The sequence below is a fragment of the Bidens hawaiensis genome, unplaced genomic scaffold (assembly GCF_021521415.1).
Source record: "Bidens hawaiensis isolate Kalapana, Puna unplaced genomic scaffold, B.hawaiensis_p1.1 tig00026949_1, whole genome shotgun sequence".
Taxonomy (NCBI): Eukaryota; Viridiplantae; Streptophyta; class Magnoliopsida; order Asterales; family Asteraceae; genus Bidens; species Bidens hawaiensis.
Window position 1 is genome coordinate 183816 of NW_027494352.1, and position 65555 is coordinate 249370.

At 34.6% G+C, this 65555-nt stretch overlaps 3 protein-coding genes and 1 pseudogene across 4 annotated transcripts; all 4 read left to right on the forward strand.

Moving 5' to 3' along the window:
- The first annotated feature begins 741 nt into the window (after nt 1-741).
- LOC143574495 (putative protein phosphatase 2C 60) lies at nt 742-7530 on the forward strand. The gene is made up of 11 exons (XM_077059102.1): nt 742-796; nt 1749-1886; nt 2219-2282; nt 2957-3065; nt 3766-3919; nt 4759-4884; nt 5522-5645; nt 5741-5817; nt 5941-5993; nt 6368-6422; nt 6823-7530. Exons 2-11 carry the CDS (start codon nt 1770-1772, stop codon nt 7012-7014), a joined length of 1071 nt encoding a protein of 356 aa, XP_076915217.1. The 5' UTR covers nt 742-796; nt 1749-1769; the 3' UTR covers nt 7015-7530.
- A 9373-nt stretch (nt 7531-16903) lies between these two features.
- Nucleotides 16904-18460, forward strand: LOC143574500 (chaperone protein dnaJ 8, chloroplastic-like). The gene is made up of 3 exons (XM_077059104.1): nt 16904-17137; nt 18057-18125; nt 18281-18460. The coding sequence occupies exons 1-3, from the start codon at nt 16904-16906 to the stop codon at nt 18452-18454; spliced, it is 477 nt and encodes a 158-aa protein (XP_076915219.1). The 3' UTR covers nt 18455-18460.
- An 18063-nt stretch (nt 18461-36523) lies between these two features.
- Nucleotides 36524-42104, forward strand: LOC143574496 (magnesium transporter MRS2-1-like; annotated as a pseudogene). The gene is made up of 8 exons (XR_013142603.1): nt 36524-36622; nt 36778-36850; nt 38337-38457; nt 38523-38965; nt 39189-39317; nt 40058-40399; nt 40495-40542; nt 41764-42104. The product of XR_013142603.1 is annotated as a magnesium transporter MRS2-1-like (transcript).
- Nucleotides 42105-53202: 11098 nt separating this feature from the next.
- On the forward strand, nt 53203-54592 carry LOC143574501 (early nodulin-like protein 17). The gene is made up of 2 exons (XM_077059105.1): nt 53203-53377; nt 54230-54592. Exons 1-2 carry the CDS (start codon nt 53209-53211, stop codon nt 54550-54552), a joined length of 492 nt encoding a protein of 163 aa, XP_076915220.1. The 5' UTR covers nt 53203-53208; the 3' UTR covers nt 54553-54592.
- The last annotated feature ends 10963 nt before the right edge of the window (nt 54593-65555 follow it).

The following is a 65555-nucleotide window of genomic DNA, read 5'->3' on the forward strand; positions in this document are numbered from 1 at the left end:
AAGGCATTGTGTCTTTTTGTTTATCATGGTGTTTATTTCCGTCATTGATTGTGTCTTTTTTTCTTTATATTATATTATAATATATTACTTAACATTGTACTATATTTTGTTCGGCATTGTGTTATATTTGCGATCTGTTGTCTCTTTTTTTAGTTATAATTGTGATTTTTGTTCATTTTCGTCATTGTTTCTTTCTTGTTAATGTGTCTTTTCGTCAATTTTTTTTAAACGGGAATGATGACGGAAACATTTTAGTTTTATAATTTTTTTTCGTTTTTTATTTATATTTTGAACTATGATTTTTTTATTTCTTTAATATGTTTATAAAAGTTCTTTTTATATGATCACAAATTCTTCACACACTTCTTATTTGTGTCTCCTTTATAACTTAACTTTACCCAAAGGTAATAATAACTAGAAAAGAAAACTATTAAAAGCCCCATAGAAACGTGTGTGTGGAAATGTGTGCATATATATTTTTATAAACTTTGTCCAATAAAATAAAATAAAGGTATAGTATATTACATATTTGTGGATTTAAGTAAGAAGTGAGGCCCAATACTATCGTTCCACCCGCCAAAATGTATTCCATAGATACCTTCCGCGTCAACGGTTGATCCAAATATATATATTTTAAATTTAAATATTAGTAGTTAACATATATAATAACAATAACAAACAAACAATAAAATACCTTTCTTTCTTTCATAGCTATTAATTCATTCTATGCTCCATCGCAATTCGCAAACCACCACCGGAATCACTCTCCACGGATGATCCAAATCTCCCCAAACCGGTAACATCTCTCTCGAGATATTCCGTTATTAATCGTTCAATGATGCTCTTCCAAATCTTATTATATGATTTGATTATTTTTTCTTTTTACGTTTCTGTGAAATGAATCAATAATTATGCTCGTTAATCGTTATTTGTTTCAATCGTCGATTAATGGTGATATGCCGTAGGTCCTTTAATTGTTGTTACGCCAACCATGCAACGCATGCGATGATTTTGAATTTTTATTTTATTTGAATGATTGATGTAATGATTATAAATGAGGCGTGATTTTACCTGCCGTGTTCATTTGTAAACAGAATCTTTGATGATGCAGTTTGCAATTTGTGATTGAAATTTTAATGGACGAGTTTTTAATTGTTGCGTGATGCTGTTTATGAATTTACCTATGGCACGCTAGACCTGGTCATGTTAATTTTGAACGAAAAAACATAATTTGTGTTATTGGAAATCAAGCACAAGAACACACAACGTTATTATTAAGAACAAAAACCACACAAAATACAATGATCCTACACCTCTATTTATATTAACCTAAACTCGTTTCTTACTCCAACTCCAATTCTTAATAATACTCAAACACGTAATATATAAACTCTATCTATAACTCTTAACAAATGTTCTCCAACAGATTTTGTATTGTATTTGAATGATTGATTTAATGATGTTGAGTGAGGTGTGATTTGACCTATGCTTTTTTTTAATATGTTTGAAAATTTTTAAATGGAATCTGGATGATGCAATTTGTGAATTAACAATTGTGATTGAAGTTTTAACGGACGAGTGTTTGAATGTGTAGTGCTGTTTATGAATTGAATTTTGTTGATATGTTATATCTGGATTCTTCTTGATTTGTGTTGTTATTCTTGCATTAAACTGTGTTAGTTCTGGACACCGGATAAACTCTGTGATTATTGTATGTGATGTGTATATTATGACTATTAATTCCACAGGTTGATAATATATAGCTAGAAATGGGAATATACCTAAGCACGCCTAAAACTGATAAATTATCTGAAGATGGTGAGAATGAGAAGCTAAGATATGGGCTGTCATCCATGCAAGGGTGGCGTACGTCAATGGAAGATGCTGTAAGTTGCTTAACTGGACTATGTTCTAGCTTTTTCGTATAACTGTATTGTTGTTTTGGTTAAATTATGGATGATCATGGATATAATAAGATGATGGAATTGCAAACTGTATATATGACTCTTGTTTAATTTGGATAATCAAATCATATTTTCTAATTCTTTAGTTGATACTCAAATGATCACAACCTTATCTTTAGAATTATTATGATTGTTTTTTTGATTTGTACCAATATGGTGTAGAATTGATGCGCCTTTGATTAGTGTTTGGAATTTATTATTGATGTGATATGACTCAGCATTTGTCTGCCTTGTTGGTTTGAGGTGTTTGGTAGCATGCTGCTTATCCTGATTTGGACTGCTCAACGTCGTTCTTTGGTGTTTATGATGGCCATGGAGGTAAGAGTATGAACTTACATACACGTGTATATGTATTGTAGTGTTTCTTATATTGATAATCATTACTGCTTAAACAGGATTATTATTGCATTTTAATGTGTCTAAATCAACTTCTTTGTGCTTTGAGAACATTCTTTATGCATGATTTTCAGTGTTAGTTGAGTCATCACTCATTTCACCTTTTGACATTGAATTATTTCAACTTTCTTTTTCTTTTACTATTCTTTTTCGAAAAAGAGACATGTAGAATCATTAAAGGATATCTTGTAGTGTTTAACTCACAATTCTTAAAACACTTTATCTAAAACTGTTTGTAAACTTTGATCCATACACTTCCTTTTCAAACAAGTGTCTACACCGAATTCAGTTTTATGAAACTATAATTTGAAGGCTATGAAAGTAATTCCACCAGTTTTCCCAGTAATGTTCCAGTAGCCAGTCTTAATTAATAGTTATAAAACTATAAATCTAACACTCTGGTACAAGTTTACAAATATGATCTACATAAATTAGCATTAACAATTTTTTAGTTCTTTTGCGACATTATCCACATTCTTATGATCTTATTGTGTTATGAATATGGTTAAATATGAAGTTCTGTATATCTAAGAAGTGTGTTTGTTTGAAAAGAATATTTATTTAAAGACTGAAAATACTAAGCCTTTACGTTTCAGGTCAGGCAGTCTCTAAGTTCTGTGCCAAGTATCTTCATCAACAAGTGATTAAACATGAAGCTTATTCTAATGGTGATGTTGGCACTGCTATCCAGAAATCTTTCCTCAGGTTACATATTTCTTATTTTATATAATGTTATTAGAGCTACTGTTTACCTATTAATGGGTTGATTCAGGTTATGTTTTATTTTTAACGTGTCAAATAAGGTTGATCTGAAAGATTAAAGCAAAAATTGGTTGATAGGCACAAATAGCCTATTTAGGTCGGTTATGGTTTATCTCCAACAGGTTAATGGTTAATTTTCAGGATTTTAACTAAAAAAGGGTCAAATGGGCTAAAGGATCTATTTACCTACAAATGAGCTCATTTTGGTCATGTTTAATATCGAATGGGTCAAAGCAGTTAATATAAAGGATTTAACGAAAAAGTAAGCGTGTCAAGTGTGTTAAACGAGTCAAACTGGTTAAAAGTCATTCAAAATGTGTTCAAATGCATATAAAACTCCTAAAAATGAATAATGTAAGTATAGTTTGTATAATCGTATCCCACACATAAATAAAAATGGATAATAAAAGTGTTCATGTGGCACACTTAAAAATTCCTGTTCAGCCTGTTACCCAACCCACCCGGCCCACATCTATATTATTATTAGTGAAGAATTTTGTTCTTGTTTTGTTGCCAATAGTTCTTACACATGCATATTATGTGTGCATTTATATTGTTGTTACTGAAGAATTTGGTTACTTTCTGTTGCAAATAGATTTTCAACAACTATATCATTATCATAAGTTTTTGCATCGTTATATAGATTGGATGAAATGATGTGTGGACAACGTGGTTGGAGAGAGTTAGCAATATTGGGAGATAAAAGAGATCAGTTTAGTGGCATGGTGGAAGGGTTAATTTGGTCCCCAAAGAGTGGTGAAGCCAAAGGTCAAACTGATGACTGGCCTGTTGAAGAGGTACATTCTTTGCAACCAAATAACAGAAATGTTGTTGTGGGTTATGTTTCATATCTAACGGGTATATTAATAAATATAAAAAAAGGAAACAGGTCAGATGGATTGAAGGAGTCGAAAGGTACTCGAGCGTGAGTGATCTGAATTATTTTAATTCAAAAGATTAAACTATTTAGGCCATAATATAAATACTGTAACATGCCTGAAGCACTGGATATTTTTATAATTTTTTTACAAAACGTGTTTCTTGTCAACCTGATCGACTCGTTACGACCTGCAAAAAGACATTTTTTATTTGACACGTTACCTAACCTACCCTTTAGTCAAATAACATGCCTGAAGCATATTCTTTAGAATATGAATAAAAACTCTTGCACTTTATAAAGGTCTGAGTTTTGCTTAAAGACAAAATCATATATATGGTTAAAATTATTAGAGTAAATTACAGATTTCATCCTTTTAAAGTTATATACTCAATTGCAGGTTGAGTCGTTAATCTTTAGTAACTACACTGAACATCCTTAAAGTAAGCAATTTGTAACGAGTTAGTCCTTCACACTAACTGGCGCTAGAATTTTCGGTTAAATTCATGTTAACGACCAATATGCCCTTAGCTAAATGTGTCACACTCATACAGGAATTATTTTTATAATTTAACAAATCAATAATAAAAGTAGAAACTAAAATCCATGTTAAATGACCAATATGCCCTTATCTAATAAAGTGACCATTATGCCATTACCTAATATAATGACCAATATGCCCTTATCTATTTTCTGAAGCTTGTGGGTTCTCAAAACAGATTTATAATGGTACTCAATACATTCATTTCACTGATTCAGGGACCACATTCTAACTATGAGGGGCCCACATGTGGCAGCACTGCTTGCGTGGCAATCATTCGTAATAACCAACTTATTGTGGCTAATTCTGGTGATTCTCGTTGTGTGATATCTCGAAAGGGTCAGGTAATATATCTTAAATTCTAGTTAATAATTAACTCATTAGTTTGAGATAAACTTGGATTAGGATTGAATAGGAATTAGATAATAACTGGGACTGGTTTCCTATGTCTATATATTTTAGTGTAGGCCTATAAATTTATTAAAACTAAACTAAGTTTTAATATAAATGAAGAGTTCACAAACAAACATAACTGAGCATAGCTGAGCTAAAACCAGTTAAAAGTAATGTAAAGAACAATGTTTTAGACCTAAAACGTTAACTAAACTAATTTGTAATAGGCCAAATATGTTTTAATAAATACAATACAACCGTAAACGAACAAACTTAAACAAACATACCATAAATGAACACGGAAGAACTCAAATAAACGAATATTCATAAACGATACATGTGTCGTGTTCATTCGTTTAACTAAATTAATGTTCAGCAAACGGTTCACAAATTGTTCACTGAACGTTTACATGTTGATTCTTAATAAAAAAATGACAATAGTATTTCATTCAAACGGGTCGAAAGTCATTTTATTCGTAAAAATAAATACAACATAATTCTTTTAATTTTATTTGATACAACTCATCGTTTATGAAAAAAAATTGGACAAGTGTTGTTGTGCAGATATGCATTTAATCTTTTATGCAGGCATACAATCTATCAAAAGATCACAAGCCTGATCTTGATACTGAGAAAGAAAGGATATCAAAAGCTGGTGGTTTTATTCATTGCGGTCGGGTTAACGGGACTCTAAACTTAACAAGGGCTATTGGTACTTCTCATATGTTAAAGTTATTTATTAAAACAGTTAATTTTTTCCTTATTGCCTTTTATGGGTTTTATCTTTTTGTACTTCATATGTTTAAGGGGACATGGAACTAAAGAAGGATAAATCATTGCCTGCTGAGAAGCAAATTTTGACTGCTAATCCTGATATAAACACAGTATGTTTACATATTATTTATATATTTATATTATTGTTTTCTAAATAATTTAACAAATTATTATTTATGTATAATGCGCATGACACTACTTGATTTTACCATTGTCTGTGTTCACGTTATTAGGTTGAGCTTTGTGACGATGATGATTTTATCGTTCTTGCTTGTGATGGAATATGGTAAGTTTTTGGCATTCGCATGAATCAATCTAATATGTGTTTGGTTACTTAAATTTAAAATGAATAAGGCCTCCTAAATCTTTTTATTCATAATTACATATATGTGAATTGGTTGTTACACATATATGTAATTTGGCTATTACACATATGTGAACTTGTGATTACATATATGTAAATGACAAAAACTACACTCAATGACTCAAATAATATTAAATAAAATATAATAAAAAAACAAAATGATCGGTTGTTAGGAGTTCTTAAATAAAAGAATAAATAAATATTACTCTATCGTTGCGTTACGATTTTAACCAACTTTTAAGTCTTATGTGTCTGGAAACCTCATAAACTCCTAAAACTTTTCGTTTCTTTTACAGGGATTGCATGTCAAGCCAACAGCTGGTTGACTTTGTTTTGGAGCAAATAAAAGCTGTAAGTAAACACTAGTTTACTTTATAATGATTATATACTTTCAGTTTTCGGAAGCCATAATTTCAACCCATTTATATTATAAACGGATAATTTCAGGCTGTATCGTATTAGTAACAAGTCAAACGAATCACACAGAATTAAGTGGCATAAATGGATCACATATGAATCTTGGTGTTATTATTTTTCATGCTGTTAGCCCTTAAATAATGTGATTACAATATATAACCACTAGACAAAAAAGAAATCTAGTTATTCAAAATTTTGTTAATATAGTGGTTTAGTAGGTTTACATGTAATTAATACTACACTTTGGGCAGAATCGGCCCGTTTTCTTTTTTAGCCATCTTTTCTCATTAAAAAAACATATAAAACACAATCTAATCAATCGTAAATAATGCAGGAAACTAAGCTTTCAACAGTCTGTGAGAAGGTATTCGACAGGTGTTTGGCACCGACTTCTGGGGGTGAAGGTTGTGACAACATGACTATGGTTTTGGTTCAGTTTAAGAAACACCCCACTTCTACTTCTGGTCCTATTACTTCAGATGAACACCCTTGTTCTGATCAACCATCTGAATCAGCAGACAATTAGTGGTAATACTATATTTCTCAACTCAACATAAAACAGTTTTATACTTTTATATCGATGCCTCCTAGGAAAACTCGTGCATATGTTTCCTTTGATTAGGGTGTCATACTCGACCATTGATAACAGAATCCGTGATAATGTTTTTTCAATTTGATAGGAGAAAAATACTTGATATTGTACACATTTTTTTGTTCTTTTTTTTAATTACTTTTGATTTATGTTGGTCCAAACAAGAGTTGTATTCTCCTAAATCTAAATCATATACTTGTATATTGTGCTGTTGGTTTCTAGTGAATGCATGAATGGATGGTTGTCGGTGGGGGCGTAAAGTTCTGACATGACAAGAACCTAACACGAAATTGTGTGGTTTGGGCTTACTCTAAACGGGCTTGGTTTAGTTTTGGGTTGAACTCAATAACACTTTTAGCAAAACAGGTTATGTTCAGGTTGGCCCAACAGATTTGTGGGTTGGCTCCTTTTAAACTGTTTGATTTTATACTATTTTACTTTAATGCCGTTTATGTCATAAGTTAAACTGGTTGAGTATTTTATGTCAAATTTAAAATCTAAAAGATACTTTATTTTATAATAATAGTATTCTTGGTTTTAAATTTGTAATTTTAGAGTGCTAATTAACCAAAAACAAGAAAGTCACAAATATTATTTTTGGTTAAAGAGTCGTGTTTGTCTCATTTACATGAGACCACCCGTCCACCATCTGTCCCTCCTATCCTATCTCATTCTATACCCATTGTTTTTATTCTTGTGGGTCGCATCAAAGATGGTTGCTTCGGGAGCCAAATATGTTGATTTGATTGGAGGTCGTTATCGTTTGAATTTAAGATATTAAGAAGGTTTATCAATTGTGGTTCGTAAAGGAATATTGACGTAAAGGTTGGGTATTGTTTTTAAATTCTTTTAGCTCGCAACTTAGCACGATTGACGTAGCTTATAATATGTTAATTCATAAATCCATAGTAAAAAAACCCGTAACAATAGAACAACATAATAATAATAAAAGAAGAAATTGGGTTTTAATCCTTCAAATTATGACTTGTTAAACCATAATAACAGCAATCATAGTTTTAGTTTTCATTTTCGTTGTCAATGACAGTCTCATTTTAGTGAAAAAGTACCTCATGTTCTGTGTAGTAAATAGTTTGTGTAATATCCGCATATTTAAAATATTTAAAATAATAAATATTAGTAATGGATATAAGAAAATATATACAGTTGAGTTGGATAATTTATTTTTAAACTTCATAAAATCGTGTCAGTAACATAATGATTTTTGTAAAGTAACATATTTATCTTACAAGTATAAATACAAAAGCAATGTTTAAGATCTTGTTAAATTGTTGGACTTGTCATTTGGCTATTCCCGGGTGCATTACCTAAAATAACCTTGCCAAGCTCTTCGTTTTGTTCTCCCATTAATTCTAAAATTTCCAAGAAAAGCCCTTTATTTAATGAATCTTTTGATTCATCATGATCACGAAATGGTGCCCCTACCTTCACTAGTCTTTTTGTAGCACTACTAGAAGCACCTAATCTAAGTCGATAATTGGACTTTTCCTTCTCACTCTTTTTATCAACAAAAGTTTGTAGCGATTGATCTTGGTTAAGCAAATCTTCACCCATTTTAAAGGATTTATTATGAAAACTATTAAAATCCCCTTGATGACGATGAACTTTATCTTGTCTAGTCCAACCGTTAATGTAATACCCGGAAATTTCTTAAACAATAAAATAAAATTTTTATTGTATACGTCAATAATTATACTACTAATAATAATAATTTGTGCATAGTTATTTTGAACGAATATGATATTTGAGTTAAAATAAAGTTAAAACAAAAGCAAATAAATAAATAATTATCCAAAATACTTAAAACAACTTAATCCCATTCTTGTTGGATATATGTTTTTCTTTTTAAATGACCCTTATCCCCTCCAACTCCATATCCATAAGTTACAACAGACCCACGGATTCATTATCAATCACGTTTCTTTTCGGCAATTTATACCCTTTCAAAACCGCGTTTCTTGAAAAACCATGCATAGCCATTATGACATCATCAAGCGTTGATGCTCGCTAGAGAAATCACCATCGCAAAGGAAGCCTTCGTTTGCTACCGTTTGTAAGCCATCAAGAATACCGGAGCCGCCGACAACTACGCGAAGTTAATTTTCTTCTAGGTCCGTATGGCTTATTAGCCTAGTATTTAAGTCAGTTTGTTCCTTTGAATTCCTTTTCCTTGAAATCTAAATATGAAATTTCGTCGCTTCGTTTGGTAACCAATTCAGCCATAGTTGTCCGTGTTACTCGCCGCGCTGCCTCGAGTTTATTTGTGTTCGACCGCTGTCGCAAGGTAAGAATTCAGATCCTACGTTAATCACTCGTGTTCGGTTCTGTTCCGGCGATGCGAATCTTTTTAAATTAGAATTTAAACGTTACCATACGGATAGTTTTGTATAGTGGATTTTTATTCTGTTAATCTTAATACTGATAATATTTATACATGCATGCATGCATGGCTTCACCATCTTTCTGGTAGTTATTTAGAGCATATATAAGAAGTTTAACAAGCAACCAAGTAAACTAAATAATCAGTGTCATATTCGTATACATACAATTGCCTATGTAGCTAACACCTATTTGTTAAATATGCAGTCTATTTTTCAAACGTAATTTTATAAGAATAGATAAAGTAACTATGAGGTTAATTGATTTATAGAATGAAATTGATGATTTTTGTTCGTTTAGGCATTAACCAATGTCTAAATGGTTACGCTAAATAATAATAATAATAATAATAATAATAATAATAATAATAATAAAAACTTTCCGTCGCCGGAATGACGAAGTTAATTAACTCTCAGTATTTAAGGAAGAAATTAAATTGTAGGTTCTCCTTGTTATTAACGACGAATTGAATTGTTTTGCCTACTTGTCGGCTCCTAAGGTACGGATTCTGTATTTCTTCACTCGAAGTATTAATTATATTTCGTTAGTACGGTTTCTGTTTTTGTTACTCATAGTATTATATTTTGTTCCTTCGTAGTTCGGATTCCGTGTTTTTCTTCTTTTAGCTTTATATTGTTTTCACCGTTCTCGTAGTGGTACGGATTCCGTTTCTTGTTACTTCATAGTACGGTTTCTTGTTTTGTTTCCTCTTAGTATTAATTATATTCCGTTACTTCGTTGTACGGTTTCTGGTTTCTGTCACTCATAGTATAAATTTTAGTTTGTTACTTTGTAGTACGGTTTCTGTTTTTGTTCACTTTTAGTATTGACTCTATTCCGTTACTTTGTAGTACGGATTTTCGTTACGCGTCGGTTATATTTTGAGTTCAGTTATTTTATATAATATATTTTAGTTATACGACTTTAGTTCAGTACTCTGTTACCCGAGCATTTCTGACTTGTCGTTGGGGCGTCAACGACATGGCACTTATCGTGACAGTGCGTAATCAAAGTTCACGGCGTCTCTGAAAGTACTCATGTAGTACTTTGGCCACTTAGAGGCGTATAGATCGATCTTAGCTCTGACTCCTGACTCCTGACTCCTGACATGGCACTTATCGTGACAGTGCGTAATCAAAGTTCACGGCGTCTCTGAAAGTACTCATGTAGTACCTTGGCCACTTAGAGGCGTATAGATCGATCTTAGCTCCGACTCCTGACTCCTGACTCCTGACTTCTGTTTGAGATGGAACAATGTGTGCACGCCACCCACACCGTCTCCTTGGTGCATGGACTAGCTAGCTGTGTACCCCTCTGTTTAGGCTCTGGGTGCTTCCGTATTACACGACCTATTTATTTTAACATCATCGTCGTGTATTTTAGTAATTATATTTTGTTTCGCTATATTTCTGGTCTGTTTTGATATGTGTATATGCATTTAATTAAATTTGAGTATATTCAGATTACGTCCCGATCGTGTATCGGATTATGTTTCGCATTTAATTATAGATCCTAGTTCAGTTAAATGTAACACGTTATATGTTACACGTCACACATTATATGTTACAAGTTATATGTTTCTGGCTCTGGGTGTTTTTGTTATAGTTCTGATATATTTCCGCATGCGTTTGACCGTGTTCTGGCCAAGTGTCGGATCATACATCCGAATTTTATAAAGTATATGTTTCGGTAAAAAGGGTTGGTTTCGAGTTTGAATTGAAGTTCGTATATTTATTCTCTTACGCCTGTCCTTACCTATACTATTGTTCTTTCCGTTACTGGGCAATTTTTGGCTCAGCCGTGTTTTCTTGTTTTGTTTTTCTTATTTTGTTTTCAGGTAATCCGGGATTCGGGGAATTTAGTGATGAGAGATAAAAATGAAGTTCAAGCTTATAAAAGTTAATTCAGTTTGTTTAATAATATGACGTAGGTTGCATTAATTTTTTTGTATTTTGGATTGTGGCGTTGATTTGATATCTGTAATAGTAACACGTTAGCCTGTTCCTGGTTGGGGTGTTACAGTTATGGTATCAGAGCCAAGGCTCTTTCCTGTAGAAAACTTAAACCTTAAGATCAGACTTGTGAGATAATGGGCAGACGTTGGGTTAGGATTAATATTTCATATCAATCTTCGTGCCGATCATTTTGTGATTTTCGGTCTATTTTTAGAGTCCTTTCTAGGCACCTACGTCAATCTCTGACTTTCCGGATTTCATTTAGTTGAATAAATTGTTCATGCTTACACTATACAAATATGGAAATGACTTTCGAAGACAACGCTACACAACTAAAGGGATCACGACTTTGACTTACGTACCCTCTACACTCGATTCAGACTTTACTACCACGCACGCCTCTAGACATTTTCCGCGATAATTATGCATTTGAATAAACATCATTTCTTAATTATTTTGTCATCACATTACTCTTTTGTTATAAGCCAAGCCATGTTTTTAAAATGCATAATGGAAGGCTTGTTAGGACACAGTCGTAAGGTAAATTGACGATTATGGTCGCGAACGTAATCGTGAATTTACAGGTACGCATGTGTGCTACAAAAATTCTTTTATGCAGATTTTGTTCCTCTAATACTCCATCCGATATGACCTCGTCATAAGATTTTTCACTTTATTGTGCTAGTGTTATGTGTTTATTAATTTATCTATTTATTTATTTGTATATGAGTAAAAAAAAATATGTAAACTTATAAAATTTGATTTTTGAATTTGATATGTTTTGAGTTTTTAAAATTATGAAGGATCAAATTTGTTACCATTTTTAAGTTCTACTTATAGTCACCTGTTTCAGTTAGTTGTTTTGTCTCGGTTACTAGTTATAGGATTCATTTAGATGTCTTCGTTTGACATTTTTGTGATACACCCAATTATATGTATTTAGAGAAAAATTTTCTGTTTCATTTCAGTAATATGATTAAGTATTCTCAGTTAAATATTTTAGTGTACCATTTAAGTTTTGTTTGGTATCATTACCGCTTGAAGTTATGTTTCTTATCCGTTACGTCAAAGTTTGATTGCGCATGGATAACTAGAAATTTCGAGGACGAAATTTTATTTAGGGAGGTAGAATTGTAATATCCGCATATTTAAAATATTTAAAATAATAAATATTAGTAATGGATATAAGAAAATATATACAGTTGAGTTGGATAATTTATTTTTAAACTTCATAAAATCGTGTCAGTAACATAATGATTTTTGTAAAGTAACATATTTATCTTACAAGTATAAATACAAAAGCAATGTTTAAGATCTTGTTAAATTGTTGGACTTGTCATTTGGCTATTCCCGGGTGCATTACCTAAAATAACCTTGCCAAGCTCTTCGTTTTGTTCTCCCATTAATTCTAAAATTTCCAAGAAAAGCCCTTTATTTAATGAATCTTTTGATTCATCATGATCACGAAATGGTGCCCCTACCTTCACTAGTCTTTTTGTAGCACTACTAGAAGCACCTAATCTAAGTCGATAATTGGACTTTTCCTTCTCACTCTTTTTATCAACAAAAGTTTGTAGCGATTGATCTTGGTTAAGCAAATCTTCACCCATTTTAAAGGATTTATTATGAAAACTATTAAAATCCCCTTGATGACGATGAACTTTATCTTGTCTAGTCCAACCGTTAATGTAATACCCGGAAATTTCTTAAACAATAAAATAAAATTTTTATTGTATACGTCAATAATTATACTACTAATAATAATAATTTGTGCATAGTTATTTTGAACGAATATGATATTTGAGTTAAAATAAAGTTAAAACAAAAGCAAATAAATAAATAATTATCCAAAATACTTAAAACAACTTAATCCCATTCTTGTTGGATATATGTTTTTCTTTTTAAATGACCCTTATCCCCTCCAACTCCATATCCATAAGTTACAACAGACCCACGGATTCATTATCAATCACGTTTCTTTTCGGCAATTTATACCCTTTCAAAACCGCGTTTCTTGAAAAACCATGCATAGCCATTATGACATCATCAAGCGTTGATGCTCGCTAGAGAAATCACCATCGCAAAGGAAGCCTTCGTTTGCTACCGTTTGTAAGCCATCAAGAATACCGGAGCCGCCGACAACTACGCGAAGTTAATTTTCTTCTAGGTCCGTATGGCTTATTAGCCTAGTATTTAAGTCAGTTTGTTCCTTTGAATTCCTTTTCCTTGAAATCTAAATATGAAATTTCGTCGCTTCGTTTGGTAACCAATTCAGCCATAGTTGTCCGTGTTACTCGCCGCGCTGCCTCGAGTTTATTTGTGTTCGACCGCTGTCGCAAGGTAAGAATTCAGATCCTACGTTAATCACTCGTGTTCGGTTCTGTTCCGGCGATGCGAATCTTTTTAAATTAGAATTTAAACGTTACCATACGGATAGTTTTGTATAGTGGATTTTTATTCTGTTAATCTTAATACTGATAATATTTATACATGCATGCATGCATGGCTTCACCATCTTTCTGGTAGTTATTTAGAGCATATATAAGAAGTTTAACAAGCAACCAAGTAAACTAAATAATCAGTGTCATATTCGTATACATACAATTGCCTATGTAGCTAACACCTATTTGTTAAATATGCAGTCTATTTTTCAAACGTAATTTTATAAGAATAGATAAAGTAACTATGAGGTTAATTGATTTATAGAATGAAATTGATGATTTTTGTTCGTTTAGGCATTAACCAATGTCTAAATGGTTACGCTAAATAATAATAATAATAATAATAATAATAGTAATAATAATAATAATAAAAACTTTCCGTCGCCGGAATGACGAAGTTAATTAACTCTCAGTATTTAAGGAAGAAATTAAATTGTAGGTTCTCCTTGTTATTAACGACGAATTGAATTGTTTTGCCTACTTGTCGGCTCCTAAGGTACGGATTCTGTATTTCTTCACTCGAAGTATTAATTATATTTCGTTAGTACGGTTTCTGTTTTTGTTACTCATAGTATTATATTTTGTTCCTTCGTAGTTCGGATTCCGTGTTTTTCTTCTTTTAGCTTTATATTGTTTTCACCGTTCTCGTAGTGGTACGGATTCCGTTTCTTGTTACTTCATAGTACGGTTTCTTGTTTTGTTTCCTCTTAGTATTAATTATATTCCGTTACTTCGTTGTACGGTTTCTGGTTTCTGTCACTCATAGTATAAATTTTAGTTTGTTACTTTGTAGTACGGTTTCTGTTTTTGTTCACTTTTAGTATTGACTCTATTCCGTTACTTTGTAGTACGGATTTTCGTTACGCGTCGGTTATATTTTGAGTTCAGTTATTTTATATAATATATTTTAGTTATACGACTTTAGTTCAGTACTCTGTTACCCGAGCATTTCTGACTTGTCGTTGGGGCGTCAACGTCATGGCACTTATCGTGACAGTGCGTAATCAAAGTTCACGGCGTCTCTGAAAGTACTCATGTAGTACTTTGGCCACTTAGAGGCGTATAGATCGATCTTAGCTCTGACTCCTGACTCCTGACTCCTGACATGGCACTTATCGTGACAGTGCGTAATCAAAGTTCACGGCGTCTCTGAAAGTACTCATGTAGTACCTTGGCCACTTAGAGGCGTATAGATCGATCTTAGCTCCGACTCCTGACTCCTGACTCCTGACTCCTGACTTCTGTTTGAGATGGAACAATGTGTGCACGCCACCCACACCGTCTCCTTGGTGCATGGACTAGCTAGCTGTGTACCCCTCTGTTTAGGCTCTGGGTGCTTCCGTATTACACGACCTATTTATTTTAACATCATCGTCGTGTATTTTAGTAATTATATTTTGTTTCGCTATATTTCTGGTCTGTTTTGATATGTGTATATGCATTTAATTAAATTTGAGTATATTCAGATTACGTCCCGATCGTGTATCGGATTATGTTTCGCATTTAATTATAGATCCTAGTTCAGTTAAATGTAACACGTTATATGTTACACGTCACACATTATATGTTACAAGTTATATGTTTCTGGCTCTGGGTGTTTTTGTTATAGTTCTGATATATTTCCGCATGCGTTTGACCGTGTTCTGGCCAAGTGTCGGATCATACATCCGAATTTTATAAAGTATATGTTTCGGTAAAAAGGGTTGGTTTCGAGTTTGAATTGAAGTTCGTATATTTATTCTCTTACGTCTGTCCTTACCTATACTATTGTTCTTTCCGTTACTGGGCAATTTTTGGCTCAGCCGTGTTTTCTTGTTTTGTTTTTCTTATTTTGTTTTCAGGTAATCCGGGATTCGGGGAATTTAGTGATGAGAGATAAAAATGAAGTTCAAGCTTATAAAAGTTAATTCAGTTTGTTTAATAATATGACGTAGGTTGCATTAATTTTTTTGTATTTTGGATTGTGGCGTTGATTTGATATCTGTAATAGTAACACGTTAGCCTGTTCCTGGTTGGGGTGTTACAGTTTGACTGACTTTTACCCCAATCAAAATATAGGAAATTGTTTTAAACATAATTATTGGTCACACGAGTATACATAATTTTGGATTAATGGATGATGGTTTTGATTATTAAAGTTTTGATCATAATGGATAAAAATTCATGTAATTTCGCTGAAATAGAATAATAAAAGGGAAAATTCTTAAAATAGCCTATTATAGAACGTGGTTCCAAGTTTGTCCCCTCAAATTCAAGTTTCCAACTTTGTCTCTTTGTATCACGTCGCCGCCGACATGTTAGCGAACACCGACGATGTGTTAACATAACATAGGGTTGACAATGCGTTATGTTGCTAACATAGGGTAGCAGTGATGCGTTAATGTTTAAAGCATGGGTTACACGATGCGTTAGCTGATAACGCATCGCTGCTACCCTATGTTATCAACAGAACGCATCGCCGCTACCCTACGTTAGCAACATAACGCATCGTCAACACAAATTCCGGCCACGTGTCGTTATCCTATTTGTTTCATTAACGCATCGTCGGTGTTTGCTATCATGTCATCGACGACGAGATACGAAAAAGACAAAGTTGAAAACTTGAATTACCAGTGATAATCTTGAAAACACATTATCTAAATGGGCTCATGGGAATTTTCTCATAAAACAAGGGAAACATACAGTAACCTTTAAACTTTAAAGTTTTTTAATGTTTAAAATCCCAAAAGATGCAACTGGAACTAACCAATGAGGAAGAGTCACGTCATCCGATTTTGCATCTCTGATCTGACCCGGGCTTCTCCAATAATAATAATAATAATAATAATAATAATAATAATAATATTGACTGACTGACCATTTCTATTTCTTCACTCAACATTCAACAATCAACATATTATTCTTTCTTTTCTTTCACACCCTAGCCATTACTTAATAATCCAAATAACGACTACTTTGAACTTGAATCTCCGTAATTAACCAACGACACCGATTATCTCATCAATTGATCGAAAGTATTTTGAATCCATAATGGCGGCAGCAGCTGGAATCATCAACGGTTGCGTTTCATCTTCATCTTCATCTTCGTCGTCGTTTGGAAGACTGAAAGGTACTTCTCGGAAGAAGAACGGTAGCAGGTCTCAAGTGTGTTGTGCTTCTTCTTCAACGAGTCCTCTTGCTTCGGATCCTTATAAAGTATTGAGGATCCATCGAGGTGCTTCTGAATCTCAAGTCAAAACTGCTTTCAGACAACTTGCTCTCAAGGTAACAACTTCTTCTTTCTATTCTATCTTATTTTTCTATTAAAAAAACTAACTGTTTTAACAAAATAATAATTATTACTTTTGTTATATGTATAGATAATGATGAAATCCTTTATTCTTATTATTATTATTATTATTATTATTATTATTATTATTCGTTTATTAAATATATATGGCGTTAGATAAAGGAAACCTATTTCACCAAGCCGACACGGAAGTAATCGACCTAAACTAATAACCAATAGTGTGGTTTTATTTTTCTTTTTTTTAAGTGTAAATGTAAATTAAAGTTCAGTTTTATTGGATTTACATATTGTTATTTTGGGCCAAAAGTTTCAAATCTAAGTTTATTAGTTTTTGAAACCAATATTTAATGCCTGATCGAGTCCGTTATCTTGACCAGATTTGTAACCATAAACATGTCAAATCCAAATGTATACTTGAAAATCTACTTATTATAATCAACCAAACTAACATGTAACACCAAAAAACTAAAATTTCCGCTTCTTGGTTTATAATTTATATTCATTTAAAAATGAAATTGTCTTAGCTTGCTCATCATAGGTATATATTATTATATAGTATAAATAATTACGTAAAAGATAAAGTCGTATATAATATATATAACTGTATAATGCCGCTGGCACGTAGGGTCTAGGTATTTTTATATATAAAAGACATAATAATAATAATAATAATAATAATAATAATAATAATAATAATAATAATGTCCAAAAAAATAATAACTCAGAAGTGTGAAAAAAAACTCAGAAGTGTGAACAAAAAAATTAATAATGTCTGAACAAAAGTAATTTCAATGACCAAGTTGTCAATAAATTATAAATATGTTCTTACCTTATACTAATAAATTTCTTTACATTTTTATATTCATTTATTTTGTCAAATTATTATTATTTCAGTATCATCCCGACGTATGCAAAGAAAACGATGGTGGGATTCAGTTTCAACAAATAAACGAGGCTTATGATGTAAGTTCTCTCATGATTCCACGCTTCATTTTATACCACCAAAAAAAAGTTAAGGATTTTATTAAATAAAAAATCATATATAACGTTTTAATTTATATAGCCTCATTATTTGTACTGTGTTATTTGTTAAATTCATTATTTATTTCTATGGGCAGATGGTAATGAATGATTTGCGAGGTGAAACCAGTGTTGGTGAAGTGGATGATGGACCGTTGGATGAGACAATGAGAGGAATGAACGATCCAGATTGGGAGTTGTGGGAAGAGTGGATGGGCTGGGAAGGGGCAGGTATTCGTGATTATTCTTCACACATTAATCCTTACATTTAATTTCTCTGTCACAATCTATCCTTTCAAAAGAATAAAAATATCTAATTCTTATCTTGTAAATTAAGATTAAATATATGTCAATAACATGATTTCTAATTTGTATCTTGTAAATTAAAAGCTTCAATAATTATACATTTTTATATCAAGTTATATTTTATGTTTTATTTAATAGAAGCTAATGAATTTGTTTAGCTGAATTATTTCTTACCAAGTTGTGAAGTTCTTTTTCCGTCAACTTTTAATAAACTTGAATGCATTGATGATATGTGAGACCGTGAAATTATGATATCCTAGTTGGGCTAGTATCGCTCTATTAACAAGTGTTATAGGATTTGTGTAAGATGTTATAAAGGAGGTTATCCGATTTTTTATTTTTTCTAACGTCTCTTTAAACATAAATTTGGTTCATATCATGTAAATTAAGTAGATTTGAAATGATGATATCTTGTTTTTAATTATAAAGTGAATCGTGTATTTATCTTTCTGATCTATAATTTAATTATCAAAATGGAAAATTGGTTTTAAATAATCTCAACTATGCCCTATTGGTAAATAACAATTCGAACTTTACACTTGCTCGCTGACATTCCCAACTATTGGTGTATTTGTAATTAATGGGCCGCGACTAACAGATGACTAACTCCGTTAGTGATTCGTTGACGTGGCACGCCCAGTTGTCAAAATTGCGCAGCTTACGTGGCTCTGTATAAGTTTTTCAAGATTTTCATTTTGTATAACTCCTTGAATTCCCATCTGGGTTATTCAAGATTTTCATGTTGCATCATAATTATAATGCTAAACAAGACTTAATTTTTTAATGTTTTCTATACAATTTCATCGGTTTTCGGCGTTTTTACATAAATCTGACAACTTGCTGATATAATATGATCGGTTTCGTTATCAGTTTTGCAATCGGATTGATTGCGTTTAGAATTCAACATTGTGGGGTTCAATTGTTTTTCTTTATTAATTGTTACATTTATTGTTTCTAGAAACAAATATTTAAATGTAAAAATGGTGATGCACGTGCTCATTCCAACTCACCTACCCATACGTCTTGGTACTCGATCAAGATAGATAAGGGACGTGGGGCTATTGTCAAATAACTAATTAAATATAATATTTTTACATATGTTTTTTTTAATGTTATAGAAAAGTATTCTATATTTTCTGATAAACAAATTACTTTCGCTAAATAAAATGCCGGATCGAATAATATTAAATAAAATATCTTGTTAGTGTTTTACATGATTTATATTTAATTTAAATTCCAATAATAAAAAATTAATATCAAATCAAGTTTATGTCTTTCTCTCATATTTAACCATAAAAGAAAGAGCAATCTTTATCATCTCAATTCTCATCTTTCTCTCTCATATCTAGTACTCTCTCTCTCTCTCTCTATTTTTCATTTCAAATTCAAACTACATGCGTATGCGTGTAGATATCTTATATCCTTTTTGAATTACTTTTATCTTTTATGCGCGATATATGATTACATAAACAAAGTTCTATATTCGCGCGTGAACATGTTTGCTTTTTCAGGTGGTGGTGGATAAACGAACAACTTTCATGTATGCCAAACCAGTACAACCTGGTAGCCTTTACTTGCTCCTTCAAGTTAGATACTTGAAAAGTTTATTAAAACGTCAAATGAAAAGATACTAGTTAGTTTCAATACTTGAGAAAGAATATACCATCCACATTTTGTACAGAGAGATAAACTTCAACTAATTGTCTAGTGAAATGACATGCTTTTAGCTTCTTGATCGGAATAAAAACACAGAATAACACATGATATTTGGTATTATCGTGAGCAAAGGTTTGATATAAACAATGGTAAATGGTGTGCTGAAATCTCTAGAAAACACGTATTGTATTTGGTATTTACCATCACTTCAGAACTTACAGAATATTGTACGTATTAGCAGTTTGTTGGACAATATCTATCACCTACTCCAACCCTCTTAGGCACCTTTGTTTTGCATTCAAGCACCAAATTTATTGAAGAGTTCATAAAATTACACATGCAATAAAAATGAAAAGCACTATAAGTAATAAACCGAGATATAGCAAAAACCTCCCAATATCTACAATTTGTGCAGTCGTTTCAACGTCTTTTAGTATCGCATATCCTTGAAGGACACAAACACCAAATGCCTGTGATCTGCCAAAGTTAATCACAAAAATATGTTTCTAAATGAATAAACTACATGATATGAAAAATTAACTTACGTCTCATTCATCAAGTTAACAAATTGTAACTTCCAAACAAATCTCCAATTCGACATGGTTGTAATCATAGTTGCACTTCTCATAAGACGATAATCGCAGTCTAAAACGCCCAGCCATGATACAGATTAAGCCTTCATACACCAATGTTGGTCAACACACATTCTATCATCACCGCCTCTTTAATAGAATGCGATTGACAAGTCCAGTAAAAACGTTAAACATAGTCACTTTCTCCAATATCCTGCCGCATCAGTCAAAATTTTTTTCCAGTGAACATCACTTTCACTATTTATTTTCTTTTAATTTAAATATTCTTTGCTTCACCTATTCTTCTATTGGTAATTTCATGAGGGTTAGTGTGAAAGTTCACAAGGTTGCCCGGGTTTTAACGTATAAATAACACTAAAAAGAATTATCATGGGGTGAGACCGACTGTCCAAGCCACGGGCCCGTCCTTAAACGTTAACCGTTTTTTATGTTTTAATCATATAGAATTATAAATTTTGCAAGTGTGGGGGCAAAACCCTTATTTGGAACACTAAAACGTTGTTTGTGTAAAAATAAAATTTGTTTATAAAGATTAACATTGAAATGATGTGATTTACTTTAAGGCTACGGCTTGTTTTTTAGATGAAAGTTGGCTTGGTTAGTTTATAAATGCGTTTACTCTAGTTTGTTATCATTTTGAGAAAAGATTGGTAATTTATCGGAACACTACCAACATCTTGCTGGTCAATGAGATCAGGAAACCCAATTTGTGTAGACAAATGACCATGAATATGCTAAAGACTACAACTTGTAGAAATTGAATTCGAACATGTGATCTATGTTAAAGAGACTCTAACGCCTACTACTATATCTTAATCAACTTGATACAAATGTATTGTTTTCATAAGTAAATGTACAATGTGTGATACAAAACTCTACCATTCGACACGTTTTATATTTATTTAAGGTTTATAAATTTATTTACTCGTTTGACTTGTTTTAAACAAAAGCATAATCAATCGGCGCACCTGTATTACCTCTTTGGCTCTTTTCCTTTTTCTCAACCTTCAAACTTCTTAAAATCCTCAAGAAAGGTAATGTGATGGATCAAAATTCACTTTTATGGGTCAATGCCAAAATTCAACTTCTAATTTTCAGTTAAAGTTACTTTCATTGTTGTCACACCCCGAAAATCTTAACTTAACACAGGGAAGTTTTAACTTAAGTCGTTCGGGTTATGACAGATGCCGATAGCCAACAATAATAGACAATTAATAATAAAAGCATCATCTTTTATTATAAGAAAATATTTTACAAAATCAGAGTTTATTACACGTGCTAATGCACGGTTTACAACACTTCACTTTTGTTCAAACATCCCACGCTCTCGTTTCCATGCCACCTCGAAATCTTCACTTTCCTGCAAAGCATATTTAAATAATATTTGGGTCAACACGAATGTTGGTGAGTTATTCCCGAGAAAAAAACTTATTGTATAAATATAGACAATTCATATATAAGCAACACATGAATATAATACTGTACGGCCATTATACTCCCAACAATACCGATCTTTACACGGTACAACACAATAACGAAACCCGCATTTTTACCCTTAAGCACTAAAAACGTTAGTTGTAAACTAGCTAAGAATACAACGCGTGTATGACTACCAATTTGATAACTCGAAACGTACCATACTCGAAATATTCCCACTTTTAACCCAACGCGAATGGAAATGGGGGGCGTCACCCCGATAGATCTACCAACATTTCTGTGCCCTCAATTCGGTTAACAGTTATTTAACCAAATTGATTCATCCCACAATAACGACAATTTGTAAAGTATAATGCGCTTTCAAAACATATATATAAATACGAATATAGATATACAATATGCTTTTCGGAGGAAGAACTCACCTTTGATTTCGGTGTTCGAATAAACGCTCGTTCCTATATTAGTACACGTTCGTTAATTTTTAATTTGGGTTTGACTAAAATATATATATTCTTATTCTAAAAATCCACACAAGCACACAACACATAAAGTTTACTACTTATAATCTTATAATTCTATAAATACAAACTTAAAAATATAAACAAGTAATAATCAACTAATAATTGTTTTATTTAATAATTTAATTTAATTATTAAAATTTATAAAAATTATTACCTTTAGTTGCTGGAGTATTTTGGAAAAATTCAAGTTATTATTTTATTTAAAATTTTGACTCTATTATAATCGGTTTTGTCGGTTTTGCCGGTTTCGTTGGTTTTGAGTTTAAAAACGAACCGGTTGTTATTTTATGAAACTTTTAGTTTTAAATTATCTAAAACACTTTTTATATAGTTTTTAGTCAAGTTTTATTGGTTTTTCAATAAAAAATGTTTTGGTTTTTATTTTGTTGCCAATTTCTTAAAAATGCCAACTTTTAACGTTTTCGTGTCGGTTTTCGCGACACGAACCGTGTTGGTTTAAGTTTTGCTATTCTTGACTTTTCTTATACTTTAACTTATGTTAAATATAAGAATATTATGACTTTAGGAGCTGTTTTAATTCAGTTCCAAAAACTCATGTCGGTTCACCTTAAAAGTCGAACTTTCCGACCGTTAAAGTCACCGACAAGCTATTTAAGTCACAATGTCAAAACCCAACCATTTGGTACAACAAATGTACATATAATAACAAATAATATATCATCATATACATGTTTGATCATCTAGCACCAAGTATGCACACAAAACAAATTTTTAATTACACATACTCAAACCTTAAGTTTTCAACTATACAATAAACATGTCATTTCTATAATCTCTACAAGGTGTTTGTGTACCAAAATTTCCAGATCTTAATAACCCATATTAACATCTTATTTCATCCCATTATTATCCTTTAACAAACACATTCTTGATTTCTTTAACAACAAGGTTTCTATTACTAGTAAGTAGCAATTTTTAACAACCCTATTATTATACCAACAATCTTTACAATGGAGTTTACTAAAGTAATCCTAACTACAAGTCTTTAATCATCCACACAAGATTATGTTCATTTACTAAATCATTTTGCAAAACATCTTGTATAATTTACAAAGTTTCTTTTATTAGTAAATTTAACACAAACTCTTGTTTATCTAAGTTATTATGTTACATGTATCCTAGTACTTCTAGTAGATTTTATTCTTCTACATATGTCTCATTCAATCACTTAGTTAGTCACTTTCAATCCATAAAAATCAATACAAGACAAGTATGAACTTTTATGATCAAGAATCAATTTTTTTTTTTGTATTACTTGCATGTGTAAGTAAACTGAAAAGTCAAATAAACAAATCTCTACACTTTTGTCAACTCTTATCCAAGATTTTATTCACCTTTTCAAAACCATTATTACTATTACTTACAACTTTTTCAAATACTTTTTAATAAATTAAGTATGTGGGTTTTCAAAATTTATCATTTATTTTTAACCATTTTAACATTTAATCAAGTTAACAATCTCAATCCAACACCCAAACTAAAACCCAAGAATTTAATGGGTGTTTTTACCCATAATCCATCTTTAATCTTTGGCCATTTACATGTTTACTTCCATTATTAAACAATACTTAAACCCATTTGTTAAACAAACTCAAGTAATCAATATGGACAATCAATACAAGCTAATATGCATCCAATATAAGTCCTATAATCAACAAAAATCCATCTTAAACATTCACACGCAAACTCACGGGTCACACACATGCATGCATACATCCATATTATACTTGCATGCACACTATCAAGCATACTAAAATCAAGCTTTAAACATCAAATAACAACTAATATACACAAATCTTGTAGTAGGTTACCTTGGATTTCGGATTGGTGTCTAAGGAAGATGATAATATGAACTTCTTTTAGCTATAACCCTTTCCTTTGGTTTTCTACTCCTTATTATTTGCCTAAACTTCCATCAAAAATTCTTAACTTAATAATGTGTGTGGTATTATTTTTGAATTTATGGAATGATGAAGTGGTGTGTGAGTATACGTATATATGGAGAGAGATAGAAGGTATAGACTCTTGAGTTGGAACCTAGGGTGATGTGTTGGGTAAACCATAACACTCCAAGTAACCTTCTAATCATTACATACATATATTATATTAATTTAATATTACAAGTGGGTGGTTTTGGGGAATTTTGGCGGCCGAGAGAGTGGTAAGGGAGTGGGAAAGTGGGTTTCAAATAATAAAATGTGGTATTATCTAGGTGTTAAGGTTTAACGTATCTCATAATTTATCTAGCTAAACGACATCCGTTTCTAATAATTTTTATCAGACTTTGAGCGAAATTAGATTAAAGTCAATGTCTGCCTAAAATCATAATTTTCTGAGAAACTTGATGTCGGGTCCTTACGGTGTCCTCTACTGGCTTTCGGTTACTTATTTTCAAATTTTAGCGATTCGAACCTTCTAAAATTAAGTTTATACACTATCTCTAATATTCTAATATAAAATTAAATTTTTCGAGGTCATCTTGACATGTTTATGAATTTATCCGTTTTGAGATATTACCCGGTGTCAATCTGTACCGTGTCAGCTACACGACAAAATTTAACTTTTTTTTTTCGGGTTTCTATATTTAAAACTCAACTAAAATCAAAGACTTTAGGTAAAAATATTATTCCTATATATTTACCTTACTAATTAATACGTGATTATAGTTAAGATAATTACCAGATTAGTCTAATTTTTGGCGGTTGTCACATTCACCCATCCTTTTAGAAATTCCGTCCCGAAATTTAGGATGTAGCACTGGTTTCGGTTTCTTCTGAGAAGAGGTGAGGGTATTTCGCCTTCATTTGATCCTGACGTTCCCACGTGAACTCGGGACCAAGTCTTGAATTCCAGCGGACCTTGACAAGCTTAATCCTGTTACGCCTTAGCTTCTGGATTTTCTAGTCCATGACTTCAACAGGTTCTTCTACAAATCGAAGCTTATCATCAACCCTTATGTCTTCAATAGGAACAATCAGCGATTCGTCATATAGACATTTCTTCAGATTGGATATGTGAAACATGTCGTGTATTCCACTGAGTTCTGAAGGTAGGTCGAGTCTATAGGCTTCCGGCCCTACTCGTTCGGTGATTTTGAACGGTCCAACGTATCGTGGGCTAAGTTTTCCTTTTTTACCGAATCTGACTATGCCTTTCCAAGGTGATACCTTTAGTAACACTTGGTCTCCTACCTGGAATTCCAACGGTCTCCTGCGATTATCCGCATAACTTTTCTGTCTGTCGGCTGCAGCTTTTAACCTAGCCTTGATTTGAAAGACTCTGTCGGTGGTCTCTTGAACAATTTCAGGACCTGTAAGTTGCTTTTCTCCGACTTCTGCCCAACAAAGAGGAGATCGACATTTTCTTCCGTACAAAGCTTCAAACGGTGCAGCCTTAATACTGGAGTGGTAGCTGTTATTATAGGAGAATTCAGCTAAATGCAGATAAGTATCCCAACTACTTCCGAAATCAATGATACAGGCTCGCAGCATGTCTTCCAATGTTTGGATAGTTCTCTCGCTTTGACCGTCTGTCTGGGGTGATAGGCGGTGCTCATATCTAAGCGAGTTCCTAGGGATTCGTGAAGAGATTGCCAAAAACGAGAAACAAATCGACCATCTTTGTCAGAAATGATTGAGACCGGTATTCCATGTTTGGCTACGATCTCTTTCAGATACAGCTGAGTTAACTTCTCCATTCTGTCTTTTTCTCTAATGGGTATAAAATGAGCGGATTTAGTTAATCTATCCACAATTACCCAAATCGCATTATAACTTCGCGGCGTAACTGGCAGTTTGGTTATGAAGTCCATGGTAATATTATCCCATTTCCACTGAGGGATCTCTGGTTGTTGCAGTAGTCCAGGCGGTCTTCTATGTTCAGCTTTCACTTTGGAACATGTCAGGCACTTGCTGACATACACAGCTATGTCTCTTTTCAAGTTAGGCCACCAATAATGTTCTTGGAGATCTTTATACATCTTGGGTTGATCCTGGGTGGATTGAATATCCAGACTTATGCGCTTCGTCTAGAACAAGATTACGCAGATTTCCATAGAGTGGTACCCAAACTCGATCAAGTAGGTATAGTGTCCCATCAGACTTTGTGACAAATTCATTTTCAAGTCCTCGCAATTTCTCAAACCTTACATTTTGCGGTTTCAAGGCTTCACGCTGTGCATCACGAATTCGAGTAGTAAGACTCGTTTGAATCGTCAACCCTAATGCACGAACACGCAGAGGCTTTTCTCTTTCCTTTCGACTCAACGCATCAGCCACAACATTCGCTTTACCTTTGTGGTAACGAATCTCACAGTCGTAATCATTGAGTAATTCTACCCATCGACGTTGCCTCATATTTAGCTCCTTCTGATCAAAGATATGCTGGAGACTCTTGTGATCAGTAAATATTGTACATTTGGTTCCATACAGATAATGCCTCCAAATCTTAAGAGCAAACACAACAGCTCCCAATTCCAAATCATGCGTCGCGTAGTTCTTTTCATGCACCTTGAGTTGTCTGGACGCGTATGCTATCACCTTGTCTTGTTGCATAAGCACACAGCCAAGACCTAAGCGAGACGCATCACAATATACTACAAATCCATTGGTACCTTCTGGTAAGGACAAGATTGGTGCACTACACAACTTTTGTTTAAGCAATTGGAAGGCTCCTTCTTGTTTTTCTGTCCACTCATATTTCTTGTCTTTTTGGGTTAATTGGGTTAAGGGTCGAGCTATAGAAGAAAAATTTTCAATGAATCTACGATAGTAGTCAGCTAATCCCAAAAATTGTCGCACTCCAGTGGGTGATCTTGGTGTCTCCCAATTCTTAATTGCTTCAACTTTTGTTGGAACAACTAGGATACCATTCTCATTGATTACATGCCCTAAAATGTGAACTTCTCGAAGCCAGAAATCGCACTTGGAAAATTTGGCATATAACTTCTCTTCTTTTAGCAATTCTAGAATCAGTTTTAAGTGTTGTTCATGTTCTTTCTTGGTTCGTGAGTATATAAGTATGTCATCGATGAATACTATCACGAATTTATCCAAGTATGGCTTACAAACTCTGTTCATAAGATCCATGAACACAGCCGGTGCATTCGTTAGGCCAAAAGGCATGACCAGGAATTCATAATGGCCATAACGAGTTCTGAAAGCAGTTTAGGAATATCCTCTTCTGCAACACGTAACTGATGATACCCGGACCGCAAGTCGATTTTTGAGTAATAGCTTGATCCTTGCAACTGATCAAACAAATCATCAATTCTCGGTAGTGGGTACCGATTCTTAATAGTAAGTTTGTTCAGTTCTCTGTAATCGATACACATTCGAAAAGAACCGTCCTTCTTTTTCACAAATAAGACTGGAGCTCCCCAAGGTGAGAAACTTGGTCTTATGAATCCTTTGTCTAGTAATTCCTAGAGCTGATTAGATAACTCCTGCATTTCCGATGGTGCTAATCTGTACGGAGATCGAGCTATCGGAGTGGCATCTTGAACCAGATCGATTCTGAATTCGACTTGACGCTGAGGAGGTAATCCAGGCAAGTCTTCAGGGAAAACTTCTGGAAAATCCCGTACTACAGGAATATCCTCTATCTTTCGCTCTTTAGCCTTTGTGTCGACTACATTGACAAGAAAAGCGGGACATCCTTTCCTTAACATTTTGCGAGTTTTTGTGATACTAGAGAGTTTTAACTCGGTGTTACTCTGGTCACCTCGAATGCTCAGAAATTGACCGGTTGGGGTTGGTAAATGAACTAGCTTTTCGGAGCATATGATTTCAGCACCATTTTTGGATAACCAATCCATTCCTACTACTATATCAAAACTGCCTAACTCTACGGGTAGAAGATCGATTGGAAACCTAAGGTTTTCTAACAGAATATTGCAGTTTCGGACAATTTTACTGGTTTCAATTAGCTTCCCGTTGGCTAATTCTATTGAGTAATTATTGTCTAACTTGCTTGATTCAATACCGAGAAGGGGTTCAAATTGGTCAGAAACAAAGCTTAAATCTGCTCCAGTATCAAATAGTACATAAGCATAATGATTATTAACGAGAAACGTACCGGTGACTACGGATGAGTCCTTCCGGGCCTTTTTCGCGTTCATCTCGAATGCCTTGCCCTTAGCATTTTGTATCTTGAGTTTAGGGCAATCATTTCTGAAATGCCCGATGACACCGCACTCGAAACATTCGGAAGTTCGGCTTCCTGAACCAGACGGAGAGTCCTTACTGAAACAGTACTGAGTCTGGTGTCCAAATCGATTACACTTCTGACATTTCCAACATTCCCCATTGTGACTCTTTCCACACCTGTTACAAGTGGATCCTTGTCCTGATCCTCTTGCGTTTGCTGCAAACATTCTTCGTGCTCCTTGGTTTCGTTTGAACTGTCCTCCTGAGTTACCATTCCACTTTCGTTTGAGTTCTCCGGTTTTCTGATTTTCGGTAACTGTTTTTCGTTCAGGTTCGGCGGTAGTCGCTTTCTTACCGGAGTCTTTCAGAGTTCCCATACGAATTGCATTATCAGTTAAAGATTTTGCCAGCTCTCGGGCCGACTGGATAGTGGTTGGTTTGGAGGAGGTAACCAATCCTCGGATCTCGGGAGCTAAGCCCCAAATGTACCTCTCGATTCTTGCATATTCAGGCGTAACCAGTCGGGGTACCAGCCGTGCCAAAGCGTTGAATCGGGAAGTATATCCTCCAATGTCAGCACCTTCCATCTTTAACTACCAGAATTCGTATTCGATTTTCTGAAGTTCGTTTCGAGGACAGTACTCCTTTAACAACATTTCTTTTAGTTCTTTCCAGGTTAGACGGTAAGCGGCATCTTCTCCAAGATTTTGAATTATGGAGTTCCACCACTCGAGTGCCTCATCACGGAATGAGCACACTCCGTATTTTATCCGTTCGAGAGGAGTGCAATCACTGATTTTCATTACAGATTCCATTTTCTCGATCCACCGGATAATTTCCAAAGGTCCTTCGGCACCGGTAAATTCTTTCGGTCCGCAACCTTGGAAAGTTTTGTATGAGCACCCGCGTGCCGTGCTACGTGAGGGGTTTTCGTTTAGATTGTCGGTTCTAGGTGCTTCTCCATTTGAAGTATTAGTTGTATTTAGGGGGTTTTGGCTTGCGTTGCGATTAGCCTCATGTTGCTCAAGTGCCGTATTTACATGTTGAGCGATTAGCTGAGCTAACTCGTCTTGAGAGGAAGGTAATCCGGTTGCTTGATTATTAGTGGATCGTCTTGTTTTTTGCGCCATGTTCTTTTTAGAAAAATATAATTTTGGTTAGTTTTGGAAAAAGTGATATTTTTCTAAGTTGTAAGGGATTAAATAGCATCATTAATAATACAAACATAAACATAATCATCAAAGAGTGGGATTTTATAATATACCAAAATACCAAAATTAGGTGTACTTACTTACACCTTGGTCACCCACTATAGTTTCTAGTTCCTACCACAACCACACAAAAGACAACATTTTTCAAAGTTAAGTTACATCACAACTACCATAATAGACATATTACCCAAAACACCCTACTAAGTCTAGTGAAGGCTCATCAAGTAGCCTACGCATGGCTCTATCATGCCATTCCTCATCTCGAGAACTCCTACCCTGGCTTCTGTCATCAGTCCCTGATTCCTCAGTTCGTTCACAAATTGGTGCATCACATCACGGGTTTGGTCATCAAGACCTTGTTTATGCTCGATAGCTAGTACGCGGTCCACCATGGTATGAACGATGTTCTCGTAAGCTGAGAACTTGGCAAGAAGAACCATAAGTAGCTCGTGATCGGAGGGTTCCTCGACCACGGGCTCCGGTGCGGGAGGCGGTGGTGGAGGGGGTTGGATCACAGCCAATGGGAGTGCAATGACAGGGGCCGATGCATCACGGTTTGCCCTGGTCCTTTTTCGGGTGTACACCCTTAAGGGTGTAGCTCCCGAAGTAGACCCGGCATCTCCTGATGCAATCACCGGACGCCACTCCACCGGTGATAGTGGAGTACCGCTGCTACTAGAGTCGGAGTCGGATACGATCGCCACAGAGTTCGTCATCTGAATAAGCGTATTAATTCAAGTTAGTAATAATCAATTATATATATCTTTGTTACCTTTTCGTTTCGAGAGGCGGGAAAGGAGCGCGTGTTTGAACATACCGTTATAGTTTAGAAAACTTTATATTTTCTAATTCTCTATAACTATTGGCTCTGATACCAACTTCTGTCACACCCCGAAAATCTTAACTTAACACAGCGGAAGTCTTAACTTAAGTCGTTCGGGTTATGACATATGCCGATAGCCAACAATAATAGACAATTAATAATAAAAGCATCATCTTTTATTATAAGAAAATATTTTACAAAATCAGAGTTTATTACACGTGCTAATGCACGGTTTACAACACTTCACTTTTGTTCAAACATCCCACGCTCTCGTTTCCATGCCACCTCGAAATCTTCACTTTCCTGCAAAGCATATTTAAATAATATTTTGATCAACACGAATGTTGGTGAGTTATTCCCGAGAAAAAAACTTATTGTATAAATATAGACAATTCATATATAAGCAACACATGAATATAATAGTGTACGGCCATTATACTCCCAACAATACCGATCTTTACACGGTACAACACAATAACGAAACCCGCATTTTTACCCTTAAGTACAAAAAGCGTTAGTTGTAAACTAGCTAAGAATGCAACGCGTGTATGACTACCAATTTGATAACTCGAAACGTACCATACTCGAAATATTCCCACTTTTAACCCAACGCGAAAGGAAATGGGGGCGTCACCCCGATAGATCTACCAACATTTCTGTGCCCTCAATTCGGTTAACAGTTATTTAACCGAATTGATTCGTCCCACAATAACGATAATTTGTAAAGTATAATGCGCTTTCAAAACATATATATAAATACGAATATAGATATACAATATGCTTTTCGGAGGACGAACTCATCTTTGATTTCGGTGTTCGAATAAACGCTCGTTCCTATATTAGTACACGTTCGTTAATTTTAAATTTGGGTTTGACTAAAATATATATATTCTTATTCTAAAAATCCACACAAGCACACAACACATAAAGTTTACTACTTATAATTCTATAAATACATACTTAAAAATATAAACAAGTAATAATCAACTAATAATTGTTTTATTTAATAATTTAATTTAATTATTAAAATTTATAAAAATGATTACCTTTAGTTGCTGGAGTGTTTTGGAAAAATTGAAGTTATTATTTTATTTAAAATTTTGACTCTATTATAATCGGTTTTGTCGGTTTTGCCGGTTTCGTTGGTTTTGAGCTTAAAAACGAACCGGTTGTTATTTTATGAAACTTTTAGTTTTAAATTATCTAAAACACTTTTTATATAGTTTTTAGTCAAGTTTTATTGGTTTTTCAATAAAAATGTTTTGGTTTTTATTTTGTTGCCAACTTCTTAAAAATGCCAATTTTTAACGTTTTCGTGTCGGTTTTCGCAACACGAACCGTGTTGGTTTAAGTTTTGCTATTCTTGACTTTTCTTATACTTTAACTTATGTTAAATATAAGAATATTATGACTTTAGGAGCTGTTTTAATTCAGTTCCAAAAACTCATGTCGGTTCACCTTAAAAGTCGAACTTTTCGACCGTTAAAGTCACCGACAAGCTATTTAAGTCACAATGTCAAAACCCAACCATTTGGTACAGCAAATGTACATATAATAACAAATAATATATCATCATATACATGTTTGATCATCTAGTACCAAGTATGCACACAAAACAAATTTCTAATTACACATACTCAAACCTTAAGTTTTCAACTATACAATAAACATGTCATTTCTATAATCTCTACAAGGTGTTTGTGTACCAAAATTTCCAGATCTTAATAACCCATATTAACATCTTATTTCATCCCATTATTATCCTTTAACAAAAACATTCTTGATTTCTTTAACAACAAGGTTTCTATTACTAGTAAGTAGCAATTTTTAACAACCCTATTATTATACTAACAATCTTTACAATGGAGTTTACTAAAGTAATCCTAACCACAAGTCTTTAATCATCCACACAAGATTATGTTCATTTACTAAATCATTTTGCAAAACATCTTGTATAATTTACAAAGTTTCTTTTATTAGTAAATTTAACACAAACTCTTGTTTATCTAAGTTATTATGTTACATGCATCCTAGTACTTCTAGTAGATTTTATTCTTCTACATATGTCTCATTCAATCACTTAGTTAGTCACTTTCAATCCCTAAAAATCAATACAAGACAAGTATGAACTTTTATGATCAAGAATCAATTTTTTTTTTGTATTACTTGCATGTGTAAGTAAACTTTTTAGAAAAGTCAAATAAACAAATCTCTACACTTTTTGTCAACTCTTCATCTAAGATCTTATTCACCTTTTCAAAACCATTATTACTATTACTTACAACTTTTTCAAATACTTTTTAATAAATCAAGTATGTGGGTTTTCAAAATTTATCATTTATTTTTAACCGTTTTAACATTTAATCAAGTTAACAATCTCAATCCAACACCCAAACTAAAACCCACGAATTTAATGGGTGTTTTTACCCATAATCCATCTTTAATCTTTGGCCATTTACATGTTTACTTCCATTTTTAAACAATACTTAAACCCATTTGTTAAACAAACTCAAGTAATCAATATGGACAATCAATACAAGTAATATGCATCCAATATAAGTCCTATAATCAACAAAAATCCATCTTATACATTCACATGCAAACTCACGGGTCACACACATGCATGCATACATCCATATTATACTTGCATGCACACTATCAAGCATACTAAAATCAAGCTTTAAACATCAAATAACAACTAACATACACAAATCTTGAAGTGGGTTACCTTGGATTTCGGATTGGTGTCTAAGGAAGATGATAATATGAACTTGTTTTAGCTATAACCCTTTCCTTTGGTTTCCTACTCCTTATTATTTGTCTAAACTTCCATCAAAAATTCTTAACTTAATAATGTGTGTGGTATTATTTTTGAATTGATGGAATGATGAAGTGGTGTGTGAGTATACGTATATATGGAGAGAGATAGAAGGTATAGACTCTTGAGTTGGAACCTAGGGTGATGTGTGGGTAAACCATAACACTCCAAGTAACCTTCTAATCATTACATACATATATTATATTAATTTAATATTACAAGTGGGTGCTTTTGGGGAATTTTGGCGGCCGAGAGAGTGGTAAGGGAGTGGGAAAGTGGGTTTTAAATAATAACATGTGGTATTATCTAGGTGTTAAGGTTTAACGTATCTCGTAATTTATCTAGCCAAACGACATCCGTTTCTAATAATTTTTATCAGACTTTGAGCGAAATTAGATTACAGTCAATGTCTGCCTAGAATCATAATTTTCTGAGAAACTTGATGTCGGGTCTTTACGGTGTCCTCTACTGGCTTTCGGTTACTTACTTTCAAATTTTCGCGATTCGAACCTTCTAAAATTAAGTTTATACACTATCTCTAATATTCTAATATAAAATTAAATTTTTCGAGGTCATCTTGACATGTTTATGAATTTATCCGTTTTGAGATATTACCCGGTGTCAATCTGTACCGTGTCAGCTACACGAAAAAAATTAACTTTTTTTTTTCGGGTTTCTATATTTAAAACTCAACTAAAATCAAAGACTTTAGGTAAAAATATTATTCCTATATATTTACCTTACTAATTAATACGCGATTATAGTTAAGATAATTACCAGATTAGTCTAATTTTTGGCGGTTGTCACAATTGTGATCAATGGCAACGAAATTAGGAATTCCGACTATATTAAAGTTTTATGCGATTGTGTTTTTCTTTTCTGTTTTTATAAAAAAAAAGAGAAAAAGGTTAATTACAAACGTTGGCAAAGATTACATCATGATTTTTTATTTTTTTGGATAATATTTTGATAATGCTAAGAATTTTCTCAGTTACTATTGTATATGTACCTTAGGCCTAGTGTACTCTAACGCACACCATAAATTAAGATGACATAACAGTTTAATTATGGACTAAACAACTATCTACTTGTGTTAAATTTGTTAAAAAAAACAATGGATTATGCTCTTCACGGATTAAACGGCAAAGAACAGTATATTAAATTAAAAATTGGTAGGAGTGTGATGGAGTTAAATAGGTTAAACCATTTCCTTTGGATGAGATGCGGTGAAAAAGAGAAGAATAAGTGATGTGGTACTTATATGAAGTTAAGAGGGATTAGAGTATACCCATGGTCTTAGACCATGGGTTATACTCTAACCTCAACATAAATTAAGATGCACATGACATTTTAAAGATGGATAAACAACTTCTCACTTGTGTTAAATTTGTTAAAAATGGGCCATGGATTATGCTTTTAACCGGTTAAAATGCAAAGAACAATATATTAAATTAACAATCAATAGGAGTGAGATGGAATTAAAAGGATTAAATCATTTCCTTTGAATAAGATAAAGTGAAAGAGAGAAAAATAAATGATGTGGTGTGTATGTGAAATTAAAAAAATGTTAGCGTATAACTCATGGCCTTATTGTTATCTTATGGACTATGCATTATAATAAATTAAGAACAATAATGATATGCCAAAATCCCCATATTTTGTAGAATTTTTTGATACTTCAAACACAACATGAATATAACCCGTTATTGGGTTATCATATCCAACCTTTCTAATAAACGGGTTGTTTTTTAGTTGACCAGCTTAATTAAACATGTTGCATTCGACTGACTTGTTTAACCCGTTTAATTAATATAGTGACCGTTCAACTTGTTTAATTAAACATGTTGTCCAACTATATCCATATTTTAACTACCTCGACAACCAAAAAAACACATTTAAAATCTGGAGTATTACTCGTTAATTTGTTTAACATGCTTAGATCAATTAGTTAATTAGGTTACACGATCTTAAATTTGTACATGCTAAGGTTGATATTTTACACAAATAGAATTATGGGATGCTTTCATGTTGATACAAAACTAACTAAAGTAGAGAACCACATTAATTGCATAAATAACAATACATAGTTTTGGTCAAATAAGAGAGCGAGAGAAAGATACACGGTTAAGTGGTACCGTAACCACCTCACACATAATTATTAAAAAATAACAACACAAGTGTTTATGCTAATGTAAAACCATGAAATCACATAAACATTCATACATGGTGCTCGTCAGCATAAATTAAACGATTATGTAACCGTTTTATGTACCATTACTACACCATGTTAAATTGATTATTATTTCAACAAACATGTAAAATTATTTATAAAAACAGAGAACCAAGAGAGGTAGGGTCTATGGTCTACTTTAACATCCATCATGTTAAAGCTGAGTTATCAGAGGTTAACGAGTGATATACCACTTCCTTTATGGGTTAAGAGGCGTTAAATATAGTGCGAGTTACAATGTTAATGAGATGCATATACAATAATGTAATAATCAACTTTACATAAATAAAGAGAGAGAAAGAAAATGTTAAAAAATATTTTAAATTAAAACGAAATGAAATGAGATAAAGTAGAAGACGTGTTTCGGGAAGGTAAGCATGCCTCGTGCCTAAGTGTGAAGTATATATATATAAACACAAGCAAAGCGTTGACATACGACGCCGTTTAAGAGGCTCGACTGAGTAGACGCAATCACGCATTCTATGATTAGGAAAATCCGGGCAGGCAATCTGTTTGGTTATCCTTCCAAATTAATTGCCTCTTTTCTTTCTTTCTGCATATACATATATACATACATACATACATACATACACCAACTATGTATCTATAGTTGTATATGTATGTATCAACACAACATAATTTCTCATTGATTGTTATTATTATTGCTTCCTGTAGAAGGTAATTTACAATCAATTCAATTCAATACATGCATCTCTAAGTCCATTTATACTCATGTTTGCTGTCTATATACATACATATATATGCATATGCTTCATTCGCTGTTTATTTTAATCGATTAACTGAATCTGTTTTTTGTTATGTTCGTTTCTCAGGCTGTTTGATCATCGAAAGTTTTGATTGAACTGAAACCCTAACCTAATATACTCATCGGAACAAGCAAACCAAGTAAGTCACCTAAGTCTTCTTCCTTTTAGGTTTTTAATTACTTGTTCTTACTTCTCAATTTGATTGATTAAGATGATTAAAGATACAATTCTCATCAATTTTCAGGTTTATTTATATTTTAATATAGTGTATGAAGAATAATTGTTTGTTGTAATCTGAAGATGTTTTTTTTTGGGGGAAAAATTTTGTTTCTGAATGTTAGAAATGTCGATTTTCGCTTATTTGCGTTTAAATCTTACAATTTTTACATTAAATGCTCTGTGATTAGATTAGATGGCCATATGTTCTTGCAAATATAGGTATAGGAGCAAGTGTATGACTGTATGTTGCAATCTAAATATGTTTTACATCTTTTTGGGGATTTTTTTTTGTTTTAGAATGTTGCTTAAAATGTAATTTTCTCTTATCTGCATTTAAATCTTATAGTTGTTACATTGAGTGACTAGATGACTATGTTATTACAAATATAGGTAGGTATATGAAGAGTTGTTTGTAGCAATCTATTAATGTTCAATCTTTTTTGGAGTTTCTGTTAGTGGATGCTGCTTAAAATGTCATTTTTTTGTTATCTGCGTTTAAGCCTTACAAGTGTTACATTGAGTGATTAGATGACCACGTTAATAGCTGCTCGGTAAAAAAAAGATGACCATGCTGTTACAAATATAGGTTTATGAAGAAGTGGTTGTTGCAATCTAAAAATGTTTTACATCTTTTTTTGGATTTTCTGTTTGTGAATGTGGCTTAAAATGTCATTTTCTTTTATCTGCATTTGAACTTGACAAATGTGACGTGTGAGTGATTAGATGGCCATGCTATTACAAATATAGGTAGATCTTGTGGCAAATATTTACTGTTGATTACATTTTGTTATAGACGAATGTGACCCTTGAAATTTTAATTGGGTAAATATTGCCATATTTTGCTATAACATTACTAGGTACTTTCACAACACTTCTAAGTAATTGGATTTTGGATTGCTTAATTAAACAACTTTTTGAGTGTGTGGATGAAAAATCGTGCTTATGTTTATCTGCTTGTTTTGGCTGAAATAAGTTGTTTCCAGAAGTAATTTGAGATTCATGATTTCAAACTCGTTCTTGGTGGTTCAAATTTATAAATGTACCCAAAAGGTGAAAAAATCTGTTTTATATAACATGATTATATTCACCCCCCTAAGAATTCTATTCGTTCAGCAAATATTGAAACCAGTATCAGTATAATCATTAATATAAATAAAAACGTAAAGGAAAAATATCAGTTTTGCAAGTTGAAGTTGCTAATTGTTTTCCTTTTATGATAGATCATAATAGGAAGTCATCTTGCTGTTATTAGTGCTTATTGGTTACATGGATATACAACCAGTTTTATCAAGCATATTACAAATTTTAAATATCAATCGCAAACACTCTGAGAACAAACTTATTGCTGTATGTATCTAAACATAATAACCGGCTAATCAGTTCCAATAACGTTTATGTTTCTGCAGTTAGAACCTTGTTATGGCAGACCTAAAAGAACGTCTGCTCCCGCCAAAACCTGCCTCCGCTACAAACCTTAGAGATTCATCTTTTAGGCCATCTGCATCTGGTCGCCAACCGTTTCAAGGGGTAAAAGTTTACAAGAAAACTGAAAATTTATAATAGTCAGTTATCTTAAAGTTTCAATATTGCAGGTCGATGTTTTAGGGCTCAAAAAACGTGGTCAGGGTCTTCGCTCATGGATTCGTGTTGATGCTGCAACTGGTGATTCCAAATAATTGAGGTTGATAAATTCACAATAATGCGCCGCTGTGATCTTCCTGCACGAGATCTTCGCTTGCTTGATCCGCTATTTGTTTATCCATCAACAATATTGGGAAGAGAGAAGGCTATTGTTGTAAATTTGGAGCAAATTCGGTGCATTATAACAGCTGATGAAGTCTTACTTTTGAATTCCCTTGATAGTTATGTGTTGCAATATGTGGTGGAGTTACAGCGAAGGTTGAAGGCGGCAGGTGGTGGTGAGGTGTGGCGGTCTGAAGGCGGTGAATTGAAAACATCCCCAGATTACTTGCCATTTGAATTTAGGGCTCTTGAAGTTGCTCTTGAGGCTGCTTGTACATTTTTGGATACACAGGTTTGTTTTATAACCAATAATTAGTTAGATTGTAAATCATGAACTACTGAAATATGAAAGTCTGATTGATGTCGTATGATTGTTTATTTCAAAAGAATTGGAGTATAATACCTCTCATAGGATGCATTATGTATATAATAGTTGTTTAAACTAACCATTCTAAGTTTCCAATTATTTGGATTTTGAATTAAATTTAATTAATTTGTTTCTATGAATTCATCAGGCGGCAGAATTGGAAATTGAAGCATATCCATTGCTAGATGAACTTACCTCAAATATTAGTACGCTAAACTTGGAACGTGTTCGTAGACTGAAAAGCAGACTTGTTGCATTGACTCGAAGGGTTCAAAAGGTGCTGTATTTATATAGGTCTACAAACAAACACAAACAGGGCATGTTTGTGTTTGTTCGTTTAACTTTAACCAAACAAACGATAGAACACGAACAATTAAACGAACAAGGTTTTTCTGTTCGTGTTCACTGGTTAAGAAAATGATGTTCATGTTTGTTCGTTAATGGTGTAAACGAACGGTTCACAAACATAAATGAATGAACATAACAAGATAAATGCATACACCATAACTGAGCTAACAACATTTAAAAGTAAACGTGAACATCAACTTGTTGGGCCTAAAAAATTAATAAAACTAGATTGAATTTTAACAGGTGATATTTCAATTACATAAAGTTAGACTCAGTTGGAACCTAAATTTTTTTAATGAATATACGAACGAACGAACGTAAACAAATTTATATGAAAAAATCATGAGCATAAATGAACGGGCGAGACTTGTCTTCATGGTCGTTCGTTTACCTAAAGGAACACACAAATATCTTCATGTTCGTTTATTGTTAACCAAACAAATTTATCCCGAACGGTTTACTGAACGTTCAGTTCATCTATAGGCCTAGTTATATACAAAAGCTATATTATTACAATAACCTAGATTGTTGAATAACACAAATAAGGAGGTTGTATTCATTAATAATACAATTTGGGCTATCTGCAAACCGTTGATCCATTTGACTTGTTTCATAAGTAAATGGGTCAAAATTGTCACCTCTAATTAAACCAATTATTTGCTTACATAGGTAAGAGATGAAATAGAGCAATTAATGGATGATGATGGAGATATGGCTGAAATGTACCTAACTGAGAAAAAAAGTCGAATGGATTCATTACTCTATGTTGCAGACCAATCTGTTATGACGGGGTACCGGTCAAACGACGGTCAACAATCCATTTCTGCTCCGGTTTCCCCAGATTCTTCACCGCCTGATAGCCGAAAACTTGAAAAAGCTTTCAGCATGGCAAGAAGTAGGCATGATGGCATGAGTAGTTCTGCAAGTGCTAATGAAAATATTGAAGAACTCGAGATGCTTCTAGAAGCTTATTTCGTTGTCATTGATAGCACTCTCAATAAGTTGACATCGGTATTTATTCTATTTCAAGAAAATATATTCTCTATTTGTATTTTTTTTTGTTTAATTGCAACTTTTTTGATGACTTTGTTTTGTGTTGTAAACAGCTGAAGGAATACATTGATGACACTGAAGACTTTATTAACATCCAACTGGTATGGTTCTTTTCTTCATAGTAAAACGTCCAGTTTACCCTCTTCAGCTTTTAGTGAGATTGCGATGGAGGGCTTTTCATGTTTGGATGTGCATTTAGATGTAAAGTGATTATAAAGTTGCAATAATCACTTTGAAAATACACATCCAAACACTCCCTTTTTATATGAAGTACTTGAGGAAAATGCACCATTACAACAATCTAAATAAAATGTAACATATCAATTTTAACATTTTTGAACTATGTTTGATATTAAATTTGATAATAGATATGATTAAGACCTAGACATTAAGCCGTTTATTCTCTCTTTTAATTCTCCCTAGGGATGCGCTTGGTACTGAAAGTACCGATCCCGAACATCGCCAAAAATGGGTACTTGTACCGAACGGTACGGTATTAATGTATCGGTGAAATACCGGCACAGTACCGAACTATACCGGTACCAAAACTACTGATCCCGAAAACCTAAAAAGTGGGTACCGAAAATACCCATTACCATTTGCCCATCCCAAATTCTCCCTACTGAGATTAAGTTGCATATTGGGTGGGCCTAGCAAGTTGGGTAACAGGTCAAAACGGTAATTTTTGAATACCAGTTGGGTTGACCCGAAACACCTTTTCTTCAATTTGTAAAGCATTAGTTACTTTGGTAATCCAGTATTTTTCAATAAATTAATTCACGAGGTTTATGCATTAAAATACATTGTAGGCTTGTAAACGAACTGAATGGTCAGTAAACCGTTTATGAACCGTATGGAGGGAAGTTCGTTTGTGTTCGCTTATTTAGTAAACTTGCAAACACGAACACATATCTTGTTCATTCATTTATGTTTGTGAACATTTGTTTATTTAAATTTGATTTAGGTTCGTTACTTTACGTTTGTTTGCGTTCGTTACATTAAGTTTTAAGCCCGTTACAGTTTAGTCAAAAGTTAATAACTTTTTAGACCCAACGCATTGTTGATCACATTTACTTTTGATTGGTTTTAGCCGAGTTATGTTCAGTTATGTTCATTCATGAACCGTTCGTTTATACCGTTAAAGAAGGAACACGAACATGTTACGTCCTGTTCGTTTGATTCAATTACATGCCTACACATTGGACAATTGTTGGCCTGTTTCTTTTAAGCTAATTTTTTTAAAAGTTTACCTGTTTAACATGCCAAGATAGGCAACTGTTTATTTATTTTATTTTTTCTAAATGTAAATATTTGAACCGCAGGATAACGTGAGGAACCAGCTCATACAGTTTGAGTTGATACTGACAACCGCAACATTTGTTGTTGCGATCTTCGGAGTGGTAGCAGGAATATTTGGCATGAATTTTATGATCCCGTTATTCGATAGTCCAACAGCGTTTACATGGGTGCTGGTGATAACGGGGGTTACTGGAGCCATCATATTTAGTTCGTTCTTATGGTTTTTCAGATATAAAAGATTAATGCCATTGTAGTAGAATCCATCCTGTCACAATTAATACTTGCATCTTTTTTCAAGTTCAAACTGAAGTTCTCTTGTATTGAAAATTCTGCTTGATGAACTTCCAATGCATTACACTTTTTATATGAGGTGCTAATTATTAACATGTGTTCTTAACTAGGTTTTGAGTTTTCTTGTGTTTTATTTGGCCATGAGAACATGTTACAGGTAAATTCATGGGACCTATGAATGTTTTACTAACCAAAAGGATTAGATCAAATGTGTTAAAAACCGTTAAAACTGATCGAAACTTAAGCAAGTCGGTCGGTTTGGCCAGTTTGAAATCTGAACGATTTAGGCTTCATGGTTTGGCGGCCAATGGTTTAATCTTGTTTGACATTTGAAACTAGTCGTGTAAACTGAACTGAACTTTTAGCTATTTTGATAACTATATTCTTTCATTTATGGAATGTGAACGTACGTAAGTGATAAACCATCTTTATCATTTTCTTAATAGAAAACTTAAATGTCGGATTAAACTGTTAAAGCCAGACTGTTAAACCGGTAAACCAGGTCGTTCTAGCTGACCCGGCCAATCCAACGGGTTTCGTTTGTCGTTTGTCAAAATTGTAGTTAATGGTTTCATTCATTTTTTTGTTTGAATACAAATAGAATCAAATGGTGTTATCCATAAATGTTGGTCGAGTTGAATGGTGCATGTTCTTAGACAGGAAAAATGGTTTGAAACTTAGTCATAGTCATTTATTGAAGACACCCCTCTAAGTTCTTGTTGAAAGGTTAAGATCATCAATATAATTACGTGTTTTTCTTATTGTAAATTAATACCTCAATTGCTTATTTTTGTAGTTTCTTTTAAATGAGGGTATAGGCTTTTCAGAAAGAACTTTTAAGGTAAGGGTGAGGTTCAAGCGAGGAAAGGCTTACGGTGGATACCTAGGCACCCAGAGACGAGGAAGGGCGTAATAAGCGACGAAATGCTTCGGGGAGTTGAAAATAAGCATAGATCCGGAAATTCCTGAATAAGTTAACTTTTCAAACCGCTGCTGAATCCATGGGCAGGCAAGAGACAACCTGGCAAACTGAAACATCTTAGTAGCTAGAGGAAAAGAAAGCAAAAGCGATTCCCGTAATAGCGGCGAGCGAAATGGGAGCAACCTAAACCGTGAAACGGGGTTGTGGGAGAGCAATACAAGCGTCGTGCTGCTAGGCGAAGCTATAGAATGCATATAGGGCTTTGCATAGATATAGAATCGAATTAAACTGGGCCAAACTATAATACATCCAGGTCAGTGATGTATAAAAATAGATGATGTAGATTAGATCGAAACTAGTAACGCATATAATCACTTATAACGAAATATATGAAGCATCCGCTTCACCTTTTTAGGTTTTTTTTAAAGTCAATTCACTAATTTACGTGTTATAATATTGTGATTTTATTTAAAGTTCCTTTCTTTTTTGAGAGAACTAATGTTTTAATTCATGCGGTTTGTTGATTTTAAATGTTTTGGTTAATCGACAAACCTTTATCAATTTGGGTCACTAAAGTTTCATATTGTAACAATGTTAGTCCAATGAACTTAGCAATTTTGACTTCATTTTTAATCATATCATTATCGTACTCAGTATATCCCACCAATAGCAATGCTATGGTAGGGTCTGAGGAGGGTAAGATGTAGACAGTTTTACCTCTATCCCATAGGGATAGAGAGGCTGCTTCCGGTGAGACCCCCGGTGACTTCATTTTTAATAATAAGAAAAATGATCCAGTTACAAAAGAGAGGCAGGTAAGCGGGCAACAAGCTGCGCTGCCACCCCCTTTTGAATGGCAAACCCGATCCTACTGAAAACATAGTTATCGTTCTTCGGCGTCGCTGAGTTACTGTGCACGACCCGCTGAACTCTTTTTAAAAACGAAGCAGCATCGGGGGCGAGAGACCCAAATGTATCAAAAGCAAAAGCGATGAAGGCATGTTGATTCTCAACACATGCCTTATCGTGCTTAGTAATTTTTCCTGCTTCAGCCTTTAGCACCGCTTGCCTAGCAACAAACCCAGTGTCCCTAAGCCCGACGAGAGGGGACACTCCAGTAAGGTCCACACAAGCATGCTTCCCCCCACTCATTCAAACACAAGAATGTCCGCTGGTCGGAGAGTGGACCTTCCTTCATGCGAATCCGAAAAGAAATTCACAGGAGCCTCTTTTTTTGCCGAGATTCCCGCCCGTTTTAACACATCACAAAGGACATCCCTGACCAAATCATGTCTATATTTAAACCCCGGGAGTTCTTTGCAGTGAACCGCGTGTTCACCAAAATTATCTAAACAAACTTTACGGCAGACCGAGCATGGCTCATCAACTGGGAACATGGGGATTGATTAATGGAGTCATACTTCTCCGTTAAACCTCATCCAGGTTAGGGGTATTTTCGTTAGTTCACAATTCTTTTAAATTCATGGTTTTTTTTTATCCCTATTCCCTTTCCATTTGATAAAAAAAAAACTATAAAAGTTGTTAATTAACTTTATAAGGTTACATATATAACAGATAGAAAACAAATAGTAATAATTGTTATTTATTATCTTGATATTATAATAATTCTTAACGAAGTAAATGATCCAAGCCTAAGTCAAGCTCGAGCTTGAAAAACTAATCACGAGAAGCTCAAACTCGAGCCTTGTGTAAGTTAAACGAGCCGAGCTCGGGCTCGGGCTCGGTTTGTTTGCACCCATATATTTCGCGTATACTATCTGTTAACAAAATATATAACACTAGTTTTTATCCCCCGTATTACGGGGGTTGTTTTATATTATTTATTCTAATATTTATTTATTTTTTGAATTTATATTTTTTTATTATATGAAAGTTAATAATATACTTATGATTTGGTGATAAATTGTTTCACAAATAAATGAGATGTTATAACCCGATTTAGAAGCTATATGGTTTTGATTAGACCAAAGACCCGTTTATTTTCTTTTACTATAAAATTGGTTTATTAGTTATAAATAATATTTATGAAAGTTAATAATATACTTATGGTTTGATAAGACCCAAGACCCATTTATTTTTTTTTACGATACAGTTGGTTTTTTTTAATTTAAATAATCTATATACCTTTTTTAAAATAAATAAGATATTAATTTTTAGTATATCCTATATTATAGGATTTTTACATCAATAATTTGATGAGAATAATTTTTAATTTAATGAGATGTTATAACCCGTTTAAGGAATATCTGGGTTTGGTAAGACCTATACCCATGAATTCGGGTCAAATGCATGAGAAGCCTCTATTTAAAAATCAAGCAAATCTAGTAACTCTAAAAAAAGGGGGAGCGACCACATCGCGACACATAGGATTTTTGGATTTTCGTTTATATATATTATTATAGATTATAATATCAATTAACAATGATTATAAAAAAGGAAAGTTGATAAAAATGGGGATTTAAAGAATTTTGAATTGACAAAAGTACCCCTTATCTAGATGGTATTTAATGAAGAAGTATGACTCCATTAATCAATTGGATTAAAACTGTTAAAATATAAAACTTTAGCGACTTATATTGTTAAAAGTTTGTTTACAGTTAAAATCAACAAATCATATGGACCAAAACAAGAATTCTCTCTCTCACTTTTTTTTTTTTTTTTGGTTTGTTTGTTAAAATTAACTGAGAAATATATGAAGTGGGCTAATGGTGAGCTAGTTTACTTCTTATGGGCCACTTGTCTTTTTGATCCATTTATTCGATCAAATTCTTGCAATTTGCCGAACAGCAAAACTGGTGTTCAGACTTCAGCGGGTTAAAAAAATTTTAAAATGCTACAAAATAGATAAATATACATGCCAGTTTTGTTTTTACATTTAACATTTCTTTTAAGTTTGTAAATTCATAAGTAGGGTTGAGTTATTTTATAAAGATCAACAAAAATAAAAAGTGTGAGAAGCTATAATTAATTAACATGTGTCAAGTAAGGACCAAATGAGAAAAGGGTATAAAATTAATAGTACACGTTTTCTCTCTCCGCATGCATGTCACGTGTTAATTCCTCCATCATTTTTAAACGTGTATAATTTTTTCATACGATATTTTTTTTAAATAAAATTCACCATAATAACAAAAGTTTTTTTTATCTTTAATATGAGTGCGATTTTGTTATATAAAAATAAAAAAAAATTACGTCATTGTGTCTTTTTACGTACCATTGTGTATTTTTTCGTCGTTGTGTCTTTCTGTTTGTCAATGTGTTTTTTTCGCCATTATGTCTTTTAACTGGTCATTGTGTTTTTCCTAAATACTAATAACACCGTTGTGTAATAATATGTAAATATAATGAAAAATATCAACAAATTATCTAATACATAAAATACAATGATGAATACATATTACATAAAATGTAAAACACAATAATGAATACATATAACACAATGACGGTAAACGTAAGACACAATGGTAAATATATATAATGCAATGACTTGAAACGTAAAACACAATGGAATCTACATATTACACAATGATTTGAACGTAATACACAATGAACATGATACTATTTTTCTCAACTAAGTGAATATTGAACACAATGACTAAAACACAATGATAAGTAGAAAGACAAATGTTGAGCATAAAAAAACAATGACGAACAAAAAGATACAATGATGTAATATGTTTTTTTAATTTTTATCTTTAATATGAGAACTGATTGAAAAACACAATGACCAAAATCTATATATGTATAGAAAAACTTAATTTAAAAATACAATGGACAACCAAATAACACAATATAAAAGACCCACTAATTTTTTTATTTTTATATAACAGTATGATATTCATATTAAAGATAAAAATACGCTTTTATTATGGTAAAAAAATGTTTTATGAAAAAGTTTTAGACATATTAAAATGATGGAGAGAGAAAGTCATCATAAGTGAGTTATTACCTTCATGCCCTTTTCATTTATTTTTATTCTTAAATTAATCTCCACCATCCAAATTTAAGATCAATGGATTAAATTCTCTTTCACCATTCTCATTTTTATTGTACTTTGTATTTTAAATTTACCCTTCATAAATATATGTATTTTAGCATATATCTTTGATCTATTTAAGCCATTGAACTGATTTACTACTTTTCATTATTTATTTTCTTTTCTCATTTAATATAGGATTATTGGATTAAAATAATCTCATCTTTAACGTGTTGGCCAAAAATAATCCTACCTGAGTTATCTTCCTCTAACAGCCTTTTCCATATTTTTTGTTTTATGATCCCCCATTAAAAATAATTAACGGGGTTAGTTTTTGACTGATGTGGCTTAATGAGTTGACATTTAAAAATCCTACATGACTTATTTGTCTTTCTGGGCAAATTAATTGAAATCCCTCACCCATTTAACCCCCCAAATGATCGATTTGAGTCCTAATTCCACATCCGGATATCAAAACCACCCATTCTCCGAAACCCGGCCCAAATGAAGGGTGTTGTTTCAACCATTCTTTTCTCTTTTCATCCCAGTTTTTAATTCGGTTGTTGATAGTGTACCCCGACTGTCGGGTCCATAGAAATTCGGGGTCGGGTGGGTCGGATCTTGGGTTTAAATCAGTAAAACCGCTGACACAAGCGTTGCCCGTGACGAAAATTAAGGATTTAAGATCGGAAACAGGTCTTTCATAGTTTGGTGTTGTGGGTGTTTGAGGGTTTGAGAAAGTCCAGATGAGAAGCAACGCAACGACGGCGCCAGAGAAGAAGATGAAGACGTCAGAAGCAACGGAGAATGACGACGAAAACCGTCGTACCCCACCGTTGTTTCTTGCCGGCTGAGCTTAAAATGGTGAAGGAAAAACCTCCGGTGACTTCATTGGGTTTTCGTCGGTGGAGGTCCGACAAGGTTAAGGTGAAGTAAGTAGGATTTTTAAATGCCTAGAAAAAAAAAAGCCACGTAGGATTTTAAAATGCCAACTCATCAAGCCACATAAGCAAAAAACTAACCACGTTAGTTATTTTTAACGGGGGATCATAAAACAAAAAACATGAAAAATGTGGGACTGCCAGAGGGAAATAACTCAGGTGGGATTATTATTGACTAACACATTAAAGATAAGATTATTTTAATCCAATAATCCTTTAATGTAACATCGTGAAAATTTCGAGTTCAAAGTATCAACTTTTCAAAAGTTTAGGGACTAAAATTGCCAAATGCCAAACTTGAGGGTTAGAAATGAAAAATCTGATTTCTTGTCCTATCGCGCTACGCGATGGACAAAAGGAGAAGCCCATCGCGTACCGCGATGGAGCTTCTGACACAACGTGACACGTGTGCCACGTGGCACACGGTGGCACCACCTGCTGCCACGTGGCAACAATGTTGCCATGTGTCGCCACGTGGAGCGGTGCCTGCCAACACGTGGCAGGTCTACGCGTTGAGTCAGCAGACCTATATCGCGGTACGCGATAGGTCTGCTGAGGGACCCATCGCGTACCGCGATGGGAGCCAATTTTTCGTCTATAAATAACAGCCATGGGGTGTTCATTTTACACATCCAAATCTGCTCTCACATCTCTCTAATCTATCTCTAGAATATACCTAGATAAGCGTGCCTTGTTTCCTCGTAAAGCGTGTCCCGATTCTCGATTTCCGTATTGACAATTCCTTGAAGTTCGTGCCACCCTCCACCCACATTTTGACCAAGATGGTGTATGTTCTCGAAGTACGTGCAACGTGTGTTGAAGATTGGCGTTCGTCAATTTGTTCGAGAAAAGAAGCGGCATTGGAGTGCTGCTCGAGCCCCTAGGATTTCTATATGCCACTAAGGTTAGGCGTAATAATGAATTCAATATGATTCAATATTATATTAAAGGCTTAAGCCGGCCCTAAGTCGAGGTTATACTCGATACCTCGATAAAAGAAAAGAAAACATAACAAAGAAATGAATGAAAGAATGAATATTGAATATTGTGATTACATATATATGTGTGTAAGTATATATGTATATATTCTTTGTTATGAAAATATTATTTAATGAATAAAGAGTATTCTTAAATAATAAGAGAAAATGATTACGTTTCTTAGAGAAGAAGAAACGTCGGGTTTCTAATATAAACTAAAGGTTTATAATTTACTTTTAAACTAAAGGTTTTCAAATAAAAGAAAATGAACTAAAGGTTCATCGAGGATTGAGATAAGACTAAAGGTCTTAAGCCGGATCGTGTATCCGACTAACAAATATTTATACTCGTACTATAGGCGCGAGATAAAGAAGGGAAAGACCCTTGGACGGTGAGTGAAGCCGATCCTAAAGAAATATGGTGAATACGTCCCCAAACTTTTAAACTTGTTTTTAAATGAGTCAAACTTGTTATATGAAATTGTTTACAAGGAACTATGTGTTCCTAAAACCGTTATAACTATGGGTATGAACCTAGCCCTCAGGCTGTGGTATACATATGTCTGGATCCTTACATAGGTGGTACTATGCGATGTATGGGCATGATCGCACCACCCTTGGTCGTAGGACGCTCTCCTGCAGGGAGTACGACCTTATGTGTATATTTACGGGTACTTAACTAAGTCGAACGCTGCGGTGTTTGCTGAGGTGACCTAGAGTAGAGGCTCAAGTTTATAATGTGTTGGGCCGAGGCAGGCGTAGCCTCGAGGGGTAATAAAGTAAAAGAAGTTATTTTGCGTCAGCATGCTCACCAACATTCGTTGCTGACGTATTTTCTTACATTTTGCAGGTGAACAAGTTTAGCACTTGGAGTGACGAAGTGCTTATATATCCGATGGCTCGGATTTTATTTTGTATAAACATAAATGGTGGTTTGTAAACATAAAACGAGTAATCTTTGGTTAACAACTTTAAACGGGTGTTTTATAATCCCGTCTTTGAATGTATATATAAAAGTTAATGTTTTGATCCTTGAAGTTTTATAAGTCTTCCGCAAACTAAAGCAACTCTGATTTATTTACAATATTGGTACCAACTATTGGGTCACGCTCCTAAGCCTGAGATGGAGGTGTGACATTTAATATATTAAAAAAATGAATATAAACACATGAATTCAATTTTCAATTAAATAGCACAACTAAAGTAGATAAATAAAATAAAGAACTAGTTATATTTTGGAGTAGGGATGGTACCCGTAAAAAAGACTCATTTAATGAATGGTTTTGAATTTTATAGTGAAATTAAAATCAGTAATGGATAAGGGGTAAATAATGTGTCCGACACAACTTTACTCCGCAAAAATTTTAAAGAATCATTTTACCAAACTTTGGTTCGATCAAGGGTTATTGGGAAATGACGAATATATTCGCTTTTGGCTAGACAAGTAGGTTGGAGATAAACCATTATGTGATCAATTCCCAAATTTATTAGCATTAGAATGGTCCCAAAAGATGTACAATTAGAGACAAAACGGTGGACGGCTTATCCATGGATGGGTGGAATTGGACGTGGATGGAGGAACCGTGTACCCCTATCGAAGTTCAAGAATTTTGGGATTGCCTTATGATCTTACCGGGTACTGTTATGAATGAATGGGATGATTAGTGGGTGTGCGAACTAGAGAAGGACGGCACGTTGTCACATTCACAACGAAATCGGTTTGACAATTCCAAAATATCCATCTCCATATCCTACGAATTTCATCTTGGATTGGAATAAATTGGTACCCTTAAAGGTAAATCTTTTTAATTGGAAAGTGGAGATAGGGAGAATCTTGACCTCGGATGCCCTTTTTAAAAGAAACACAGTTGGTGAAATAAAGTGGTGTCCATTATGTGAAGGCTAGAAGGAATCGATGGACCACTATTTGTTAAGTCCATGGTATATCGCCTCGGTAAATTGGCAATTTTTTATTAGTTAGTACGAAATCAACCCGGTGTATGCTTTTGAGATGTTGGATCTACTCACAACCACCACACTCAGCGACGAATCTAGATGAAAAGTTGACAGGTGGTATAGGTGAAAAAATTTTTATTTAGGAGTAGCTGATTCAAAAAATAAAGAAGAAGAAAATAGTTTGCAGTGATAATGTACTATGCCAAGAAAGTTGAGGGGTAGCTCGGACTACCCCTCAACCATGGCTAGATCTGCCCCTGACCACACTAGCGGGTAGCGACTAAGAGAAGACAAAGAACAAAGCAAGACACACGAACACGGTGATCCTCACAGCGTGTTGGTGTTTATGAAAAGCAAGAAACAAAGCTCTCTTTGAAAGTAAAGGGTTTCAATGAGTATAATCAAGAAGAATTTCGAAAGATGAAGTATCCTTTGGGTGAAGAATAGGGGTAAACAAGTGGGATTGAATTGGGAAATTGGTGTTGTTTTTCGTTTTGAAAATTTATGTATTTGATGAATTTAATTGGGTGTAATATTGTTATCCAGTCTAGTCTCCTAGGCTAGATATTTATTTTCATCAATAAAATGTTAAAAAAAAAAAAGTTGACCAAATACTTTTTGTTTAAACATTTATTTGTAGAACCAAATGGCATCCTGATAGCAAGCACCACTAAACAAAAGATTCATCAAGTCTCTTTAGATGAGTTTCTCAAATCCCGGCATGTGTCATCTTACTTCTCAACTATGTCTGCCTCCCTCGTATGGAGAATTGATTTTCGGCTCATAACATTGGCTAGACTCACGCTTGCCACACTTGCCAAACATTTTTCCATCAGCCTCTTCCCATTGATTCGGTTATGACGCGGCAAGTATTCCTTTTGGGCATAATACTCACCAACGAAAAAGTATGAAAAAATAAGCAATCAAAGTATTAAGAATCACACTCTAGGTGGTATGCAATGAAACCAAGAGCACGGATGCCTTACCAAAGTGTAGAAAAATGTGTCCCTCCTAATGGTGACACAAATATATATAGTGTGTTAGTTGCTCGTTCTCAGATAATCATATAATTAAAATATTTAATTTCTTTTAAATTACTAGACCGCTTATTTTTTTTCATATATATATTTTTGTAATTATCGTGCGGTGATGTATTTTTGATGAAATAAAAAGTGTATCATGAACAATCTGATAATCATATTAACATAACATAAATATTTTTATTAAATTTTAAAATATTAAAAATTGCATCTGATATAATAATATGAAACGCACTCACGAACATATTTTATAATAATATTTCACATTCACGAGCAATATTTCTACATAAAAATACTACGAGCCACAGCCACGAGCAATATTTTAGTATCAAAACTTTTAAAATTTCAAAAATATATTACACCAAAACGCGTAGTAAAAAATTAAGCTATATAAAACTTAACTAGACGGTTTTAAAGTAAATTAACTAGAAAAATTAAGTTATAAAGGTTAAATTTAACTATGCCGGTTTTAAAGTAAATTAACTAGTAATTAAGTTATAAAGGTAAAATTTAATTAGACTGGTTTTAAAATAAACTAACTAGAAAAATTAAGTTATAAAGGTAAAAAAATCCTATGTATTACTTTTAAAATTATCTTTTAGATTGAGAGAAAAAAGATTTTATAATCACAGCATTAAAGGTTTAAAGTGTCGTGTTTGATTCCTAATATTTTGGTTGCTTCGTTTACTTCACCCCAATTGCAAGGTGCATTTAAATATGCCCGATAAGCGAGCTAAGGTAAGCCACTTGTTGGCCTACTATTGGTATCTATGAAGAAGGCATGCATAATTTTGTCAGGAGATGAACATGTGTCGGGGTTATTCTTAATAAGAGTATTGTGTCCGGTGATATGTACAGATGATTTCACAATTCAACAATTTAATTTAAAAAAATCAAGTTAACCATACTATTTAGATAAATTCCTTGATTAAAATATATATCTGAATAAACTTTCTCATCACTCTCATCCATAATTCAATGTGACGTAGTGGTAAGAAATGTAGACTTAAGTTTAAACCTCATTTATAACATTTTGAAAGGGTATGGATGATTCAGTGAAGGAAGACTGAAAATTGAGATCTTTGTGATCTCTAGTTTGATTATGAGAGCATTCGGGTTTTACCACAAGTGGACTTTCAAGTATGTGAGTTTTCTCTGAAACTGAAGATAGCTTAGAGCGCTTAAAAGCAGTGTATAACTAATTGAGCCACTAGACAATTATTTGTTTGTTGAAAATTTAAAAATTAAAGAAAGACATCCAAAGTAACAATTATGAAATGGGGCCCAAAATTTAGTTAGTATATTTGCAGAAACAGCAGAGAGTGGCACCTTTACCACTCAAGAATGTCCACCTCACGCTTTGAACACCTTATCATCATATGCGTCTTCCTCCTTATCGCTGCCAGCGTCTCCGGCACCGATCACATTGTAGGCGCCAACCGCGGGTGGAACCCTGGCATCAACTACACTCTCTGGGCCAACAATCACACCTTCTACGTTGGCGACTTCGTCTGTACGTCCTTACTCTTTACTCTCACTCGTTTCTAAAATTGTACCGACATTCAACTTCAACCAAGTTAAAACTCGGTAACAATTAATTAATTAACATGACCATCATAATTACAGTTCACTAAGTTATTTTTAACTCAAAGCAATTTGAAATGACAAGAGCACATAATGTGGTCAAAAAGGTGTGAAATCTCGCTAGATGTTTGTTCACTATTGTCATTCGAAATGGGAGAAATCCAACAAATATATAGGGGTAGGCTAGTTCTTGTTAGGGATTCTCCAGTCAAACATAGGATAATTTTCTCACTTCTCCATTTCAAATGGCGAAACACCGTACAGTCATCCAGCTCACCCGACAAACACTGACGGTCTCTGTTATCATTCTAAGATACGCCTTTTTAAATCATGGATCACCTAGAATAAATTTTCTCTCCCATACCATATACCATTGCACACTCCTCATTTTTTTTCGTTTCCAAAAATTTTTCCCCATACTTTTAGTTAATGTTCACACAGCGATGCCCAATAATCCAATATGTTCATTCACCTATATTTGATCATGTTTTTTAACAGCAGCTAAATCTTACTTCTAACTTTATACCACCGTTCCCCGTAAGACTCGAACCATCAACTTCCTGAGGAGCGACACATCTACATACAACCTTGATACCACTATGCTAGAAGCCATTTGGTCTATGTTAAGTTATGTTCATTCTTATCAATACAAACGAACATGTTCATTTTCTTAACAAACACACACAAACAAGAAAACTCCGTCATTAATTGTTCATGTGCGATCATTTAATCAGTTAAGTTAAACGTTTAGCTTCTGTGTTTTGGATGAATAATGATGCAGCATTTAGGTACCAGAAGATGCAATACAATGTGTTCGAGGTAAACAAAACCGGCTATGATAACTGTACACTCGATGGCGCGGTAGGCAACTGGAGCAGTGGAAAAGATTTCATTCTTCTCAACAAATCGCAGCGCTATTATTTCATTTGCGGTACAGGCGGTTGCTTTAATGGTATGAAAGTCACAATTCGTGTTCATCCGCTTCCGTCACCTCCATCTTCTACCGTAGCTGCTTTTGAGCACTCTGGTTCCTCTGTTACAAGAAAATCGGTGTTTGCGGTTTTGGTTATGGTTCTGGTTCTGGTGTCATTGATTTCGGTTTGAGAGACGACTGGATTTTTTTTTTTTTTTTTTTTTTTTTTTTTTTTTTTTGTAACGTTTTTCTTTTGCATGAGCTTCATGAAGATTGGATGTTTATGAGTTTGATAACTATGTTTATGGGTTAAATCTTTATTTATGTTAATTGTTTTGAATTTGGTGATTATGTATTTATGTGTATATTTTATGGAAAATTTGGTCCCCATATGCTGAAAACGAGGGTTGTAAACGAGCCGAGCCAAGTTGGACTCAAGATAGCAGTTAAGCGAGCTTTTAGAGCGAGTTCTTTCGGCCTCAAGTTGAGTCGATTACGAGCAAAAATTTGAATAAGCATTGAGCCATGAACTTTTAGAACCGCGTTATCAAAGATCAAGCCATACTAGGTGGCGCAGCCCGCAATATTTCAATTTAATCTCACAACATTAGGATAGACAGAAATGGGCTCTAGACGGGGGCCTGGTACCAATTGGTACTGGTGGGAACACCACCCCGTGGTCGTCGGTACCTAGGCAAAAAGCATCCCGAGTAGGTTGGTGATGCCGATCCATGAAAGAACAAAGAAGAAATAGGTCCCGTTGGGTTGAGAATCGAGAAGAATGATGAAAGATGGGCGGGAATACCACCGCATGGTGGTCAGTTCAACCCAAAAATCCTTCCCAATCCATCATTCGGGAACACCAATCGATCCTCCCTTATACATATAATTATTATTGTATTATACCAAGCATAAGTTACCTTAAAATTTCTTTTATACTAACTATGTCTCCGTACAAAAACTACATTAAAAACGTCACAACACAACAGTTAAACTAAAAAAATTGTTTACAATTACAATCATAGGATGGTACGTGACACATATATGAGCGAATGTTTTAAGTAATACTTCCACATGCTTAGGTTTTTTGGTGTGTTTTAAGACCTAGTGTATTTATGTTTGGGGAAAATCACAAAGTAAACATTTTGAACACAATTCTATTTATTGTGTAAACATGGGCTTTTATAATTGATCAGAATTTGACACTTGATGTGGTTGCCACACTATGAATAGTTACACTCTTGACGTGGACCGGTGACAACTAAATGGGTTCTCCAGTCTCCACTATGCTAAATTATGTAAGAATGGCCCAAGAAACCCAATGAGAACAGTCGGTCATTAAAAAGAAAAAATGTTTTTAGAAATCCGACTGAGATCCCGTCGAATTCCCGTCACACACAGGATGTTACATAAAGAAATAAAGGGTTATGCTATGGGTTGTACTTGGGACACCTCATACACCTCCTAATATGGGACGTATAGTGCAATATGCCCCATATTAAGGGGTGTTTGTCTTTTATGTTGTATTTTATATGAGGTGTATTATGCAATACGCCCCATATTAACGTATAATACGCCCCGTATTGTACAATACGGGGCATATAGGGTACGATATGACAGCCTTTGACAGTCCTAGGTTGTCATATCGTACCCTATATAGCCCGTATTGTACAATACGGGGCATATTGGTTCAATTTGAATAATTAAGCCATCCGGCTCCCCTTTTCTTCTCTTTATTATAATATATATATATATATATATATACATATATATATATTATCATACACAAATACATGCACACACAATTTACTATCCCCTTTCGAGAATCAAAACCAAAAAAATAAAATGTGGTGGTTCGACAATTTGTTTCCTGACAACGAGGAGGAGCCGGGATACGCGCCTAACGATCAGCCTAGCGCGTCGGGATTACCTGATTTGAACCAAGTTTCGTTGTAAATTGATATAATATAAATTTGTTAGTTTGTTTATAACTAAGATATGTTACCATTACGTTTTTTAGAATTATCACCATTACGATAGTCGGCCTGAGCAGTCTTATGATCAGCCTAGCACACCTGGGTTACCAAATTTAAACCAGGTAGTATATGTTTAATATAAAGTCGTATTTTGATTTTTAACTAATACATGTTACCATTACGTTTTTCAGGAGTATTTCGCTTACGAAAGTCAACCTGAACAATTTTACGGTGAGCCAATGTACCAGTTACCTATTGGCGGGTCGGATTATGGAGCCCTTCATACCACGTACCAGTAGAAGTTTCACGGTATAATGATGTTAGGCCATGATTTTTATATTGAGGATCCTTTATCCTTAACTGTCTTATGGATAGTTTATCCTTGAAATATACATCAGGATATAAAGGATCGACGATCCTCGATATTACTTGTTTACTAATGATTACATTTAGTATGGTGATGTGTTAAACAGGTATAGCAACTTTAAGATGTATTTGTACGAGTTATCCTCACGGGACATCCTATGGCTGGAACGTGGATCCAGGATCCTACTTCAATGTAACTGTTAATGGATGATTTTATGTGAAGATGAACGTGCAAATATCAACAACGGCTATGAGACTCATTCTTCCGCTTATCTCGCTACAGGATAGCTATTGGCACGTGGTCAAAGGTCGTGGAGCGGCTAAGTGGAGGGCTTCCGGATAGATAGGAATTTTTGTTATTGTTATTGTTATTATCTTATTTAAACGAGATTTGATCGAGTAGGTAAACACATGTACTCACACACACACACACACTAGAGCAGAAGAAAATACTCTCTCTATACACTAGCTTTCTTTGTAATCTCGATCAAGTACTCCATAAACACTTGTAATCACATTTTGTTCATTAATAAACTTGACGGTGATAGTTTTCACCGTCCGAGGGTTTTTTGTGCCGGAGACCACGATAACCACATACTCATCGACCAAAGGTTACCTTGTTGATCATTGACTAAAGTGCTTCGACCAAAGATTATCCTATTAATCCCTGACCGAAGTTATTTTACCAACAATTACCTTGATAAGTTTTGACCGAAGTAAGACTATCTTGGTTAAGGGCTTTTTCCCTCGTGATCAAATCATTGTGTTCACCAATATTACGCTCATACACTCATCATTCCCGCGTTAGTACTATACCTCACTTAACAGATTTGGATACAAGATCCTTAGCTGATTTTTGTCCAAAACAGTTTGGCGCCCACCGTGGGGCAATTAGTGCTATAATCCATATTATTCTCATCAACCTTCATTTTTCCATACCCTAAACACTCGCAATGGCCTCTCAATCCACCTCTGCATCGTCAACTATGCCATCATCGGTTTCTCTCTCATTAAGGACCTTGCCACCAATGCCTCCGCCAATCACGACAGCAAAACGAACTGTTGCTACTGGAAGCAGAACGCAACTACCAATCTTCCAGAGCTCGAAAACCATTGCTGCTGCCCCGGTGGTTGATACTGACAGTGATGTTTCATCTATGTTTTCGCAGGTTAAAGTATATATGGAGCAACAGGACAAGACTAACCAGAGGATCCTTCGTGAGATAGAAGATCTCAGGAAGAATAAGAGGCCAGCAGAAGATCTCACTCCCCTGGTGCCTAGGATGCTGGATTTCACCAGTCCAGGATCCATGGCTCAGTTTTCGCAAGGATCTTCACTGTTTCAGCCAGGATCCTCTATCCTGCAACCAGGATCCATGGGTCAACAGGCTCAAGGATCCTCAATTTTTCAGCCAGGATCGCATATCCTTCAACAAGGGTCCATGGGTCAGCAGGCTCAAGGATCCCCACTCTTTCAGCCAGGATCATCCATCCTTCAACAAGGGTCCATGGGTCAGCAGGCTCAAGGATCCTCACTCTTTCAGTCAGGATCATCAATCCTTCAACAGGGGTCCATGGGTCAGCAGGCTCAAGGATCCTCACTCTTTCAGTCAGGATCACATATCCTTCAACAAGGGTCCGTGGGTCGACAGGCTCAAGGATACTCGCAATTTCAGCAGGGGTCATCAGTCATTCCGCAGGGATCCTCTGGGTTATATGTTCAAGGGTCCTATAATTCTCAACCTCAAGGGTCCTTTGTTCAGGATCAAGGATCCTTAGGAATCCAGCACATACGATCTTCCGAAGTCCATGATGGGGACATAATCCCCATGCAGACCATAGCTTCTGAAGGACCCACTCCGATTGCTGACTCCTCTTATCCCAGATACTCGTCTGGAATCCCAAACTCCACCCAGCAGAGAGGTAACTGGTATGATCCTATATCTTTAGATACTAACCATGTTCCCATGCAGGATTCAGGTATCAACCAGGCCATGGCCAGGGAGTTACAGAAGCTAAAGGATATGATATCCAGTGTCCCGGGGGTGGTACGTCCAATTCCTGAGATACCGGAGGGAAGTCACAAATTATCCAGATTCGCTCCGCCCATATGTGATGCTGAGATTCCAAAGCGGTTCCAAACTCCCAACATGAAGACGTATGATGGGAGCACCGATCCTGAGGAACATGTTGCCCAATATAGGGAAATGATGGAAATTAATCCTGTTCCTGAAAGAATCAAGGAGGCTTGCCTTTGTAAAGGATTTGGAGCCACACTAACGGGAGCTGCGCTAAAATGGCTGCTAAGCCTCCCCCTTTCTCGGTTACATCTTTCTCTCATTTAGTTAATTTGTTTTAACACTCAATTTTCCTGTAGTCGGAAATTTGAGAGGTTAACCAGTGATTTATACCGTGTTATCCAACCTAGTGATGAGTCCATTAGGGATTTCGTTACCAGGTTCGGAAAGGAAGCTCTAGAAATCCCAAACCTTGATATGACTACTGCTGTTGAAGCATTCAAGATGGGAATTCAAAAGAGCTCCCCTTTTTATGATGATTTAGTGATGACTCCATGCATGACATTAGATGAAGTCAGAAACAGGGCATTAAGATACATCCGCTTAGAAGAAGATAAAAAGATCCAGGATCGTCTTGGGGGACAAACAAAGCAAGAAACCCCCGAAAAGAATAAAGGATCCTGGAACAGGAAAAACAATTCGAAGCCGTACGCCAAGTTCAACAATCAGAACGTACAGGCAGTTGAAGAAGGAGATAATGATGAAGACTATCCTTGCATCTCCGACTATTGTTTCTCTGTAGATACTCATGGCTTGATTTGTGCCATGAAGGATCTGGGAGAAAAAGCAAGGTGGCCCCGAAAGAATGAGAAGGTTGTCGGCTTCAAGGACAGTATAAGTGGTGCGCCTTCCACGAAGATTTTGGCCACGCGACAGACGAGTGCATCAGCTTAAGGAAAGAAATTGGATACCTCCTGAGCAAGGGTCACTTTAAAGAACTCTTAAGAAGGTAGAAATCCAAGATTCAGGATCCTGAAGATCTTCCACAGAAAGCAACACCACCGCCGCCGGATGCCCATGTGATCAACTTTGTCTCAAGAGACTACGAATTATTTAGATATTCTTGTGCCATAGAAGAACGTCCCATAGAAGAATTCGAGTTGGATGATGAGAGAAGACCACTCATCCCCACTACTCGAGTGGCTGATTAGAGAATCTTTTTCAATTCAAGGATCCAGGATCCTTAACAAGACAAGCCAGATGTGCAAACAGTTAACTTCATCTCGGGAGGTTCAGACGTATGTGGAACTTCTTTCTCCGCAGCAAAAAGATTCGCCAAGGAAATCAAGATGGATAACGGAGATCATCCAATAGTGTCAACCACATTAACAACAGACAAGAGAATCTTCTTCGATGAAGAAGACAAGCTGAACATTCAGGATCCTCATCATGACGGTTTGATTATTACTTTATTTATTTCTAACCATTATGTACGCAGGCTCCTGGTGGACGGTGGCAGCTCGGTCAACATTATCCAACATGATGTCCTCAAGAAGGTGAACATCCCGGATTCAGAAATCATCCCTAGAACATCGGTGCTAGTCAGTTTCAGTGGCAAAACTAAGAAGACATTGGGGGACATCAACCTCCCAATTTATATCGAAGGGTTAAATTCATACCAAAAATTTTGTGTTATAGATAACCTTTCCTGTTGCAATGTTATTTTAGGTAGGCCTTGGCTCCATGGAATGAAGGCTGTAGCTTCAACTTATCACCAATGCATCAAGCTACCTACTCCTTGGGGAGTTGTGAAGATAGTAGGTGACCAAACGGAGGCTAGGAACTATTACTCTTCATCAATGAAGCCAACAGCCAAGCAAACTATAGCATAGCAACTACAGCAACATCCTAGGGACGTGTTGGAAGCTCGGGAGAAAGACCTCAAAGAAGTGTCATTGGACCCCGAAGATCCAGAAATAAAAGTATTCCTAGGATCCAATATCCCCAGCAAGATTGAGGAGGATATAACATCCTTCTTAGGGCGAAAAAGATCTACTTTTGCCTTCAAGCACTCAGACATGACAGGTATTTCAAAAGAGGTAATCACTCGTAAGCTCGGCCTTGATTTATCTGTAAAACCTGTCCATCAGAAGCGAAGGAAATTCGCTCCTGAGAGGAACAAGATCATACAAAAAGAAGTTGAAAAACTTCTTAAGGTTGGTATGATCAGAGAGGTTCAATATCCTCGATGGCTAGCTAATGTGGTCGTTGTTTCAAAAAAGAATGGAAAGTGGAGGGTGTGTGTCGATTTCACGGACTTAAACAAGGCATGCCCCAAGGATCCTTTCTCATTACCACATATAGATGCCATGGTGGATGCAACGGCTGGACATGAAATGCTCACCTTTATGGATGCTTCCTCTGGATTCCAACAAATTCAGATGGAACCATCTGATCAAGAGGATACAACGTTCATGACTCCAACCGGCATATATTGTTTTACTGCTATGCCATTTGGACTAAGAAATGTAGGAGCGACATACCAAAGACTAGTCAACATGATGTTCAAGGACCAATTAGGCAAGACTATGGAGGTATACATAGATGATATGGTGTTAAAGTCGAAGAAAGCAGAGGATCACCTCAGGGACCTTGAAGAAGCATTCGATATCCTTGACCATTATAACATGAAACTGAATCCATCCAAATGCCACTTTGGTGTTAAGGCTGTAAAGTTTCTGGGATATATGGTCACAAAGAGAGGAATTGAAGCAAGCCCGGAGCAGATCGAAGCCATTATCAATCTCAAGTCTCCTGCAAATGCCAAAGATGTCAAGAGACTCACCGGAAGAATAGCGGCCTTGAATAGATTCATCTCAAGATCCTCCGAGAAGTGCAAAGACTTCTATGATATACTTAGAAAGAACAAGAAATTTGAGTGGACTGAAAAGCATGAAGCTGCGCTTACAACCCTGAAGGATTACTTATCCTTAGCTCTGGCTCTAATGAAGCCTGTGGATGGAGAATCCTTGTATCTATATCTTGCTGTCTCAGGAAATGCAGTGAGTGCAGTCTTGGTAAAGGATCATGGAGGTGAACAACTTCCTGTATACTATGTAAGTAAAAGCTTCTATTTAGAAAAGCTAATTCTTGCACTTATTATGGCTTCTGCTAAACTGAGACATTATTTTGAAACTCACCCTATTATTTTGAGAACTAACTATCCTGTAAAGAATGTTCTTAGAAAACCAGAGTTATCAGGTAGAGTGGTTAAGTGGGCTGTAAAGTTAAGTGCATATGATATCCAATACGAGCCTAGAACATCAATCAAGTCTCAAGCACTAGCGGACTTTGTGGCTGATTTCACTAGTGATCTACAAAAAGAAGCTGACTTGGAAGTCCAACAACTGGAAACGACCAAGGAACCTTGGATACTCTTCACAGATGGAGCATCCAACGTGAGAGGAACATGATTAGGGATCCTACTTAAATCGCCACAGGGGGACATATTACCCCAATCCATAGCTTGTGAGTTCCAGGCAACAAACAATGAAGCAGAGTACGGAGCTTTAATCGCAGGTTTGCAATTAGCCAAAAGCATGAGGATCAGGTATCTTCAAGTTTATGTAGATTCTTTATTGATAACTAACCACTTTAATGGCTCATATGCTGTTAAAGGTGAGAAACTAATGAAATATTTGTTGGGTTTTATACAAGATTATCAAAGTTCAAGTTAACCATATTTAACATGAAAACGCAACGGAAGCTTAGATTTTAAAACTTGTTATGAACATACCATTATGTTAAAACTAAAACCCAAAGAACAAGGATCAATATTACAAGAACAATATGCTTACAAAATGTAAATGGTACCTTCTTATACCTTATAAGAAGATGTAGATGGATGAAGAAGATGATGTCTTCAAATGGCAAGGTTGCAAAGAGAAACCCTCAAGCTTTGTATACCCCAAGCTTTGAGCAACAACACCAACTAGTTGCTAGGATTTTTGAACACTTGAACTAGCTCACAAAACTCCCTCTTTCTTTGGCCAAAGTGGCCGTGGATCTTGAGAGAGAAAGAGAGAGAGTTACACTTGAAATTTCAAAAGAAAAACAAGACAAAATTGCATGTGTGTTGAATGGAGGAACATAAAAGGAGAACCAAAGAGCATCTTGGTCTTTGATTGGGTAAAACCACCACCCCCACATGGGTGGCCGGTTTTTGTTTTGTTTTCCTTTTTTTTTTTTTTTTTTTTTTTTTTTTTTTTGTTTTGTTTTAACAATTAAAACATCTCCATCTCATACTTTATAAAACTAATTTTATAAAACATACATGCTATCTTAATTATTCAACCAATTTAAATAATTAATTTATATAAATAAATTATCCAGATAATTTATTTAAATCATCAAGTGTAATTATTTAGAAAACCAATTTTCTAATTGCGCAGTGTTCGGTATTCGTCTAAGTGATCAAATCACTAAAAGAATACATTTGGTGTTGTCTAGCTTGTTATTGGGTATGACCCGACTTGGATCAAACACAGTTAGCCACATTAATATAAATATGTGTCTCGGGCATATGAAATTCCAACAATCTCCCACTTGCACGAGATACATAGAAAATTAATGCAAGTGGTGAATACCGCCTAACAACAGTTCACCACCCCTAATGTGTTTGACGAAGTGCCATTCAATAACATCATCCCTTCAAGTCCCTTACTTGATATGATTTAGGTGAATCTATCATTATATCCCTTTGTTACTAGATGTCATGTTGGATCTAAGAGACATAGGCGATCATTCTCTTTACAATTCAACTTTATCAGGCCTTAGACATCTAAACTCTCAACACATAAGAGGAACAAATTCCATCTTGACTGTATACGCCTCTCACTATCACTTTATACTCCACCTGAGCTCATCCTTATGTACCATCTTTTACGAATAGCGAAGGGCAGAGTCAAAGTGTAATACTTGGTGAAAATCAAGACCCAGTATACATCTCAGGTCTAAGGATAATATGAAATTCTCCTTTACTCAAAATTACTAATGATCAAGTCAATCGACTCCATGTAGTAATATTGAGAGCGGGTCAGTCCAATATTTGTATCCCACAAATATCTATGAACTTTGGCAGCAAACCTATGCTCCATATTCATTCCTTATGAATATCCACCAATCCTAGTTCATAATAGTCTTGCTTCACATTTGTTCCCACAAATGTGATTGACTACGGACTTTTAGAATAAGATAACTTATTCATGGATTAAACATGCAAAATTAGAATTTAACTCAAGATTCCATAATCATATAAAAGAGTTAAATTACAAAAGTCTTTTAAACTTTAATACAAAATAGATCAAATCCAATTACTAGAATATCGAAGTCCTAAGCCACTCGCATGACGCTCATGTTTCGGTCTTTCTAGGAGCTTCGTGAATGGATCCGCAAGATTTTGATCAGTTCCAACTTTGCGAATACATATCTTTCCTTTTTCAACTTCATCCCTTATGTAGTTGAATCTCCGCTCTATGTGCCTTGTCTTTTGGTGCGAACGAGGTTCCTTGATTTGTGCAATCGCACCCTCGTTGTCACAAAAGATTTCTAGGGGGTCTTGAATGGAAGAGACCACCCCTAGATCAGTAATGAATTTCTTCAACCATGCAGCTTCCTGAGCTGCCAATGAAGCGGCGATGTATTCTGATTCTGTAGTGGACAATGCTACCACTTCCTGTTTTGAGCTCTTCCAAGAGACAGCTCCTCCATTAAGAGTGAACACATACCCAGACTGTGATCGAGAATCATCTCGATCAGTTTGGAAGCTCGCATCCGTGTAACCTTTTATAGCGAGTTCCTCCTCACCAGATCCATATATCAGAAACATATCCTTAGTTCTCCTAAGGTATTTCAATATGTTCTTAACAGCCATCCAATGACTGTTTCCTGGATTCTGTTGGTATCTGCTTGTCATGCTCAAAGCGCATGACACATCCGGTCTAGTACATATCATCGCATACATAATGGATCCTATAGCAGAAGCATATGGGATTTGTTTCATCATCTCTTGCTCATCCTTTGAGCTTGGACATTGAGCTAAACTCAATATGGTCCCTCTTTGAATAGGTACAAAACCTTTCTTGGAGTTTTCCATCTTGAACCTTTTCAAGATCTTATCAATGTATGTACTTTGGTTCAAACCTATCAAGCGCCTTGACCTATCCCTATAGATCTTTATTCCCAAAATATAGGCAGCTTCACCAAGATCCTTGATGGAAAATCTACTTCCAAGCCAAGCCTTAACGCTTTCCATGGTTGGAATGTCATTTCCAAATAGTAGAATGTCATCGACATACAATACTAAGAAGGTAATTATACTCCCACTAGCTTTCTTATACACACAAGCCTCATCAGCATTCTTGATGAATCCAAAATTTTGATTTCTTCATCAAAACGATGATTCCAAGTTCTAGATGCTTGTTTCAATCCATAGATTGATTTCTTTAACTTGCATACTTTATTAGGATGTTTCGGATCGACAAAACCTTCAGGCTGAACCATATAGACATCTTCCTCAAGATATCCATTTAGGAAAGCGGTCTTGACATCCATTTGCCAAATTTCATAATCATAATGTGCAGCTATGGCAAATAATATCCTAATTGACTTTAGCATTGCCACAGGCGAAAAAGTTTCATCATAATCAACCCCTTGAGTTTGAGTGAAACCTTTAGCTACAAGTCTTGCTTTATAAGTATCCAAGTTTCCATGCATATCAGTTTTCCTTTTGAAAACCCACTTACTTCCAACAGCTTTGGAGTTGAGTGGTAGTTC

Excerpts from the sequence above, each read along its gene's own strand:
- LOC143574501 (XM_077059105.1), top strand. The coding sequence starts at position 53,209 with ATGTCCACCTCACGCTTTGAACACCTTATCATCATATGCGTCTTCCTC. Across the intron at positions 53,378-54,229 it reads CTACGTTGGCGACTTCGTCT|CATTTAGGTACCAGAAGATG; the intron begins GTACGTCCTTAC and ends ATAATGATGCAG.
- LOC143574500 (XM_077059104.1), top strand. The coding sequence starts at position 16,904 with ATGGCGGCAGCAGCTGGAATCATCAACGGTTGCGTTTCATCTTCATCT. Across the intron at positions 17,138-18,056 it reads TCAGACAACTTGCTCTCAAG|TATCATCCCGACGTATGCAA; the intron begins GTAACAACTTCT and ends TTATTATTTCAG. Across the intron at positions 18,126-18,280 it reads AAATAAACGAGGCTTATGAT|ATGGTAATGAATGATTTGCG; the intron begins GTAAGTTCTCTC and ends TTCTATGGGCAG.
- LOC143574495 (XM_077059102.1), top strand. The coding sequence starts at position 1,770 with ATGGGAATATACCTAAGCACGCCTAAAACTGATAAATTATCTGAAGAT. Across the intron at positions 1,887-2,218 it reads GTACGTCAATGGAAGATGCT|CATGCTGCTTATCCTGATTT; the intron begins GTAAGTTGCTTA and ends GGTGTTTGGTAG. Across the intron at positions 5,646-5,740 it reads AAACTTAACAAGGGCTATTG|GGGACATGGAACTAAAGAAG; the intron begins GTACTTCTCATA and ends CATATGTTTAAG.